Source organism: Octodon degus, unplaced genomic scaffold (genome assembly GCF_000260255.1).
Source record: "Octodon degus isolate 3935 unplaced genomic scaffold, OctDeg1.0 scaffold00203, whole genome shotgun sequence".
NCBI classification, from domain to species: Eukaryota; Metazoa; Chordata; class Mammalia; order Rodentia; family Octodontidae; genus Octodon; species Octodon degus.
Genome location: NW_004524779.1, coordinates 638,834 through 699,510, shown reverse-complemented (window position 1 = coordinate 699,510; position 60,677 = coordinate 638,834). Strand labels below are relative to the sequence as shown.

The 60,677-nt window shown below is 48.5% G+C and overlaps 2 protein-coding genes across 2 annotated transcripts in view; both read right to left on the bottom strand.

The window, feature by feature from the left end:
* Nucleotides 1-20,369: 20,369 nt before the first annotated feature.
* Meltf (melanotransferrin) lies at nucleotides 20,370-36,111 on the bottom strand. Its single transcript, XM_012517655.1, has 19 exons — nucleotides 36,083-36,111; nucleotides 35,386-35,464; nucleotides 35,219-35,322; nucleotides 35,023-35,078; nucleotides 33,836-33,999; nucleotides 32,490-32,589; nucleotides 31,453-31,635; nucleotides 30,041-30,197; nucleotides 29,113-29,180; nucleotides 28,108-28,295; nucleotides 27,437-27,617; nucleotides 26,888-27,039; nucleotides 26,087-26,183; nucleotides 24,534-24,725; nucleotides 24,203-24,359; nucleotides 24,042-24,109; nucleotides 22,747-22,934; nucleotides 20,827-21,025; nucleotides 20,370-20,443 (listed from the first exon to the last, which is right to left on the bottom strand). The coding sequence occupies exons 1-19, from the start codon at nucleotides 36,109-36,111 to the stop codon at nucleotides 20,370-20,372; spliced, it is 2,436 nt and encodes an 811-aa protein (XP_012373109.1).
* A 12,897-nt stretch (nucleotides 36,112-49,008) lies between these two features.
* Dlg1 (discs large MAGUK scaffold protein 1) overlaps nucleotides 49,009-60,677 on the bottom strand; it is a 234,933-nt gene continuing 223,264 nt past the window's right edge. Inside the window, exons 23-25 of the mRNA XM_004644568.2 lie at nucleotides 57,405-57,514; nucleotides 52,471-52,562; nucleotides 49,009-50,072 (exon numbers count right to left, since the gene is read on the bottom strand). Coding sequence (XP_004644625.1) covers nucleotides 49,966-50,072; nucleotides 52,471-52,562; nucleotides 57,405-57,514 — 309 coding nt within the window. The 3' untranslated portion in view covers nucleotides 49,009-49,965. The remainder of the gene's footprint in view (nucleotides 50,073-52,470; nucleotides 52,563-57,404; nucleotides 57,515-60,677) is intronic.

The following is a 60,677-nucleotide window of genomic DNA, read 5'->3' as shown; positions in this document are numbered from 1 at the left end:
CGCGAGCGGGTGGGAGGGGCGGGGTCCCCGGCGCGTTCCCAGCGGTCACGCGGCCGGCGGTGGGCACCGCGGGAAGCCGCGGGCGCGGTGGCGCATGCCCGGGAGGCCGAGGCAGGAGGAGCACCCGCTGCAGCCCATGCTGGGTGACGCGGCCACTTGGCGACACGCTGCCTCAAAATAAAACCTCCAGAAAGGGCTGGGGATGCGGCTCCGCCAGGAAGCCCTGGATTCCCTCCCCAGCACCTCCACGAAAGCTGGGGAGCCCCGGGGATCCCCGGAGCCCCTCACCATATAAGCTCATCCCAACCACGCGGAATCCCGCCCGGGGAGCAGACTTTGGGCACGAGGACACTTGTCGCGGTCGTGTCCCCGACCTGGGGCGTGGTTTAACGGTTCAGGGCTGGCTCAGCACCCGCGGGGCCTGGGTTCGAACCCCAGCACCTCCATGGAAGCAGCCTGCGGTCGTGAGGCTCACTGAGCGCTCGTTGGCCCGGCGCGCCCGGAGGAGTCTGCAGTCGCGGTCCATGTCCGCATGGCGCGGTGAAGTCACCGTCCCTCAGGCTGGCGCAGACCAGGCTGGAACACAGAGAGGCGACGCGAGCCCGCGACCCCAGCTATGCTGCGCGCCCGCGACAGCTCGGCGCCTCCGCTACCCTAGGTCCTCCACTGCGGCTGGGGGGGCAATGCTGCCCCCTGGCGGAGAACGTCCCATCAGGCCTTCTGCGCAAGCAGAGGAAGCCTGCTGTGCCCAGGAAGCCAGACTCCCTAGACACTGCAGGGGGAAGCATGCTTTGTTCTTCATTCAGTGGAGCCACGGGACCTCTACTCTCAAGCCAGCCTTGCAAATCCAGGGATCTGAGGGGTTACAGACACAGGGCAGTAACTGGGTGTGGTGCTACATGCCTGTAATCCGCTATAGGGAAGGCTGAGGCAGGATCCCTGCAAGTTGGAAGCCAGCCTGGAATACATAATGAGACCCCGTCTCACAAAGACACAAAAACAAGCAAGCAAGCAAACAAACAAACAAGCAAAAAACCCAAAGCCTGAAATTACAGGTGTAGAACCGGAGCAGACAGTCTGGAAGGGACTTCCCATGTCTTTCCCAGGAGACGTGGAGGTCCTCCAGGGTCTCAGGTGCTGCTTCTTCCCCTCTTTGATGGCCTGGAATTTCTGGTCACTGCAGTTGCTCACTGTCTGCACCCTCCAAAGGAGACAGAGCAGATGTGAAGACAGAGAGGCAGCCTTCAACTTGCTCGGGTCAGCCCAAGGCGGGCGTCCTTCCAGGCTCTGTTGCTGTTATAGCCACATAACTGTCCCCAGGTCCGGTTCCCTAAAGAAAAGACCAGGTCTCAGCTGGGCCCAGACAAGTTCTGGGTATACTGTTCCAGGAAAAAAAAAAAAAAAAAACCCAAAAAACCCCCAAACATTTCGAGAGGCGTCAGTGAGAGGCATGGGTTGATCTCTGTTTCATGTTGTCTTTTGAGGTAGAGCCTTGTTATGAAGTTCAGGCTGGCCTTGAACTCACAGTAATTCTACTGCCTCCACCTCGAGAGTTGTGGACAGGGGTGTACCATCACACCTAGCATTTTATTTTTTGACTTTAAATAATTGAAAACGCCAGGCTTGCCACTGCCCCAGCACAAGAAGCACATTTCTACTCCTCAAAAAAAAAAAAAAAAAAAAAAAAAAAAAAAAAAAAAAAAAAAAAAAAAAAAAAAAAAAAAAAAAAAAAAAAAAAATCTCTTCTTAGTGCAGGGGAGACAGCTCAGTGGCAGAAGCACCTGCCTGGCAAGGGTAAAGTCCTGAGTTTAATCCTGGTATTGAAAAAAAAAATCCCTTTCTCTTTGCACCCCATCTCCCTCCCCCTTCAACCAGCTCCAGGTACACCTCTGGTTTCTGGCCTGTGCCCTGCCCATCCTGGAGCTCTTGGTAAGACAGCCAGACAGTATGTTGGTCTGTCCTGACTGGCTTTCCCCAGGTAGGACACCACTCTCCAGGCTCCCACGGGTCGGGTGTGCCTTGTGCCTCCCTCTGATTTGGTCTTGCGCTGTCTCGGGTCGAGCAGAGGTAAGTCTCATCTGTCCTGAGGAGCTCCTGTAGGCGCCGACCTGCACATAGGTGTTCGTCAGGCATGTTCCCTGGTGTTTCTTTGTCCTGGCTGGTGGCCTATCACCTGAGCATTCGATCCGCGGCCAGGCGTTTCACATGCAAGAAACTTGTTTATTCTGTGGCTCTTGTCTGCCTGGGTCCCACTTGTTCCGACTGAGGCAGGGGGACCAGCTCTGCCCAGAGGGAAAGGCTACAATGCTTCCACAAAGGAATGGAGCAGTGATAGATCAGTTGAGCTAACAGAGAGAAAAGGGGTGCTGGTGGGGTGCTCTCAGGGGCACCATGCTCAGCCAGCAGCTGTGGTATCAGGGAGAAGATGGGCTTATGGGTGAAGCCTTTACTGGGGTCCTGTGTTATGGAGGACCACCAGGACGGCTCTCCATAGAAGAAGAGCATTTTCCTCCATTTTGGCTAAACCAGACCTAACTCAGTACACTGAGATGTCCAGAGCTGGCTAGGATATTTCTTTACCCCGTCAATTGGCTTTAAGTAATGCAAGTGGGTCTAGCCGAGGTGCTGGTGTGTAGTTAGCAGTTGGACAGGTCAGTATGCCCTGCCTATTGCCTCCAACTAGTATGTGTGAGCGAGGCTGGGAGAGCCCGGAGAAAGAGGCCAAGACATCTCCAGGAGTGCAGACTGCACATCAAAGCTGAAGCGCTGACCCCCAAGCACCGGATCCTTCCTCAGGTGGTACCATGCAGATTACGCTTTCTGCATACCTCTCTCTCTGCACATTAGAGGGGCATTATCTTACCTTCTACCTAGCCCAGCTCCCAGCACTGGAGTACTTCCTGACCTTCTCAGCCACTCATCCCAGAGCCACCCTTCTCTTCACGAATTAGTAAAACCTGGATTTGGTCCTGGGTGGAGGCCTTTGTCTGGGTAGCCATTGTTCTAGCTGGACCGACCTAGGATCCCTTGGCTCCCACCACTTTAGCTCTGTGTTTATCTCTTTATTCTCACTGTGGGCTGCACTGGAAGTGGCAGATTGGGATTATTTATTAGAATTCCAATAACTTTTCTTGATATTATAAATGTGGACTCCTCCGGACTACAAGGCTAGTAGAGAAGGTTTCTATAAGGGGTGGTCCTCAAGCAATTTTCCCAAGGGAGCTTATTTTGTTTGAGACAGGATCTCACTATGTAGTCCCAGCTGGCCTTGAACTCATGGTGATCCTCCTGCCTCAGCTTCTTCAGGACTGGGATTAGAGGGGTGCACCATCCTGTGGGGCTTCCCAAGGGAACTCCTAACTGGTTTGTTCAGAGGAAGCAGACCTGAGCCCTTGGGTCCCCTGGGACTGGGGAACATCACTGTGATGTTTGTGCCATCAGGCAGGGTATGGGGTTCTGGGGTGGTCGGGAGGTTCTCTCGGTCTGTGGTAGTCCCCAGGGTCTGCTCACAGCACGCAGGGCAGCTCAGGTGAGGGGCCTATGCACCCATACTCAGAATGACATTTTGGCCCATGGAAAGACCCTGCCCCCCTGGGTAGGTAGCAGCTATTGTCCTTTCCTTACAGCTGGCAAGTGGTTTCTGTCACAAAGAAGTCCCAGCTGTGTAGGGAGGGAGCCCTTTTTGGTCCTTGTATTGGTCCAGGAAGTTTATATTTGTAATCCCATGGATAAGTTATTGGAATTCCATCAAGTTAATTCCAATCGACCACTTCCAGTGCAACCCACAGCGAGAATAAAGACACTAAGGCATGTTTATAGTTATGCAGAGCCAAGGGGTCCTAAGTCCAGCCATAGTGATGGCTATCCAGAACAAAGGCCTTGACCCAGGGCTGAACCCGCATTTTATGTAGTCATGAAGGAGGAGGGGATTGAGGATGAATGGGAATTGTAGGAAGCAGGTGAGTACCGAGAGCTGGGCTAGGTAGAAGGCCTGTTTCACCTCTGTGATATGCAGAGAGAAGGATATGCAGCAAAGGTAATTTGCATTATACTATTGAGATGGTATCTGATGTTTTGGGCTCCAGTGCTTCAGTTCTGATATGTAATCTTTCAAGCCCCAGGAAGTCACAGCCTCTATCTCGAAGATTGATCCCAGCTGATAATATGAAGCACTGATTCTTCATCCCATCTTGACCTGGCTCATATTAATGAGCAGCAGGTGTGGGTTGTCAGGGAAACATGTGTGTCATCTTTAAACCCCACCACCAGCCCCTCGGCTAGACCAATATGCATCGCTTAAAGCCAATTGAAGGGATAAGGAAAATTCCTAGCCAGCTCTGTACCTATTAATACATGGAAATCAAAACACAATCAAAATGGAGACAACTGCTCTTTTTTTAAGGAGAGTCACCCAGGTGGTCCTGCATGGTGTATCAGTTTGTACACCATGGGGCATTTGATTGTCCCCATGTGGATGTGGCAACTAGAACTGATATGCATATCTTGTGAAGATCTTTAGATTTTCCTTCCTCCTGGGTACCTAGAAGTGGGTGAGCTGGTATGTTCTATGAGTGCTGTTTTTTCTTTTTTTGATGCCTGAGCTGGCCTCGAACTCACAGTGATCCTCCTGCTTCCACCTCCAGAGGGCTAGGGTTACAGGCACACACCTCCACTTTGGGCTTTTGTGATTTTCTAACCTGCAGAGTGACAGGTCTGACACAGCAGCACTGCCTCCACCACACGGTGGGGCTGGAAAGGGCGGGATGGCTCGGGAGGCATGAGAAGGCCCTGCCCTGCACCACCCATGCAGTGTCCCAGAGCCAGCTAGTCTCTCCGGGTCTTGGCTGCCATCTGCCCCTGCGCTGTCGTCTCTGGTAAGTTTGTGCTGTCACCTGGCCTCCTGGGGCTGCAAGGGCTGGGTTGTGTGGTGGCAGCCCCGAAGGCACTTAGCGAGTGTCGCCTGCCTCTGAGTGCTGCAGAAGCCACTTCCCAGAGCCCAGCGTGACCTCAGAGCTCTGCTGACCCCTGGGAAGTGTGTGTTTGTCACCCAAGAAGATTTCAATCAAAACACTGCATTTAAATTACATCTTCTGCTTAGGCAAGTGCAGGGACCAGGGTTAGATCCCTGGCACCACACGCTATGCTGGCCCCTACCCTGCTTGCACTAAGCCCACCATCAAAACCGGGTGTGGTGGCACATGCCTGTAATCCCAGCTCTGGGGAGGCTGAGACAGGAGTATCACTAGGAGTCTGAGCTGCATAGTGAGACCCTATACCAAATACATAAAACAAACAAGCAAACTGAATTACTAAATCTAAATTACTAAAACTAAATCTGAATTACGTAACTACTGATTCATGTAATTTATGGAGTGAACTTCATTAAGCCAACCAAAATTCCATGATAAACATCCTTAATAGCAGTTTTCTTTTAAAATTTAATTTATATTTATTGTCTTTTAAAAAAGCCTTTCCATCTTTTATTAGTGCAACAACTTCATGTTTTATTTTGCCTTCTGACTCTGCTTGTGCCTTCAACACTTTCACCACAATTTTCCGCTCTTCAATAAAGAAAGTGCGCTTGATCCTGTCGTGGACACACTTGGCACACATGGGGTCCCTATAAGCCCTGCTGACGTGCTTCTTCATTTTAGACAATCTTGTAAGAACTATAGGCCACACAGCTCAAACCCGTCGAAGTCTGCCCAGGCACACCACATGCAGATTTGGGGGCCTTCCCAACCTTCTTGGTATAGAGGTAAACAATTCTATTCCCTGGGGTTCAGGACAGCCTAGTTTTGTTAGAGGCAGTATTGTAGGAAAGCCTACGACAGTAGGTCAGGCACTGGACCATGTGAAAGCCTCTAGACACGGTACCCTGAAGAGTAATTGTCTTTTTTGAGACAGGGTCTTGCTATGCAGTTCAGGCTGGTCTTCAGCTCACTTTATAGCCCAGGCTGGTCTCGAACTCTCAAGGATTCTCCTGCCTCAGCCTCCCAAGTGCTGGGATTGCAGGCTTTTAAATTTTTTAATGATCTTCTTTTACTCTGCTTAAAAACAACAACAACAACAACAACAACAACACCATTCATGAACCTCTGCCTCAATGGTTTGGCCAACTCCTTCTGTCTTGGCTTTCCAAGGGGACCCTCCCCACCCATGTCTCCAGCAGGGAGCCCCATTGGTCCACATCTGGCTCTGCTCACTTCCACCCCAGCCTCACTGTCCACCTCAGAACCGAGATAACAGTGCCCGCCTGCTTCCTCTGGGGACACAAGCTTGTTAACTGAGTGCACACACCGATAGACGCAAATAATCCGCATTCAAAAATCAGGAAGCGAAACTCGGGTTTCCAGGGGGCAGCAGAGCGCCAGGAGTCTTTAAGTAGCTGCTGTTACTGACGTCATCGATTAAAAGTTTTTCTCATTCTGGCCACTGGGTGGCACCACAGGTTTGTTCCTGTGACGGTCTCAAAGGTTCCTTTTGATTTTGGTTACATCATCTGACACCGCCTCCTTTTCTAAATTTTATTTTTATTTTTTTTTAGATTAAAACCGGAGAATTTCTTGGCATGGTGGCGCATCCCTGTAGTCCTACCACTGAGAAGGCCGAGGCAGGAGGATCAATATGAGTTCAAGACTGTTCTGGGCTACGCAGTGAGTTCTAAACTGTATAGGTGGGGCTGGGGAGATGGCTCAGTAGAATGAGCGCTTCCTTGGCAAGAGCAAGGGTCTGAGTTCAATCCCTGGTTCTGCAAATAAGTAAATAAATAAAGTAAAATAAAATAAAATAAACTGTATAGGAAGAACCTCTCTCTCTCTCTCTCTCTCTCACACACACACACACACACACACACACACACACAGCCCAATGACCAACCAACTGGTCAACAAATAACGCCCCCCCCAGCACATTATTTGTCATTTCATGCTGTTCTGCCTGAGGCATGGGGGGACCACGTGGCAGTTTTCTCACTGAGCCCATAAAGCCTGTCCCAAGAAACAGAGGACAGGCTGGCCCCAGGATGAGACCCTCCATGTGTTGCCTCCTGTCCTGCTGAGGCATGGCTGGCTTGGTCCCCAGCACTGGGAAAAAAGTTGAGAAACATTGAGAGCCCCCTCAGGTCATGAACAGGAAGGGTGACTCATCAGGGGTCCCTGGGGGCAGCTCCCTTGCTGCGCACAGGTGAGGGTGCCCCACAAAGGGGCTGACACAGCAGCCTTTCCTGTAAATGCACTTACTTAATGTCCTTGCTGAGGCAAGGGCTCAGATAAGAAAGTCCTTGTTGCTTTTTTTTTTTTTTCCAGACAGGCAATTAAGCCACTAGCCCTTGCTTTTTCAAAAAATAATTTAAAGCTGGGCATAGTGGCACATGCCTGTAATCCCAGCACTGGGGGGCCGAGGCAGGAGGACTTTTGAGTTTGAGGCTAGCTTGGGCTACTAGTGAGTTCAGGACCAGCCTGAACTACATAGTGAGATTCTGTCTTTTAAAAAATCATTTCTTTTTAAAGGTTACCTTCCAGAAATATGAGAATCTCTCTCTCTCTCTCTCTCTCTCTCTCTCTCTCTCTCTCTCTCTGTCTACATGTCTACCTGTCTACCTACCTCTCTACTCAGTTCTAGGGATTGAATCAGGGTCTTGAACATTCCAGGCAAGCACTTGGCCAGGAGCCTCATCTCTGCCCTTTAGGTTGGTTTGAAATAATTGTAGGCTGGCATTAGAATTGCAAAGATGGTGTGGGCAGGACAGCTTGTTTTCTTGTCAACACATGTGGCTGTGGCCATGTCACACTTCCTCAAACTAAGAGACCAACATTGCTACAAGACCATTCACTAACTTTCTTTAGTCTTTCCCACTGGTTTTTCCATTAGTGTCCACTTCTGTGCCAGTGTCCCACCTGGGTACCAGAAGGATGTACGTACTCAACATGACCCTTGGGTTCCTCTGATCTACAGTAGAGTTCAGTTGTCTCGCTGTGTGTGTGTGTGTCTCTCTCTGTCTCTCTATTTGTCCCTGACTCTATTTGTCTCTCTGTGTCTGTCTCTCTCTCTGTCTCTCTCTGTCTCTCCTTTCCTGAGTCCGGGTCTTGTCATATAGCCCAGGCTGTGCTTGGACTCTCAGGGAACCTCCTGCCTCACAGGTGAAGTATTTTGTACTTGGGCTTGTCTGGGGTGACAGTGTTAGGGGCTGAGTACTATAGTGGTGAAATGCCCTCCTTGTCACTTTGTATCAGGAAGCCAGTGACAGCCTTGTGATTTGTTACTCATGACATTAATTTCGGTCACTTGACTAAGATGACGTTTGTCACTGCAGAGCTACTGTTTTCTCCTTTCCAGATTCCTCTTGTAAGAAGCCAGTCACCAGATGCAACCCACACTCCAGGGCAGAGCAATGAATTGCCTTATCTTGAAGAGAGATTATCAGAGGATTTGTGATCAGAAGTTAAACCAGTTTGGTAATTAATAATGTCTTGGAGGAAACTCTTTGATTCTATGCAAATATCCCGATTCTCTTAAAGTTCTGCTCAGTAATTTTAGCATTTATTTGTAGATCTTACCCCTGGGAATTATTCATTCTTTAATTTTACATTTTGTTCACTCCACCTACACTTATTTGAAGTTCTGCAAGGAAGATTTGTCCTTTTCCTTGCATTTATTAATTTAATCATCCATAGAGGTAAAATGTACACAATTATAAAAATGTTTTCCAAATTAGCAGAAGAAATTGAGCTATTTAACTGAAGGAAGGAAAGGAAAAAAATTAACAAACATATAGTAAAAAATAAAATATAATGGAGATAGACCCTAATGGTACAGTGTTAACAATAGTCCTGGGTTGTTGTTGCTCTGCATTTAGTACAGTGTCTACAGGGTCTCACAGTGCAATTTGGACTTGTAGTGATCTGCCTGTTTACAGCCTCAATCCCCATCTCAGTGCGCCCCAGGGGTGGGGCAGGGCCGGCAGGGCACGCCGAGGATTGAACCCCGGCTGCTGCTCTCTGCCTAAGCAGGTGCTTTAGTCCACTGAGCTATCTGGCTGGCCCTTAACAATAGTTTTAAATGAAATGTTACTCACTATATGTGAACAGCTAATAGATATCTGCTTGGCAGCGCTTGGTCCTGTTGCCTAGATCGCAGGGATGCACATAAACCGATGAAGATGGAAAAGAAATAGAAGGAAAGATGCCAGGCACAGGGCAGCAATATCGATGGCTTACAACAGCCAGGTATGGGGGCAAATGCCTACGACTCCCATTACTTGGGAAGCTGAGGCAGGAGGATTGTTTGAGCCCAGGAACTTGGGGTCAGCCTGGGTAACAGTAGTTCAAAGGAGCTGCTAGTAAGACATCTTGTCTTTAATTTTTTAAAAATATACTTTAAGATAAAAACCATCATATTGATAAAGAGAGATAGAATATATGGCAAAATGACATCAAACACATACGCATCTACCGTCTACATCTTAAAATATAGAAAGCAACAACTTCAGCATGAAAGCGATGCAGTCCTGTCGTTTGCCAGTGCGGCTGGAACCGGAGGACACTGTATTCAGTGATGGAAGCCAGGCACAGAAAGAAAACTCGATGTTTTTGTATCCACAGAAGCTTCAAAGGTGACCTCAAGGAAGCAGAGGACTGAGCTGCAGTTACCAGAGCTGGAGAATGGAGAGAGAATGGTTAACACAGACAGGGCGCAGCCACGCAAGCGGCGCAGCCGGCTCGGCAAGCGGCGCACGGCGTCTGGTGTGCAGCAGCACGCGGGACATCCATGGTGGGCGACAGTAGTTGAAAGGAGCTGCTAGAGAGGATTCGAGTGCTTCCAGCGTAAAGTACCGATGGCGTCTGGGGAGATCCATGCGTCAGCTGCGCTGATCTGGAGGATGGTGGTGCACACCTCTCATCCCAGCCCTTGGGAGGCTGAGGCAGGAGGATTGGGGTGACCTTGAGGCCAGCCTGAACAACCTAGTGACATCGACCTTTTCTCAGAAATTTTCTTCAGGGTATATAGCTCAGCTACACAACCCCTGCCTGGCAAGCACAAGGCCTTGAGTTTGAATTCCAGTAAAAAAAAAATTTACTTTGAGCTGACCATTGCACATTGTACGCATGTACTAGGGAAAAATAAGAAATTATTCCAGCAATTAGGATTTGAATCAGAAAAGTTCATATGCAGAAGCAGGTGTCTTTTTTTCATTTACCAGTTCTCTTATATAGTTAATTTTTTTCCGCAATGAACATATATAATTGAGAGTTTTCTTTTTTTTTCTTCTTTTTTAAAAAATTTATTTATTTATTTTTGTGTGTATGTGTGTGTGTGGCCAGCTCAGCCCACCTGGGGGAAGGGCTGGCTGGCATGTGGTGCTGGGGGATTGAACCGCAGTCCTTGTGCTTTGCTAAGCTTGTTCTAAGTAGGTGCTTTAGACCACTGAGCCATCTCACCAGTCCCGAGAGTTTTCATTCATTGTTAATTCACAAAATAAAACCTCACCATTCAAAAATATAGACGGGGGGGGGGCAGGGAGATGGCTCAGTGGAATAAGCGCTTCCCTGGCAAGCGCAAGGGCCTGAGTTCAATCCTGGTTCTGCAACAAACAAACAAACAAACAAACAAACAAACAACAACAACAAAAACCCCCCAAAATATAGACGGAAGGCCGGCCAAATAGCTCAGAGGATTAAAGCGCCTGCAAGTAGGCCCAGGGCCTGGGGATTCGATCCCCAGGCCTGCCGGGAGCCTGGGCATGGTCGTGTGTACCTGTAATCCCAGCACTTGGAAGGCTGTAAACAAGCGGATCACTATGAGTGTGATCTAGTAGTGAGACCCTGAACACCCTGTAGATCCTTCCCTAAAATACAAAAAAAAAAAAAAAAAAAAGGAAAGAACCAGCATGATGACATATGTCTGTGTGTAAGCTCAGGAGGCTGAGGCAGGAGGATCACTGTGGGTTCGAGGCCAGCTTGGGCTACATAGTAAGACCTGACTCCAAAGAATAAAAAAGCAAGGGCTTGGTATGTGGATCAGTAATAGAGCACTTACCTAGCACTTGTTCAATCCCAGCACCTCACACCCCAAAATCTTTTTTTTTTTCCAAAATCTTTATCCATGTTTATATCTACCTTCCTGTCAGGACTGTATCTGTAATTGGAGATTTTAGAGAGGCCATGTCCTTAGGAAGAGATAGTCCAAATAGAAAAAAGAAACAAAGTGAAGCAAAACAAGTATGAAGCTGAATTCATTCAGTTAGTATTCCCCTTCTCTCTCTTTCCTTACCTTCCTCCCTTCCTTCTCAATTACGCAGCTCAGTCTCATAGTGATCCTCCTGTCTCAGTCTCCCCAGTGTTGGGATTACAGATGTGCACCCTCGTCTGGTTTCAGTGGATGGCATGGGGTGCCCAAGGTTCTGGGGCTAGCACAGAATATGATACCAGGGATCAAACCCAGGTCCTTGCGCTTGCCACGCAGCCACTTAGACCACTGAGCTATCTCCCCAGCTTCTGAAGCAAGTTCTTGATAACTCACTAAGTTGCCCAGGCCGGGCTTGAATTTAGGCTGCTTCTGCCTCCGCCTCCCAGAGTGCAGGGAACGCAGGGGTGCACCACCTTGCCTGACTTCAATTAATAACTAAAACTGAAGGTGCATCTCTCAGCTGGAAAAGCCAGGGTCGAAATGTCTAGGAATAGCAAACACGTGCTAGAATAGGAGCCAGTTTTTAAAATGTAGAGAAAAATAAAAGCGAGAGGCACTGAGATGAATGAGCACAGACTTGGGACAGCAGCTGAGGAGGCCCACATACTTTGCAGGGTGAAGGCTGATACCAGAGGCATTAGTGTGGATGCCCATGGGGCATGGGGCCTGGGAGAAGGGGCAGGGGAATAACCGGAAAGGGCCCTGTAGGCTGCACTGATAAGCTGAACTGAGACAGGTGGTAGACCGAGCCCTGCCTTCCGGGTTCAGTCATGATTAAAATCTTTCCCATTGGGGGCCTGCCCCTTAGCTCAGTTCTTTAAGTGGCTGCTTCAACAAAGCAGTCAGGCTCAGGTTGCTGTGGTTCGATCCCCACAACTCAAGCCAGCCAAACCTGCCATGAAGGCATTCGGAGCACTTCTGCCATTTCATCTTTTTTTTTTTTTTTAAGGACTTTTTTTTTTTTTTTTTTTTTTTTTTTTTTTTTTTTTTTTTTTTTTTTTTTTTTGCTCCTTGAATGCCTTCAGGGCACTTCTGCATGGCTGGAGTGTTGTGGGGATCAAACTACAGCAAACTGAGGCTGCCAGTATTGTGGAAGGAGCCACTTAAAGAACTGAGCTAGGGCTAGGCCCCCTGCCATTTCATCTTGTACAGCAATTAACCACTAAGAAGAATATATGCAGTGTATTATTTGTTGAAACTGTACTTTCGATTTGATTTGAAACTGTCTCATTGCTATATGTTTATCAATAAAACTTTGAAAAGAAAAAAAAAATCTTTCCCATCAGCACAAAGGATGGTGTGTGTGACCCTAGGTGTCATGGGCACCTCAGACAGTGAAGTCTCCCTGGAAAACTGCAAGCCACTGGAGCTCAGGGGCAGCAGGTGGCAGGCACGTTGCGTCCTGCTCCTGGTGGGACAGCGCTCCCCAAGCCAGGTGAGGTTCTCCACAAAACCAGCATTGCAACCAGGCATGATGGCTCTTGCCTGGAATCCCAGCACTCAGGAGGCTGAGGCAGGAGGATTGAAGCAAGTTTAAGGCCAGCCTGAACTACCTAGTGAGACCTCTATCTCAAAACAAAACCACACAATGCCCCGTATCTCTGCCTTGGTGAGCCATCCAGAGGCTGACCTGAGAAGATGTTCAAATTGGGCTTCTCGATTGCTCAAGATCCAGGCTTAAGCTGAGTGTGCCCAGCACTTGGGATGCTGAGGCAGGAGGATTACCACAAATTCAAGGCCAGCTTGGGCTACACAGTGAGTTCAAGGTCAGCCTGAACTACATAGTGCGATCCTATCACATACATACAAAAATCCAACCCTCCCTCCAAAAAAGATCCCTGCGGCGGGAGGAAAGCCTCCGGTGGTCCCAGGGCAAGGCCTCTCTTTTTGCCCCTCTCCCTTCCCTCCTCCCACTCCCATGGCAGCGTCATCCAAGATGGCCATGCAGAATCTCACAGACACATCCCAGATGACAGCATGCAGGGCATCTGGCTGAGGAGTTCAAAGTTCTAAAGTTGCCCAAAGCCTGGACCAGGCAGGTCATCCAAGAAGGCTCCATAGGTGGCCGGAAGCACACAGCAAGCTGCCCACCCTGCTGCAGTAAGGTGCCGCCTCCCGGCTGTGAGGATGCCACTGTGGAAAAGAAACAGGGCTGGGCACAGCTCAGGAGTAGCGCGCCCGCCCACCAGCCCCGGGGCGGGCTCCATCTCCAGCCCCACTAAGCAGACAAGCAGAGGGCTTGAAGAATAGAACCCTCTTGCTCTGTGGGTGTCTGCGTGAAAGGATACAACTGCTGGGGAAGTCGCGAGCGGCTTCTTAAATACCCGAATGACCGAGGGCTCTAGCAATTCAACGCCTGTCTTCTGCAAGACTCAATGCAGAGACTCAAATGTTTGTACACTCGTTACCCAGCAGTGTGCAGTCAGTGCTAGCAAGTCACGCTTGCACAGGTGATGCCTGGGTGAACAGTGAGTGGGTCCCTCCAGGGGAATATTATTCAGCCCTAAAAAGAAAAGGAATTCTGACTCATGTATGAAGCTGTCCTGACCTGCATGAGCCTCGGGGGCATGACGCTAAGTGGGGTAAGCCAGCCGCCAAGGGCTGGATGCCGTGCGCCAGGATCCTTGAGACAGGAAGCTGCAGCGTGTCCTGAGGGCCAGGAGCGTTGTGGAGTGACGGTGGTGGTGGCTGCAGAAGGCCAGGCAGGCCCTCTGTGCCACAGGACTGTGCCTTTACCACGGTGAATTCTGTGCTGTGCCTTTTATCCAGATACCTGAATTTAATAAATCCAGGGTAACGTTGCCTAAGAGGAGACCAAGGCGCAGACACATAGAGTCATGGCCACCCGGTGGCACAGTGTGGTCCCTGGAGAAATGGGGGCTGCGGCAGGAAGGGAGGAGGCTGGGCGTGTGTGTGTGTGTGTGTGTGTGTGTGTGTGTGTGTCCCATGAGGTCCCCAGTTCTGGCCCCAGCATGAGATAGGTGAGGATTCTTTAGCCTCTCATGGAAACAGAAAAGGGAAGTGTGGTGCCTCAGGTGGGGACGCCGCCTCAGGAGCACCTGTCCAGCGGTGCAGGTCCAGCTCCTCAGGAGGAGGGGTCTGGAGATAGGCTATGCCCACTCCCGCTTGGGCACACAGGACTGTCACATACAGATGGCTTCTTGGCTACCACCTACATGGCGATGGTCTTTACTAAGACAGTAGAGAAAGTTAAACCAAACCATGCTATGGACCTCAGGAGTGGGGCCAGGTGGCCCTTTTTAGCCCCACAAGTCATGCCTCCTTAGCTACATCCAACTGTGCTATGGGACCAGCAGCAGGAGGCTGAGGCAGGCAGCCCTGCAGGCAGAAGGACTCTGGCTCCTAGAGCCCAGAAAGAGGGGCCAGGGAGATAGCTTGACCGTCTCAGTGCCTGCCTGGCAAGAGCAAGGACCAGGTTTTGATCCCTAGTACCACACACTGTGCTGGTCCCACATCAAGCCAGCCATCTAGACCAGGCGTGGTGGCACATGCCTATAATCCCAGCATGGGGGAGAAAGAGACAGGAGGATCATTATGAGTTTGAGCTGCATAGTGAGACTCAGTACCAAATAAATAAAGATTTTTTTTAATTCATTTATTTATGTGTGTGTGTGTGTGTGTGTGTGTGTGTGTGTGTGTGTGTGGCCAGCTCAGTCCACCAGGGGGCGCGGCTGGCTGGCATGTGGTGCTGGGGGATTGAACAGTGGTCCCTGTGCTCTGCCAAGCTTGTTCTAAGTAGGTGCTTTAGACCACTGAGCCATTTCACCAGCCCCAATGAAGATTTTTTAAAAATTAAGAAAAAAAAGAGGGGGAAAGGGCTTCAAGCCACCTCTGGGTTCAGTGGCAGCAACACAGGAAAAGCTGTGTGAGGAATTCTGTTCTCTTCAAGATAAACTCTGAGTCTGCACCACTAGTACTTCCTTATCAGCACCCCCACCCCCTCGGGGGTGACCAGGCCCCTGATCCAGGGCCTCTTGACCAGCAGCAGCTAAGATGCCACGGTCACTGATAAGCACAATTGCACCTGGACTCTGCCCCAGGGACTTGGAGGCTGTGGCAGATGACCCAGCCAGCCCTTGGGGGACACTGGCTTCTCTGTGTGGCCTTGGTAAGATTTGCTACTACTGTGTGTTTGGGGAGAGTTTAGACCTCCAACAGCCCCTTCATCCTCAGGGCCTCCCAGCTATGGAGAAAAAGGTGGTTCTAATAGCAGAGAGGTCAGGAGAGAGGGGAGCAGGATGCTGGACCCGCAGAGGGGACAGTGGGACAGAGAGGAAGGAGGGGGTGAGGCCTGAAGCCTGCACAGGGCTGGGTGACTTCTCCCCACCCAGGTGGTCCAGCCAGCAGCAGGGTGGGCTTGGGGCAGTGCAGCTGGACCACATCTGTCTGCACCTGCAGAACAAAGGCAGAGATGAGAGCACATCTGGAACTCTGGGGCCCGCTCTGGGTCAGTTCTCAGCCTGACACCGTCACTGCGCAGCATCTCTGTCACCGTCTGCCCGGTGCTTGGGTACTTGTTGGGGAGGTAGTGGAGTGGTTGCAAGTTGTGATGGGCTCAGTGTGGAGCTGCATGCCCACGGGTGGGAGCTTGAACCCCCACACCAAGAGGTGACCCTGCTCACTTGAGCTGGGGCTGCTGCCCACATGAGTCGCTAAGACTTGCATCCCAGCCCAGGCATCCACGAAGAGCACCCGGAGAAAACAACGGCAGAGGGCCAGCAAGACAGCTCAGCAGACTAAAGTACCTGCTTAGGCAAGTGCAGGGACTGTGGTTTGATCCCAGTGTCACATGCCTCACCAGTCCCACCCCCAGGGCGAGCAGAATCCGGGCCTGGTGGCACCCGCCTGTAATCCCAGAGCTAGGGAGGCTGAAAACAGGAGCATCGCTGAGTCCTAGCTGTGTAATGAGACCCTGTAACAACCAAATACATTTAAAAAAAGAAAAAGAAAGAAAGAGAAAAAGATGAAAAAGAGACAGATGTGGCAGAGCTGGCTCCACAACCGGGGGTCACCCTCCCGCCACCTGGCTCTGGGACTTCTGCCCCCAGGACCTCAAGACAAGGAACTGGGGACTGCTTTGTGGGTTGCAGGGTTATAGCAGCCCTGGCACGCTACTGTAAAGCCCTGGGAGGGAGCTCAGCGTGAGAGCTGGCGTGTGCCAACAGCCATCCTTTTTCCTCCTCCTTTCCTTGGGGTGGGGGAGGTGGGCAGAGTCTCACTGTATAGTTCATGTTGGCGTCCATCTCACAGCGGTTCTCCTGCCTCAGCCTCTGGAGTAGCAGGATTAGAGCTGACACACCCAATTTAGTAACCATTTCTTCATTGGCTTCAAAGTTCAGGAGTTGCCAGGGAGGACCAAGATCCTCGGCACTCCTGCTGCTGCCCTGGGAGCGGTCAGCTTCTGGGTTGCAAAGCTAACAGGTAGTCGTTTGTTCATTCACTGATTGATTCATTGATTCATTCAGCAGACACCCTGAGCTCCAGGTGTAGGTGAAGCTGGTGCTTGGAGCACACTGGTAGGTCGGCTGAGTCCCTGTGTTTGGAGACTCACTTCTAGCAAGGCTGCAAGGAGCAGGTGGCACTGGAAGGGCCTGCCCTGGCCAAGGGGGGACGCGCTGCTCTGGGGCCTGGTTTGGCCCTCAGCAAAGGCCTCCACTGTGTCCTCACTATCAAGACGCCCTGTCCCTCGGCCTGTGAGCGCCGATGCAGGAGCAAGGCCAGGCCCCTGAGTGTGCAGGGATGGCGGCTGCATCCTGGGGCTCCTGTTTCACAGCCTGTTTTCTGGGTAAGGAGCTCAGGACAGTTCCAGGAGGGACACTGGGACTGACTGTAGAGTGGGATTTTGGCCTTGGGCCACTCACTGGCAGCGAGGACCTCGGGCCCACAGCTGTGGCAAATTGGCTATAGAAACAGTAGAAGGGATGTGCTGGTCACTGTGCCCTGTGTCTATTACGTCATTGCAAAGAGCCAACCTCGGGGCTCAAGTCTGAAGCCATGATGGTGAAGTCCCATTGGCACAAAGTCCTGTCTCCCTTGTGGTCCTGGCTTCCTGTGAGATGGGGCAGTGAGTGGACTGGTGGTCCCAGCTGATTCGCTGGGGCCCACATGGCCTGGGAGTCAGGGAGGGCAGAGGGGCCCACACCCAGCCTGACATGTCTGTCTGACCCCAGGCCCAAGCCCCCAGGCCAGACAATGCTTGGCACCTGGAGCCTGGATGTCAGTCTGCTTGCGGAGGGCAGCCTCACCCTGCCCACTGCCTGTGGCAGTGCTGGGCTCGGGACCACAGGTGGTGGTTGTGCTGGAGAAGAAGGGGCTGAAGGGACAGATACAGAGTTTATGGGGCCACAGAATCAGGCAGACTCTGGGTCCCCACGTTTCCTCCCCCACCCAACCCATGAAGCAGGTGCTCTCGGAGGAAGCAGGGGCTCTGAAGGTGACAGTCCTCAAAGGTCACAGGGCTGCTTATTGGCAGGGCCACATCCACTTAGCCAGAGACCAGGAGGAGGCTCGGGCACTGCAAACATGCTGTATTTTATTTTTTCTTGGTTTGCTTATTTATGTATTCCACGATGAAAATAGTTAATAATTTAGGGTGCTTTGGGCTGGGGTGATAGCTCAGAGGCATAACTGCCTGCCTGCAAAGTGCAAGGTACTGAGTTTGATCCCTGGTATTGAACAAAAGCAACAACAAAAATCTCTTTAGTGTGCTTTAAAATTCAAAATAGACAGTTTAAAGAAAAAAATTGAAAGTTTAAAAGGAGGTAGAAATCGCCCCTAAATCCGACCACCTGGAGAGAGTCACTGTGAACAGTTTGGTGAACAGATTTCCAGACAGCTCTGTGTGTGCGTGTAAGTGTGACTGTGTGAGTTGTGTGTGCAGTTTTATGGTAATGGGACCACAGGCTGTTTTGTAACCTGCTCTTTTTGCTCAACAGTATGTCACGGAGTCTTTCTACCTCAGTAAATATAGTACCCTTCACCTAACGACCATAGACTGCACGAGGCAGAAAGTGCAGGCCGGCTTTTGTACGTCTGTCTCAATACCAAGGGGCATTCAGACGCTTCCAGTATCTTGCTGTTCTAGAAACTCGGCCTGGCCTGGTGGGGTAGCCGCATAACCCACTTGGGAGGCTGAGGGAAGAGGATTTCCCAGTACAGCTTCACCATCTGGGCCTGCAGGTTCAGCGTGGGAAGCAGGAGCCGCAGCAGAGCTCCGGAGACTCCACCAGCGCCGTGTGACCTCTGCTTAAGGTCACCTGGCCTCATGATGATGAAGGGGCGGACAGCAGAGGACGTGGCCCATGTGCCCTGGCAGGCAAGACCCAGCTGTGACCAAGGGCTGCAGTGACAGGGACAGGGCAGGGAGGAGCCTTGGGAGAGTGATGAAAAGCCCTGACTGGGGCCACTCGGCCACCCACCGGCCACCCACCGGGAGGACTGGAGCTGGCTCCCTCCTCCTGCCCTCCTGGGCTCAGCCCGCTGGGAAGAGGTGTGGGTGGCTCACGTTGGAGTGGAGGCGTTGGAGGTGTGAGGCGGGGGCAGTGGAGGTGCCTGAGGAGCAGGCTCCAGGAGGCTGGGGGCACCACGGGAGCCAGGGAGGCAGCCCAGGGAAGAGCTCCCTGGCAGGAGGGTGCTGAGCTGAGTGGCACAGGCCCTCCGGCGCCCAAGGAAACCAAGGGATGCGGCAGAGTTTCTGATTGCATCCACATTCTGGGCACAGGGTTGTTGAGTTTTAATTCAGAAACAAACGTCCTTCATTAACACAAACAGCAGCGGCCCCTTCCCATCGCCCGACGATCAGCTGCCGCCCAGGACTCACTGCTGCTCTTTACCTATGTCTTCCTTAGCAAGAGGAGAGATTAGTCATCAGTAGGAGACCTTGAGGTACCAAGCTGCGCCTCAGAGGCCTGGCTCCTGTCCCCTCGAAGTGGGGTGACCAGAACTCCTTAGGGCGCTGCTGTCGTGAGCAGAACACTGCTGAGCCTCCTGCTCAGGCGCCCACAGATAAGGGCGCCACCAGGAACTTGGCCTGTCATCCCATGCCTTAGGCCCCCACAGACTGGAACACAAATAGCTCCAGGCCCACGCAGCTCCCAGCCGACTGACGAAGGCTGCTTATTCCTGTTTCTTCTCTTTCTCTTCATTTATTTTTTCAAGGGAGCAAAATTCAAAATAAGAGGTGGCAGTTCCAGAAAACTTTTTCTGACTCCTCAGAGAACAACGGCGAGATGGATAGGAGAGAGGCCTTGCTCTGGCTTTCATTGTGCCAGGGTGGGGGACTCACCCTTTGGACGCAGGAGGTGTGGGGCCTGGGGCATAGGCCTCATCCCCGCACCCCATCTCCCAGTCTTGGATTCCCTGCCCAGCTTCTCAGGGGGCCTCAGGGTGAGGCCTGATATGCTGTCTCCTGCTCCTTCAGTCTGGAGACCACACAGTGACAGTGTCCAGGAGTAGGCTGAGGTGGGGGGGGGGCATCACGAGGCAGGAGGGAAGGTAATCTGCAGCTGAGCCCTACAGTAATTATGCCCCCAGAGCATGGGCTCAGCTGAGGTGCCAAAGGCGGGACACCCCAGGCCCGTGCCTCCCATTTTCAGGCATAGGCAGGAGGCAGGGCCACAGTCCCCAGCTGACAGAAGACCTTCCCTTAGAAGCTTCTTTGGGCAGTTCTTTCCTCCAAAGATCCCTGTTGGACTGCGTCCTCACAGCCCGGCTCTGGCTGGACGCTACTGTCTGAGGCCGAGGGGCGTCACCGTGCCCCTCTGGGACCTGGCTGCAGCCACACTTGTAGCCACCTTTGTTGACACAAAGGAGGGAGGCAGGCTCTTGGGGCCCTGGGGACAGCGAGCCAGCGGGTGCAGGCATGTGACTGGTGGCGTTCGCATCTCCCTGGTGCTGCACAGCCGAGGGGCCTTGGGAGGCCACCCCGCTGTCTCCCCAGCAACCCGCCTGGGAGGCTGCAGGTGGGAGGCTGCAGGTCTGGGGTGCCGAGCCAGCTGGGTGGCGTGACTGGGCCGTGGTCCAGAGCCGGGGGCCCTGGTGGGGGCCGTGGCATTAGCACTGCTTGGTGAGCGCAGAGCTGTGGGAGGTCCCCGCAGTCCTCTCCATCCAGATTCTCCTGGCCTCGCGTGCAGTCCGGGGAGGTGAGCTGGCCAGGGCTGCTCTCAGAGGATGCTCAGGAGGACGAGGCCAGCAGTGAGGGGCAGCAGGAGCAGCCAGGAGACCCGGGGGACAGTGCCTGGTGTGAGGGGAACAGCCGCTTAGGGCACTGCCGCCACATTCTGCCCTGTTCCCCATTTCTTCCCCTCCTTTCTTTCCATGCCCCTGCATTTCTGAGCACACCACCTGCATATTTGTGCTGCTATCCACATCCTCAGTGATGCTCATTATCCAGGTCTATGTGGGTGACACGGCCAGTGTCCTTGTGGAAACTGTCACAGCCTCCCTGGACACTGCACTTTGATTATCTGTGCAACAGATGCCTCTGCTCGGCGTTCCCAAGGCCTGCCATACCCTCCAGCTACTGCAGGGTTTTGGGGTGTAGCTCTGAATGGTGCTGTTGGATGTGCCAGGGCCCCTCCTTGGGGCTGTCACACTGCCCACCTGCAGCCCACAGCCTACCTGGCCCCGAGCATGGTGGGGTCAGGATCCCCTCCATCGCTCTCACGTAGTCAGGCCCCAGCCACGCGAGGTACGAGCTCTTCTCTGCCACAGGCACCAGCTGGACCGTAACGTCCTGGAAAAGCAGGTCTTGGCCACCATATCTGGAGGAGTCAAACATCTGGAACCCGTTCTTATTGTGGTCATCTCCATACAGCTCCTGGAAGTACCACAAGTCACCTAACTTTCGTGGGACCTTACAGGTCATCAGGGGACCCAAAACTAAGTGACCGCAGGTGGCCAAGCCTGATCAGAGGTCCACAGCATGAGCACTATGGGCCTCTGTCACAGTGTGAAGAGTGATGTCCAGAGATACCATCCCGAGACGTCATTCTGGAAGGGGCCAAGGGGATGGCTTAGCGGAATAAGCGCTTCCCTGGCAAGCACAAGGGCCTGAGTTCAATTCCCAGTTCCGAGAAAAAAAAAAAAAAAAGTCATTCTGGAATGTGACTCCAAACCAGCTCTGGGGTGCAGAATGGAAGTGTGCAATTTATAGGAAGGCAGGTGCAGTGGGGACATCCCTTCCTGTGATACCTTCACTCTTCCATCCCTGCTGGGGATCTTTGTGTTGAAACTTTGGAAGACCTGAAAGGAGCCTGAAAGCAGCAGGAGACATGCTGGGCCCCTCTGTAAACAGAGGACGTCTGGAGAGAATGCACACGTGTTGGTCAGCACTGGGTCATCATCACGTGGGCAGAAGTAAGTGGCTGTCAGTTTTTTTGGAGGGGACGCACAGACTGATTTCTTGAAGATCTCATAGAACTGTCAGCCTTCTCCCCAGAGAAATGCACACCCACAAGGACTCCTCCCACATTGCTTCAGAGGACCTAGGGGGCCCCCCTGAGAAGCCCAAGGCCCGGAGGATGGAGGGGCTGGGACAGAGGGACCCCATGGAGAAGGTGATTTCAAACTTTAGGGCCAGGCCCAGAGAGCCAGGAACTCTGCAAGTCTGCCCTGGTGGGAGGACAGCGCCAAAGGGGTTAGAAACCAGGGCTCCTCAGACATCCTGTTTTTTGTTTGTCTTTTGAGACAGGATATCACTGTGAAGTTCAAGTTGGCCTTGAGCTTACTTTGTAGCCCAGGCTGGTCTTGAACTAAAAAAGATCCTCCTGCCTCTGCCTCCCAAGAGCTGGTATTACAGACATGTGCCACCACACCCAGCATTTCCCAGGTTTGGATTCTAGATGTGTCTTGGGTGTGCAGCTGTGAAGGATTCGATGCACCAGCAGTAGGAGAGGTGGAGACAGACACATAGAAACTGCCCATGGGGGGTGGTATATCACGACATGAGGCCAGATGAGGTCAGTAAGGCAGTGCATGCGGACAGACAAGAAGGCTTATTCAGGGAGACCTGAGGAGATGGAGGTAGGCTCTGGGGGGCCACAGGAAGGGATTTGAACCCTGGGAGGAGGGGGCTGAGGTCAGCGCCGCTCAGGGGTGAGGAACATGATGGCCTTGGATTTGTCTGCATGGGTCACTGTGACCTTGATGAGGGTGGGAGTCGGCTCTACCCTTGAGAAAGACCAGAGGAGACTGCGCCAGGACAGAGACAAAGCTCTGGAGGGACCTTGCTCTAAAGGGGCTGGGGTTCTGGTTATAAGAGGATATAAGCAGGAGAGACTGCGTTTATTTTTCACAGACAGTGGGAAGAATAGCATATTTGTGTGTTGGCCCAAGTGGCCCTGTTGAGAAGGAAACAATGATGCAGGAGACAGAGGGGTCAGTGCTGGGGGAAGGACCCTGGGCCAGTGGAAAGCACAGATCCTCCTCCCACCCCACCTCCTGCCCCCCAGTTTCCCTGAGGCTGCTTCTGGTCTGCACTGCTGCTTTTGGCTCAGCACTGCCACCCCTGGCTTGGTGACACCTGCTGCACTGGCTCACCTGCGCCTTGTCTAGGAGCCCGTACACAGCAAAGGGGTTGGTGTCCGGCCGCACCATGACAGCGTGGGCTGGGATCCTGGCCAGGCTGCAGGCTTGGAACTGGTGAACCTCCGCGCGCGCCCCATTGGCGCACAGCAGCTGGTAGTCCTGCTGCCTGAGCTCGGCTGCCCAGGGCTCCGTACTGTAGCCTGGGGACAGTGTGAGGTGGGGAAAAGTGTGGGCCAGGTCTTAGAACCTTTGCTGGGAAGACCCAGAGCTCTGTTCCATTGTCAGAGCTACACCAGGTGGAGGAGGAGTGTGGGCCTGGATTAGTAGGGACTGGGGAGCATCTGCTCTGTGACTAGCGCTTTGCAGCCATCAAAGTAATGCAGGGTGAACATCATCGGCCCCATTTTACAGGTGTGGAAACTGAGGCTCTTCACCCTTTCCAGGCAAGGAATCTTGTCATGTGTTATATCCTCAGGCCTGGGCATGGAAGGTAGTGATGGACTGTGTACTGCACACAGAAATTCTCTAACTGAGGGGCCATGCTGACATCTGTGGTGCAAGGGGCATTCCAAGGGCCTGCACTGGCCAAGAATCTCACTGTTCAGTTCTGCTGGGGGCAGGAATCTGTACTCTGGGCCACCAGCGCAGCACTGTTGAAGCTGGTGGCGGGTCCCCGGTGTCCTGAGCAACGCTACCTGGGGAGCCACAGTCTCGCACTTCCGTGCATTCACGGATTCCAGAGGCCATGCCAGGCGGGCTCTGGGTGGAGCTAAGGATAAAGGGGAAGCGGCCGGCGTGGGGGCCTCACTGCACATTGCTCTCCCAGGATCTGAGTTGTGAAATACTGACGTCTCCCACTGTGTGTCTTGCTGGCCCCGACAGAGGGCGGTGCCCTTCCCGGCCCCAGCTGTGCCTTTTGGGGTGAGGCTTGGAGAGAGAGATGTTAGGACCCAGCGGAGGCCAGGAGGCTCCAGCACGTAGGGCTTCAAGGCCTGGCAGGGTAGCACAAATCTGGGTGCTAGATGTTGGGGAGCAACGTGGGACCTTTGAATAGTCCACAGTTCCAGTTGGGAGTGGGCTGGCACGGAGACCTGGCAGCCTGTGGGAGCTCACGGCTCGGTCTGGGGTCCTGGGGTAACTCTGGGGGAAGGCCTGCCTGTGTCACACGTCTGGGTGAGCCCTGCCTTGAGTCTTTCAGACTGAGTTCTCTGAGGCCCCCAAACCCAACAGCCCCTGAGGCCTAGATTGTGTTGGGGACAGCAAACAGCCCCAAGATGGGTCTGCATTGGCCCCAGCCCCTCAGGTACCGTTTGTGTTGTCAAAGACAGTCGTGTGCTTCACAAAGGCGACTTCCCCTGCCCTTTCCACCAGGCACCTGCCACGGGAGAGAGGGCCAGCAGGTGTTGAAGGAGGAGGGTCCCCGCCGGGGCCACCCCAGGTCCCTCTACCCCCACCTGCTGCTGCATACCTGAAGGCTCCGCTGTCGCTGAAGTACCTCTCCTGGCTGTTGGCCACACACTTGTTTCGGCCCTTTTCATCCCCCACACAGGCTGCACACAGTGAGGACGGATATTTCCTGGCCTCACTCCCAGGCACACAGCTGCCATTGAAGAACTCGCTCACCCCTGGCAGAGGGGACGGGTGGTGAACAGGGGCCACCACAGCAGAAAGAGAGCCAGGGAGGAGGTATGTCCTTCAGCCTTTGCTGGCACGCCCCCAGCAATGGGAAACTCACTACCTCCTAAGCTATACATAGTGGGTGACTGAGGAGGACCGGCCCATGTCCCTGGGGATGGTACCTCTGATCACGTTGCAGTCTGGGGGCCGGATGGAGCCCCTGTGGATGAGGGCACCCACGGGCACGGTCCAGCCAGCAAGGCTGTCCACACTGGGGTGGCAGGAGTGCTTGCCACGCAGCTCATTCAGATTGAAGGCGGAGGAGCTGTCCCGCCTCACCAGGGCCACCGCATAGTACACGATGCTACTGTTCTCTGAGGACACAGGGATGTCACACAGGGGCTGTCCCTCCAATCCTTGCCCCATACTTCTCCATGAGACAGTGGTGACCCACCTGGGGGGCCCAGCCTGAGGCCAGGTTGCTCAGGACAGGGCCAGCAGGTCCCCAGTGGTCTGGGTGGCTCCACTGTCAACTTAGATCCCCTTCCACCCCAAGTCCTCACTGGGCCTTCCTCCATTTATAGCCTGGTGGCAGTTCCCTTAAGGCTCAGAAGCCTGCAGATTTTTCTCTAAGCCTGGAGATCTCTTGCGGCCTAGTGGAAGGGATCAGGCCAGCACAAGTTTGCTGCTCGGACCACCAGGAGGTGTGAATGAGATGACAAGAGAGGGCCACCGGCCCCTTCCCTGGGCCTCCACCATTGGGAGAAGCCAAGGCTGCCCATCACAGAGGTAGTGGACATCCACAGGCCCCCTTACTCACTCTAAGACAGCCACGGAGAAGGCATGCCCTTGCCAGCTAGCCGCCCACTCCGAAGATATGCCTTAAAAGGTCAGTCAAGGACAAGGAAACGGCCAGAAAGAAGCTGCACACGAACCACCAAGTGCACAGGGCATTAGACGAGGTCCCCAGAAGCTAGTCCAAGTCGAGGGGGGTCACTCAGCCCCCTAGACAATCAGCTGGGAACAAAGGGCCCGGGTCCTCCATCTTTCTGGAGTCCCCTACCTGATTCTTCACTACCAGGGTAGCTGTCTCCCTTCTCCTTTCCTCCTCCTTCCTTTTCTTCTTTACAAGTGAAGTGTTTTTCTTTCGTTAAGCTTCAACCCGCTAGTATTTTACTGCGGCTGGGGTTACCATCCTGGTGGGTTCGTAGACAGCAGAACACTGGTGCGACATTTTTGGTTCCCTGGCCAGGAGCCAGATGTGACAACATCCAGAACTGCAAATGGTTTTTCTACCCGTTTATTAGCAGGGGACCCACGGGCTGGGTGGACTTTGGTCCATGGCCTGTTAGTGTTTTAGGCTTTTCAGTTTCTGTCTCAGGATTTATCTTTTGGTACTAGAGATTAAAGAGAGTTTTTGCATTGAGCTACATCCCCAGCCCTTTCTTAATTTTTTATTTTGAAACAGGGTCTCTCTAAGTCACTAAGTTTTCTGGGCCTTACTCACACTCAGAATCCTCCTGCCTCAGCCTCCCAGAGGGTTGAGATAATTCTTTTTAGAGATATTCACTGCATAGATGGGGAAGGTGAGGCCCAGGGCTCTTCTGTGACAGAAGGCAGCCACCAGAGGCACAGAGGCACTGGTGGGGGTGTCCGTGGAGTGTCTGCCCATGGCAGAGGGGGCAAGTTTCCCTATTTATAAAGATACCAGAGCCCCCATCTGGGTGGCACTTACCAGCGTAGGACTCCCCGGCTGCTGGGACCAGCCCAAATGTCTTCCCTGCTCTGTAAATGTCTTCACCCCCCAGAGTCACGGCATCGATGTGCCCAGCCTGAAGGGAATGGGGAGTGGCCAGGATCCAGAATGCTTCTGGACATAGGGGCCCAATGGCAGCGGCAGGGCCCGTCCCTGGGGTGGCACTTGTCCTGCCCATCTGTCTCTTCCTCTGCTATGGAGGAGCCTGGCCTGGAGGGCAGTGAGTCACTCGCAGGGATGCTGCCATCCCATTCCAGGAACAGCGCAGCACCAGGCCCACCTCCTGCTGGGGGTAGGGAGCCGTGGCTTGCTGGCCGCAGAGGCCTAACGTGCCCTCCGATGTGAGCACGTTGCATGTCAGCTGATGGGTGTGCAGAGGAGCCGTGGCCCAGGTCTTACAAGGTGGCTGCTTCTGCCAGCGCTCTGGCCACAAGTTGGCCCAGTCTGGGCAACTTAGTGACTTAGGGAGACAAGCTCTCACAAGAAAAAATAAAAAGGGCAGGCCCAGAGTCCTCCAGGACCCCTGCACCTGACTTGTCCCTTCTGAAGCTTCTGGACAGGTAGCCCAGAGCCCTGCAAAGGGGCAGCTGATAGCCTTGGGAGGGACATGAGCTCACCCCTGCTATGAACATAGAGAAACTAAGTCTCAAGGAGGAGCAGGACTTCACAGGCCACGTGATCACTCCGGGCCTGTGGTGATCCCCTGCCTCTCTGGGCTCATCGCAGGAGACACCCGCCACCCTGCATTGGCCCTCCTGTCCTCTGGCCGCACCAGCACACCTGGATCTGCTTCATGCACTGCAGCGGGGCGTCGGCCCACACGCACTGGATCTCTGGCTTGAGCTTCTGTCGATTGAAGGCCAGCGCCATGTCGCCACACTTTCGGAACTCTGGCGTGGACAGCACACACCAGCGCAGGAAGTGGGGTAGCTCTGTTTGGGGGTTTTGTTCAGAAAGGTTTAGGGTCCCTTTTCCATGGGGTTGTGCATGGCATCAGTGTTTCTGTCTCAGTGTCCGCTACCCTGTATCCTTGGCAGCAGGGTGGGATTTATGGGACTGGGGGGCTGGAGGCAGGAGTGGGTTTGAGACAAGTCTCACTATGTAGCCCAGGGTGCCTTAAAACTCGCAGTGATCCTCCTGCCTCGGCCTCCTGAGTGCTGGGATTATAGGCCTGCATTTCTACATCTGGCAAGGGCAGAGATGCTGCCTCCCCAGGTGCCAGGGGGCCAACGAGGGGAAGCGACAGGTTCTCACAGATGCCCTGGGACATCTTCCTGGGTTACCTCCCCAGAGAGCCCTGGTGTGGCAAGAGCAGGGACAGGGACTTACGGTTGGGGTCACAGAACAGGCCCTTCATGGCTTGCAGGTAGTCTCGGCCCAGCCATGCCTCATAGGTCTGTGTACCAATGGGTACCAGCTCCACAGTGGTGTCCCTGAACAGCAGGTCCCTCTGGCCGTAGGCCTCTGAGCTGAACATCTGGAAGGTGCTGCCCTCGTGGTTGAACAGCAGCTGTGTGGCAGGGTGGCCAGGGCGGCTGGTGAGGGTGGTGCGGTGTGGCCACTGCTGCCGCTTCCCACCACCCTGCCCCTCCTCTGGAGGGCCCCATGCAGTCCACTTCACACCCTGCCCTTTGGGCACAGGACGCATGGCCCAGCTCAGGGGGCTGTGGGGGAAGGGCAGGCAGGTAGGTCCCTACCACAGGCAATGTCAGGCAGGGGCGGGGCCCCCAGGGGTCACGGGGTAGATTGTGGTCACAGTGTGGCCAGTGCAGTGAGGTCTCGGAGTGCTCTGAAATGTGCTACAGATGTCATCCTCTCTGCGCTCACATGCTCCGGCTGAGGTTCTCAGAGGCTTAGAACGGAGAGGAGGCTGGGGCTCCAGGGCTCCCGCTAGCTCCCAGGGTCCCAAAGCAGAGTCTCTGGGTCTTGGTCTTTGCTCCGAGCTCCCAACCTGGCAAGCAGCGGAACCCAGAGCTCTGAGGAGTGGGTGCCCACCTCACCTGGCCCTCACCAAGTAGTTGGAAGATGAGTTTTTCGTCCATGTCAGCTCTGACCACCACAGCATGCGCGGGGACCCGGGCCAGGTGGCATCGCCGCCACTCAGTGACGCTGGCTCGGCTGCCATTCCTGCACAGCAGCTCAAAGTCCTGTGACAGCAGAGCCTTGTCCCAGGAGGGCAGGGTTTTCCCTGGAGGACCAGAGAGTGAGGTGACGTATAGCAGGGGTGAAAGCCCAGCGCCCCATGACCGGCTGGCTATGCATACCAGGCCTGACCCTATTTTTGTTTGTTTTTGTTTTTGAGACAGGATCTCACTATGTAGCCCAGTCTGGCCTTGTATTCCTGGTGATCCTCCTGCCTCAGCCTCCTGAGTACTGAATGACAGATACTCCTCTACTGGCTTCTATTTTATTTTACTTCTAATGTTGTCAAGTACATAGCTGATAGGTAATTTTCTACCCCACTTTTCCCCCAGTTTATATTTCTGACATATTTTCCCACAGTATGGGAAACTTTCCAGAAAACTTGTTGTTTCCTATAGAAAAGCAAGATTATTTTGAAAGTGACGCTCAACACCAAGCAGGAATATTCGGAAACTGACACTTGGGGCTGGTGCTAAGCCACGCATGGCCCACAGGACGGGGCTTTTATGACTTTGAAATTAAAATGGGGGAAGGACCTCCACTAGGAAACAGAAGGGAGAGATCATGTGTGAGATCGTGAGAACTTTTAGCTCCAAAGCTACTAAAAGAATTCCCCCCACAATTCCCCCCACACAACAGAAATAAAATTCTCTCTCTCTCTCTCTCTCTCTCTCTCTCTCTCTCTCTCTCTCTCAGACTCTAATCTTCATGGGGAGATGGACAAAATGAAGCTACGTAATCTAAGCGCAGCCCCCGGTGCAGAGCACCGGGGCTCCCACAGAGCTGGGGCACTCAGAGAGGGGGTACTCAAGGTACTCACACAAGGTCACCCAGAGACTCAGGGGTGCTGGATCCAAACTCACCATCTGTGTTCTCCAGCACGGTGCTGTGTCTCACGAAGGCCACGTCCCCAGCCCCTTCCGCCAGGCACCTGTAGAGCTGACACCATGAGCCTAGGGGCTGGCTGCCCTCCAGCCTTCTGGTCTGGCTTGGGTTGCAGGGGTCCTTGGGGCACCAGTCCCCAGTGCTGCAGCCTTAGTGCCAGCTCCCTGGGCTTTGCCAAGTTAGTGGCCTTTGATACCTGGTCCCGCATAATCAGAAAAGGCCAGGCCAGGGAGGGACAGGGTCACACAGGCACTGCCATCTTCTGTGAATTCTGCTCCAAGGTAGGAGATTGGGGCAAATGACCCTTCCATGCCTAACACCCAAATGCTCCACGATGAGAGAGCCCGCGACCTGTGTGGCCTCCGTGTCACTGGCTTGTGTGAGAATCAGGTTGGGCCCTGTTGGGCAAAGGGGCTGCTGGGGACTCTGCAGCCAGAAAATAAGCAGGGACCGAACAGGGGTGAGGGCAAACCGATGACAGAAAAGCCCAGGGACCCCAAAAGCAGAAGGATGTGGGGAAGAATGAGGAAAGTGGGGGACACTATTTCCTTTCTCCGTGCCCCAAATGCCCAGAGTTCCCTGCTCCTGGTAGGGACGTCGAGGACAGGTGGCCAGAGGGATTCCAAGACCTCCTTTCTGGACATGTGGACTTGGGCCATGAGTTCTTAGCTGTTCTTAGGTCCTTGGAGGTGTTACCCTAAGTGTCACAGAAGTGCCCACCTGTACTCTGCCACTCCTCGCCCGCCCTGCTGCCTGCAGACACCAGAGCGGGGCCCTGAGAGTGGCCTGAGCCCTGCTTTCTTCTCTCATGGCCTGCACTCTTTTAACTACACCAGACAGCCCAGGACAAGGGGCACTTTGATGCCCTGGAGCCCACACTACCCCCGAGGCCTCTCTGCTCCCTACCGGAAGGCTCCGCTGTAGCCGTAGTATCTCTCCAGGGGGCTGTGGTCACACACCCTCTTCCCAGAGCCATCACCCCTGCAGGCATGGCAGAGGGACAGCGAGTGGTTGGTCTCTCCTGCTCCAGGGACACAGCTGCCCCCAAAAAACTCGCTGACAGCTGTGGAAAAGATGCAGATAGCAATCACTTGGCAGCAGCCAGAGTCTGGGCTCAGCAAGTCCCTGTCTGGGTGCATTCATTGTTGTTTCTTTGTTTTTTTGAGACAGGGTCTCACTGTGTAGTCCAGTCAGGCCTTGAACCCTTGGGGATCCTCCTGCCTCTGCCTTCTGTGGGCTGAGATTGCAGGTGTGCGCCACCCCGCCCAGCTGAGTACTGCTGAGAATCTGGTCATCTGGTAACTTCAGTCTGAGCAACGCTGGAAACTGAATCAGATAGGCGATTCCCAAACTGGGTCTATGGGAGTGGCAGCAAGCACCTGGGCAGGTCAGCTGCTGTTGATCAGGGGGCCTGATGTGGTGGCCCGGGACTTGGGAGGCTGAGGCAGGAGGATCGCTCTGAATTGGAGGGCGGCCTGGGCTACATGGAGAGTTAAGACCAGCCTGAGTTACACAGTGAGACCCTGTCTCAGAAACAAAACATGAAAAAAGGAAAAAAAGTTGTTCAGGGAAGGCAGCATTGAGTCCTAAGTGATTGTGCAGGACGGCTAGAGGCCTCCGGCTGTGGTATCAGCCTGGGGCGCAAGTCCAAGTTAGCACAGTGTGGCCAGCGAGGGAGGTGGAGCAGGAGCCCCAGCCTGTGTGAGGTCACACTTGAGACAGGAAGTTTTTCTCGGGATCTCAGCGTACCCGCTTTACTCCTGTTTGTCCTGGGCTAGGAAGGATACATCCTACTGCTGTTGCCCTGAGCTGGCCCAGCCCTGCGGGCTCATATCTGCCTGGAATGATCCTGTCTCCCCTTCTGTCTGTGTCCCTGAGGCAGCTCTTTCAAATGTGCTTCAGGACTGAGGCCACCTGGCTGTGACACAGGCTCTGGGGGCTCTTGCTGGCCTGTGCTGCTGGCCATGTACAAATTTTCTGGAGGCAAGCAAGCAACTTATTGGGCCTCTGGATCTCAGATGGAGCAAGGCTACAGACATGCTCTGGACACTGCGTCCTGCACTGGGTCTCTACTAGTGGGAGCCATTCCTGCATGCGGCCCTGTGCCCGGCTGTGTCACACGGACAGGGTGACCAGGAGCATGCGCCATGCTCTGCAGGGGCCCACAGATGGGAGGAAGTGCCTCCCCAGGGCTGCTAGAGAGACCCCCAGAGGAGGTGGTGGGACTCAGCTGCATCCTAGTGGGGAGCAGGAAGAAGAGACAGCTGGGGCAAAGGAGGAAAGGAGGGCAGTGTCCCGTGCCAGCCTGAGGACCTCACCTGTGAGCACGTCGCAGCCCATCACCGAGAGGCGGCCGGTCTCTACCAGGAAGCCCACAGGCACATTCCAGCCTGCCGTCTGCTGCAGGCCCGTGTGGCAGGACTTCATGCCTTTCAGGGTGTTGATGGTTAAAGATGAGTTCTTCCGGACCACAGCCACAGCATAATAGGAGGTCCCAACCTCTACGAGAGGAAGGGTGTAAGGCTGCTGGCCTTGCTACAGGACTCTGGGGGCGCGGCTGGGCACAGGCAGTGCCGTTCTCATGCACTTGGTGCTGGCCCTGCTACCTAAGTGGGCTGGTTCTCTGGGGCTACCTCTGGCCCAGTCACCCTCTTTCTTTCTAGTTCTGTAGATTTGGATGCTGGTTTGTTCGTGATCTGACTTTTGCTCTTTGAGGCAGAAGCAGGGGGTCTCTTGCATACTCCGTGCTCAATAGTGGGCCTGAATTAAATAAAGAGGTAAGGCCAGGGAGATAGCTCAGCAGCATCAGAACCTGCTTGGCAAGCACAAGGTCCTGAGTTCAATCCCTGGTAGCATAAATAAATAAATAAATAAATAAATAAAGTAAATAAAGAGGCAGCATTGTGCTTCAGGCCCACTGGCCTTTTCAGGGGACAGGCTGCCTGGCTGGCAGAGCTGGACTATGTCTTGTGCCATGGGACAGTCACTAATTCAACTCGTGGCCAGCGATGGCTTCTCCTAGGCAGCCGTGTGTACCAGGTCCAGAGCTGCCTGCAGCGCTGGGCACCACCACCTGTCCCCACCCTGCTTGCATCCTGTAGCCTCTGACAGAGGTGGGTTGTGGGCACTGCTGACACCTGACTCTCAGCACCATACCAGGGTGGCAGGAAGGGCTCCATGAGCAGATGGGGGCGCTGCTGGGCTCCCCTTGAGGAAGAGGCTTGGGAGAGTTCCTGGGTCCCTGTCCCTCCTGCCCTGCAGTTTCAGAGACCTAGGGGGACCCTAGAGGGCTTTCAGGCTGGGCCTCCAGGACAGGGCTCCAGGGCGACCCCGCCTGTCTGGAGCCGCCTCTCACCGCCATCGTACAGCTCGCCCATCACAGGCTTCAGGCCGTGCTCCCTGCCCGCCTCGTAAATGGCTTCTCCATCCAGGGTGACGGCATCAGCCTGCTGGGCCTGGAAGAAACACAGCATAAGCCCAGCCTGGTAAGGTAAGGCCAGGGAGATAACTCAGCAGGGGAAGTTGAGGGGAAGTCGAGGACACAGTCAGAAAGCAGAGGGGGCACCAGGGAGATGGCTCAGTAGAATAAGCACTTCCCTGGCAAGCGCAAGGGCCTGAGTTCAATCCCCAGTTGTGAAAAAAAAAAAAAAAAAAAAAAAAAAAAAAAAAAAGGAAGGAAGCAGAGGGCCTTGCAGAGCCCTGGAGGTCCACGCCACCACCGCCACCTGGCGCAGTCTTGAATGGCCCATGACTCTTCCCTTTTAGCAAGCCAAGAACACACCTTCCATAGTAACTATGTTATTTTATTTATTTATATTTATTTAATTTATTATGTATTTGGTACGGGGTCTCACTACGCAGCTCAGGCTGGTAGTGATCCTCCTGTCTCAGCCTCCCCAGCACTGGGATTACAGGCATATGCCACCTTCCCGGATTTGTTGGCCTGCTCATTGCATCCTGGGGCAGGGCCGGCGTGGTATGCAGTTCTCAGGCTCGAACCCTGGTCCCTTGCTTGCCTAAGCAGGCACTTAGTTTGTTGAGCTATCTTGCTAGCCCACTATACTCTTTTAAAAAACATTACTTTTACAGGATCCACATGTGCAGAGTGGAAAAAAGAATTAAGGTAGCATGGAATGGTAGATAATGAAAAGTGGGTTTTTCTACTTTCCTTGCCACCATGGCTGCTATACCGGGTTTGCTTGGTTTTCCCTTTAGGAAAGTCTACACAGACCCAATCCTGGATATCCACCTTAAATTTTCTTTTTATTGATTTAAAATACAAATTGTAGTGCCTTGTTCATATGTCCTGGGCCCAAGGTGGAGGCAGAGCCCAGCACAGGCCCAGGATCGGGTAGTCCTGGGCACTGGGGCCAAGCTGTTGGGAGGACCCACACGCCATGGCTCCTGCCCCAGCACCTGCTCTTCGCTGTCCTGCCTGGCCTCGCAGGTGGGTGCAGACAGGCTGGGGCCTCACAACAGCATCCCCCCACCCTCATCTGCTCAGAAACCTGGAATCCTCCTGCTGGTGACTCTGTCCACAGTGAGCCCCTTTGCTGACCCCTAGGAATCACCACTTCCCGCAAGCCAGCCCTTGTTCCCACCACCCAGCCCTCCCTGATGTGAAAGGGGGCTGTCACATGCCGCTCCTCACTCAGAGCCCTCCCTCCCGTCTAGGCGGGTGACAGGCAGCAGAGGCCTCACCGAGATGAGCTGCATGCAGTGGGGGCCCGAGGTGGCCTGGATGCAGGCGACGAAGGGCTGGATGCCGGCTTCCTGGAAGGCCTTGCTCATGTTCTCGCACTTCTCCTGCTCCGCACTGGAGATGGTGCACCAGCGCACCTCCGTCACCTGCTGCCCATCGAGCACTGAGGACAACAAGGACAGTGAGACTCTGTCTCCTGCTCACCTGGCTGGCCTGTGGCTGCTGAAGAGCGTGGATATGGTAGCACTGTGCGACCCCATTAGTTTGCACAGCCTGACTAGTGGCATGGCTCGGAACCTGGCCATCACCAGCCATGACAGAAGAGTGGAGGGACTTCCAGAGTCGCCCACTGGTTTTCTCTGCCGGGGTGGGGGTGGGGGGTACGGAGCTCGGGCTAGGGAGACACCGAGTTTCTGCCCTTTGGCAGAGCAACAAAAACAGAATCCAGAATCATCTTGTTTCTTGCAGTGGCCTGGGGTCTCCTCATAAGCTGGGACGTGGGATGGAGGTGGCCCAGCGCCTGTGATCTACACAGGGGAGGTGGGTGGGGTCAGGTTCCTGCCCCTCTAGCAGGTGCCTCCTGTGGATCTGAGTGACCTCTCTGGCCTGTTTCTAAGAACACACATGAGAAGCCACACCTCCGGGGCTGGATGTGAGCCTGGGTACACAGTGTGAGACTTAGGGTCCCCAGAAGACCTTCACTGGGACCCTGAGTTCCTGGCTTGGGGTCCCGGGAGGACCCCAGTGCCAATCTTGTCCCATGCACCTGTGACACTCATCCCCTGCGGGGACTGAAGGCCATTGTTCTTCCCAAGGCCCAGTGGCGACTCCTTCCTGGCCTTTGGCCCAGTGCTGTGTCCCATGACCTCCTTGGGTGCTGCTAAGGAGACCCAGCTTTGTGCCCTGTTCGCCTGTGCTCTGGATCCTTGGGACGAGTCTGGAGTCTCGGGCCGGGGAGCAGAACTGCTCTGTGTTTCCCGTCAGAGCAGCTCCCTCCGGGGTCCCCCCACCTCTCAAGACTCCCTCCACCCACCCACAGCCAGCACACCCTCTCTCCAAGGCCCGGCTCAGGCTTCCTCCTTCAGGAAGCCCTAGCGACTTCGGGGTCAAGGTCACCCCTGCTGTCCTCACGCCTTCCCTGCTCAGGATCCAGGGGCCCCGGAGGCTCCCAGCAGGGCAACCTCACCAGCGCACAAGCACAGGAGCAGCCACAGAGCCTCGAGGGGGACCCGCATGGTTAATCTGGGCGGTGAGGGTGCAGGAGTCGCAGGGGTAGGCCTGGCTCTGACCGGGTGAGTCCACAGCTGGGAAGGCTCCTGTCCTGTCCGCACCTGCAGGCCTAGCTACTTATGTCCAGGGTGGCCCCACCCAGCCGCCCCCACCCTGCCGGGGCCACCTCCACTGCTCCCCGGCGCCCTCTGCTGGGCTCCATCCGCAGGCCCACGCGCTGGGTCTGGTCCCTCCGTCTGTCCTGCAGGATCCCTGCCTGAGGGGAAGAGGAGTCAGAGCTTGCGGAGCTGCAGGGAGCTCTAAAGTCTCCTGAACGCACTGCGCACAGGGTCTGGCGTTCATTGCCGGCGGGGGCCACGCTGGCGTAGGCCACTGCCTCTGCATGGAAGGGGAGGCGACTGCCCGGGTCACACACGTGGTTGGAACCAGAGCCCACACTCGTAGATCGCCGCGAGTTCGAAGCCAGCCTGGGGTACGTAACGGAACTCTCTCTATTCAAAAAAAAAAAAAAAAAAAAAAAAGGAGAAAGAGTGGGCTGACCATCGTTCTAGCGCACGCGCACATTCGCAGGCCCACCCCGACCCTTTCCATCCAAAACGTCAGGGGTGGGATGGCCATCTGTCTCCATCCCGGTGCACAGCGCAGCTTGACACCCTCTGTGTTGGATAGAATCGAGCAGAGGTCCTGTGATTCCGGCTCATCTCCGTATTTGCCCACCTTCAGCCGTCACCCTCGTGAGTGCCCAGAAAAGGACATCTCCTTTGAGCCGGAAGAGGACATGCGAAAGGGTGTCCTCTGAGTCTGCGCCCGAGCCCGCTGTGCCCGAGAAGGAAGCCCTCTCTCCTCCTATCAGCCGCAGAACCAAGCGGGGACGAGCCGCGCAAGGAAGGCAGGCCGGGCGTAGCCCTGCACTTGCCTTATCCCTGCCCGGCTGTGTAGTCCTGAGCGATGGAGCCCGCTCTCTAGGGGGCCCCTCCGCCGTGCGAAAGGCAGGAGGACTCTGCGGACGTCCTCACCTCATGCCTGCGGTGGAGCTGCTCTCCATGCCTGCTCGGGCCCTGGCAGGAGGGGGCCACTCTAATCTGTACAGAGATGCCATCCTAAGAGAAGTGATCGAAATACACAGTGAATGTTTTAAGTTTTAAAACTTTATTAGGGTAAAAAATACATTGGTATTAACCCCTCAAAATGCTCCCCCCCGCCACCACCCTCGTCTTCTTGCCATTTTCTGAAGCAATTCTGGGAGTCTTCCTTCCGGAGTGTCTTTATCAGGTGCGATAAAAAAATACAGCAACTGCTGCCACCGACTGCCATCTAGTGGACAGGCTGTGTCCTCTGCCACCCTATTGCCCAGGTCTGGCACCCCGCGACTCCGGCCTCTTCCCAGAAGTCAAAGTAAGCATGAGAGGTCAACTCTTTTTGTCATCCTCCTTTACATTTTATTTATCATACACATTAAAACAGTACAGCCAGTGGTAGAGAAAGGCTTATTTATTTTTTAAAAATGTATTTAGTACAGAAGTCTGCAGGGTCTCACTACACAGATCGGACTCGTAGTGAGTCTCCTGTTTTCAGCCTCCCAAGCACTGGGATTACAGGCGCGCGCCACGATGCTCCGTCTCAGTCGCCTGTCTCAGCGCACCCCAGGGGCCAGGCGGGCATGGATCGAAGCCCTGGCTCCTGCATCTGCCTAAGCAGGTGCTTTAATCCGCTAAGCTATCTGGCCGGCCATAAAGAAAGGTTTTTTTTTGTTTTTTGTTTTTTGTTTTTTTTTAATTTTTATTTGTGTGTGTGTGTGTGTGTGTGTGTGTGTGGCCAGCTCAGCCCACCAGGGGCGGGGCTGGCTGGCATGTGGTGCTGGGGGATTGAACCGCGGTCCCTGTGCTTTGCTAAGCTTGTTCTAAGTAGCTGCTTTACACCACTGAGCCATCTCACCATCCTAAGAAAGGTTTTTAATGATGCAAAGCTGAACACTTAAAATGATGCTTGCTTCCTCCATTTGTCCCAATTCAGACATCATTTTCTTCATATAAGCTGACTCTAGAACTTCACAGTTTCTTCATAGTGTTAGAAGAGTATCTCTGTCTTATAATTTAAAATAATTTCACAGATTGTACACAATCATACTATAATACTGTCATGCACAGAGTTCCCCAAGTGAGTACTTTTACATATTAACACTAAAATCAATTTTTATTTAAACATCACAATAAATCAAACCATAAATCCCTAGAATTTAGTTTTAAGAGTGTTTATGCAGAGCTCAAAGCATACAGGTACTTCACGATCGCCTAAATGAAGCGGGAGATGGAAACTCCATCAGTGTGTCCAGTGAGGATTTTTCACTCATTCCAAGTATCTCTGTACTTATTTGACAACAGTTTTAAGGGTAGGAAATTTTCTTCTTAAATTATGGACAAGGAAACGGAACACCTTTAAGACCAACTCATCAGGGCCAGCCAGATAGCTCGGTGGATTAAAGCACCTGCAAGCAGGCGCAGGCGCAGGAGCCCAGTCTGCTGTCCTGGCCCCGTCCCCAGGATGTGCTGAAATGGCGATTGAGACTGTGTGTGGTGACGCTAATCCCAGCTCTTGGGAGGCTGTAAGCAGGCAGATCACTATGAATCTGATCTAGTAGTGAGACCCTGAATACCTGTAGACCCTTCCCTAAAATAAAAAAGAAAAAAGCCCAACTCATCAAATGAAACCTTAAGTCTTCTTCAAATGTCTACTTTTGAAAGCACAATTTATCACTCCTTCATATTCCGCTAAGCTTGTGTGAATATTTTCAGTTATTGGAACTGATCAGTAATTTATATCTATCTATCTATCTATCTATCTATCTATCTATCTATCTATCATCTATCTATAGATATAGATATCCCCCCCGGAGCCAGGGATTGAACTCAGGCCCTTGTGCTTGCCAGGCAAGCACTTAATTAACTGAGCTATCTCCCCAGCCCCTATATTTTTATATCTTTTAAAAGACAGTTTCTCACAGACAAGAAGCAGGTCTTTTTTTTTTTGAACTGGGAATTGAATTCAAGATCTCACGCTTGCCAGGCAGGTGCCATGCCACTGAACTATATCAGCCCAAGAAACAACTCTCATTCATCTTTACTTCTGCTCCACCTCCCTGACACCTACTGGCTCTCAAGGAATGTTAAGTGAACAAAGAGACAAATGAACGAAAGGAACAAACATGCTGAGTGAGGCTGATGGATGAGTTTAAGTTGATGACTGGTGGAAGAAGATCCAGGTGACATCCTGCAGGAAAATTCATGAGGTTATATAGACATTGGATCATAAAATGTCAAAATTCATTTCAAGAGAAGTTTCTACCTTGGGCTATATGATCAGTAGCATCAGTGAGAAGTGTAGAGTAGAACTGGCTCATAATAGCAAGAATGTCCTTTTCTATACTGTCTACACCTGGGGATGTCAACAAAGAGGACCCATCTGTCATATTGGGGTCATATTTTGACTTTTGAGAATATTGTCTGGGTGGGGAAGATCATCTCGATTGTAAAGCTTCTCCAAGATGGGAATTTTTGAGATTCTTGAACTTGTTTGGATATATTCTCCCATTATCAAGCTTTCTAGCAAAGTATCCCAGAATACAAGCAAATATAAGTTTAGGGATGGAACCAAATCTGGATGACTTGCAATAATTCCTGTATGGTACTACTGGTAGTTAGTCTTTGAGTAATCAACATACTTGTCTTCTCCCAAAGCAGATCTGAAACACAAGCACTCATAGTTGCATTCTGGGAGTGTTTTTCTTTCTTCCTGTGTTGTGATGTAAGTTTTTAGCATAGTAAACCTCAACATTTTATACATGTTCTAATATCTGAGCTCTTTGTACTTTTTCTTTTTTTTTTTTTAACAGAACCAGGGATTGAATTCAGGCCCTTGCATTTGCCAGAGAAGTGCTTATTCTACTGAGCCATCTCCCCGGCCCTCTTCCTGTGTTGGAATGCAGTCAGCCCTTAGGAGGGGAATTGGTCTTGGAATTGTGCATTCATCAGAAAATCTGTCATCCCATTCATTTTTCCTGTGGCAGGAAATGATTCAACACTCAAAAGGTCAATGTTCTGAAGCAATACAGGACATTGAGGCAGTAAAGACAACTCAACTAGACATTCGTGGAAGAGGACTTCCAGACCTGCTTCAGAAAGTGGCAAGGAGAATGGGATAAGTATGCTTGAAGTGAGGGGGAAGTTTTTGAGGGGGATTAATGACCATGTCTCTCTTACTGTGTAACATGTTGGGGCCTGAGAAATTCTTCAGCAGGACCCCAGAACAACTGGGGTCAGCCACACTGAGAAAATTTTGGGGACAAAAGCTTTGGCTTCTTTACAAATGTTTTTTTCTTCCCCTGAAGATGGTCAGCTGAGTTAGGTGTCTTTTGATGTGCTCAGATGTTGTATCTGCTTTTGTCAGAGTCCTGTTAGTGCTGTTATTGTTAGTAGGTTCTGATGCTGAGGAGGAAGGGACAAGAGAACCATGGGACCTGTGATACAATTCGGATTGTATCACAGTTGTATCATACTAGTGCTATGACAAATGAGTATGGTACAACTTATTAGAAACCAAGGGAAAGCAGGTCTCTCTTAAGATACTGGGCTGCAGTAGAGGAACAGATGTTTTCCAGGCCCTGGGGCCAAGGGTGTTTGTAGGAGACGTTTGTCATCAGCAGACGTTTGTCATGTGTAGCTGGGGGGAGACTGCAGGTAGCAGAAATGGGGCCGAGGGAGGGAGGGGAGCTCAGCAGGCAGATGGATCCCCAAGAGGAGGGGGTGCTGGAAAGATGGAGGGTGCTGCCTCTTGGGTTCCAAGGGTCTCCTATTTCTTGAAGGCTGGATCTCAGCCTGTATGCTGAGGGTGATGGATATTCTAGAGAGGACCTCTAAGAGCTTTAAGATGAGTGGGGTAACTCCTCGGAGGGGACTATGGGACCCATCTTGTCTTCTTTTAAGACCTGGCCGTAAGATGAATGCTGTGGTAGGACGTGCTACGGCCAGGAGGTGCTGTCTACCAGACATCCCACTGTCTGCTGAAGACCTAAACGCAGCAGGTCCCCATCCTGCCTACAGGAAGCTCTAAAATGGAACTATAAGAAGACTTTTCTCTTTTTAACTTATCTTGGTATTAAATAACAGAAAGCACAGAAATGCTCCACTGGGTCAAGCCTATAATTGAGTATCAGGCCCTCAACCGTTTATTATTTCAATTGCCAAGCCACAAGTTTCCTTTTCCTGAAAATTTTACTTGCAGTGCAGACTTTCAAATGTAAAAGAGGACTATAAAGGCTCAAAGAGTTCTGGAGATAAACTGCTGAAGCCATTGATAAATCTCCATGGAGGGGCCAGGATGGCTCAGTGGAATAAGCACTTCTCTGGCAAGCACAAGGGCCTGAGTTCAATCCCCGTTTCCACAAAAAAAAAAAAAAAAAAAATCTCCATGGATTTCATTGAAAATATTTTAAGTCAAGCAAAAGCCAATATATGAGGAGGAGGTAGAGGGTAAAAAGTAAAACCAGGAATCTTTTTTTTTTCATTTTTTAATTTATTTTTAAATTTTTGTTTTCTTTTCCATGTATGTGTGTGCCCTTTCAGTTTTTATTTTATTTTACTGAGAAACAAATATGAATGAGACAGTTTCAAAGCTGATTAGCAGGACAGTTTCAATAATCAATACATTGTACATTGTTATCTTCTTAGTGGTTATCCATAGCACAAGGAGCAGGCAGGATAGCCTGTCCAAACACTATTAGTACACCTTTTTCTTCTCATTGAATTAAGCGAAAGTAGCTGTATATCTATCCTATTTTGTATATACAAATGCAAAATGATCTTTCCTTTGTATCCCCTTTTTTTTGTTTAGTCCTGTCAGAGGTGAGTATTCTATTGGCATCTAAATACTACAGGTGCTTGAATTCAGCTGTATCTGGTTCTGACACTGAGATTTTGGTAGAAATTATTCTCCAGGTACTTCCAAGGAGGATTTCAGCTGATAATAAAACTGTACTGACCAAGGAAGGTGAAATTGACACAAAGAGAAAACTCACATAGCATGTTCAGAGAAATTATTATACCAGCAACTAGAAAGGAAAAGACTATAATTAGACAAAACATTTGGCTGATTTGGAGATTTATAATCAGACCTTTCCATCCACTCTCATCCCCTCCTCCACCTCCACCCCCGACAATCTGCAGCCGCAGTCACTGCACGCTTGCGCAGGCTGTGTTCAGCACAGCGCAGCCAAGCAGCGAGGAAGGTGCCATGTTCCACAGGGCCCACGGGCTCTGGAAGCAGGGGGCCCTCCAGCCCCTGCCACAGTCCTTCCTCTACTCTGACACCCAGGAAGGTACAGGCAGCACAGTCTGCATAGCTGTGTTAAGTAGCTGTCCAGGGACTGCTCTAGGAATCCGGACAGCCAAGGCTGTGGCTGGGAAGCTCCTGTAGACAAAGGACTCGAGTGGGTCCTGAAGAGAATCTGGCTTTCATAAAGTGACTTGGGTGAGGACACGACAGTTGGCAGGTGGTGGTGGCGGCGGCAGGATTGCAACTTATGTGATGCACAGCCGTGAGACAAACTCATGGGTGTATACATAAAAGGCATGGCTGAGAACGGATGGGGGCAGATGACTTACTGAGCACATAGTGTCCCAGGAATGGTACTTAACAGGCAAATTAGTTTGGACTGAGGACCCATGAAGGTCCTGGAGTGTGGGGAAGCTCAGTCCAAGACGCACTTTGGGAGAAGCCATCAGGCAGATGGCTGGGTCAGCTCAGGAGCTGATCAGGCCGGAGGCTGCTAGGAGGGGCCCCTGTAAGAACTGTATGCAACCCTAGGTATCTCAGACCCAGGGTTAAGTGAAGTAAGTCAGACATACAGGCTTGAAGGTTGCATGGCCCTATAATATAGTGCAAAATAAAAGACAATAAGAAAAAGGAGAAAATGTTGTAATTCAGCATGGGCAATTTTTTCTTTTCTGTGTAGGGTCTCTCTACACAGCTGGGACTCATAGTGATCCTCTTATTTTCTGCCTCCCTAGTGCTGGGATTATAGGCGTGTGCCACCATGCCCAGACTCCATCGCTGGCTCAGCACTCCCAGGGGCAGGGACGGCATGCCATGCAGTGCCAGGGATCGAACCCTCACCCCTGCACTTACCTAAGCAAGCACTTAGTCCGCTGAGCTATACTGCCAGTCCGACAATGTTACTCTTAAATGTGTTTTTTGATGCTTTGTGGCCTGTTAGTCTGGCTGTTAATCTGTATTTACAACTAACTTGCTAAGAATTTATAAAATAATCTGGGTGTGGTGATTCACACCTGTAATTCCAGAACTTGGGAGGGTGAGGCAAGGAGGACTACTGTGTTTGAGGCCAGCCTGGGCTACATAGTGAGACCCTGTCTCAAAGAAAAACGTAAGGGCTGGGGAGATAACCCAACAGTTTAAGCATCTGCCTGGCAAGCACAAAGTCCTGAGTTTGATCCCTAGTACAGAAAAGAAAAAAAGAAAAGAATGTGATGCTGCAGAGTGGGAACAAAGGGAATGAAAAGGGATTTTTTTTTTTTTTTTTTGTTATTTTAGGGAAGGGCCTACAGGGTGTTCAGGGTCTTACTGCTAGATCAGACTCGTAGTAAGCCGCTTGTTTACAACCTTCCAAGTGCTGGGATTACAGGTGTGCACCACCACGCTCAGTCTCAATGGCTGTCTTAGTGCACCCTGGAGGCAGGGCTGGCCCAGCAGGCCCAGGGATCAAACCCCCAGCTCCTGCACCTGCTTGCAGAACTTTAATCTGCTGAGCTCTTTGGCCGGCCCTGAGAAAGGGAAAGCTGAGATGTTATGCACCAGGACCAATTCTTCACAATGAATGTAGTCATTACACAGTAATTACAAATGTCCTAATAAAAATATGTAACAACTGATTTGGGGTAGGAGGACGAGGACCTGGGTTAGAGTGGCAACAATGGAAACAACAGAAAAATGTGAGTTCAGGACGAGTTAAAGTTGGAAGCACCAAGGTTAAGGCTTTGGTGACTGACAGCATTGAGTACAACCATTATTAGACATTCTAGTTACAGAAATCCTTTCTTAGTGGGGGTATGTCAGACACTAGATATCAAAGCACTGAGTTTTCAGAGGAAGGGATCCATCTTCAAAAGATGTCTTTTCTAGCCTTAAATGTCACCAGAGAAGTAGATATTTTTGATTAAATGATTCTCACAAGATTTAGAAAATCTTTTTGCAGAGATTCAAAGTGTGGAACATATGGGACTTTCCTACACTTCGTCTTTAGCTTTTCCATCTGTGAGGTAATATGAAGCTAATTTTAAACATCTGAAAGATTATATCATTCCACTTCTTCTATAAGAAAGTTCAACATTATTTTTCATTGGCAAGTTTTTTAACAAAAAAAAATTCTATTGTAGTTAAAACTGTCCAAATGAAACTGTTCAAATGAAATTACATTGTCCAAGTGGATTGGAAGAAATAGGAATTATTCAACATTCCTATTTCAGCTAAACACTAGTGGTTGTGCAAGTTTGCTCTGGAGCCAATGTAAAGGATTTTTTTCCTCTTTAAAATACATGAGTCATACTGTGGTGACAATGGCAGGCTGCTGAGTTCCTGTGTGGTACCTGTATTCAAGGAAGGTCACACCAACCAACCAGTAGAGCAAGCTCTAATATCCTCAGGTACATATGTGACACTAGAATTAGGTTTCTAGAGATCACCTAAGTATTCAAAACACTGAGGTTACTACCTAAGGGATGTTTAAAATGTCAGAAGTTACCAGGAGGCATTTTTAAATTAAAAGTTAGTAATGGTCAAGGTTGCTGTGGTCTTTTGGAAACCCATATGGAGTTCTAGGACCGCCAGTGGGTACCGAAATCCAAGGACACAAGTATTCATATTGAGGTAGGTATTGTAAGTGACCCGGAGATGACTGCAAACAGTTGGCAGGCTGTGCATACATTATGTGCAAATCCTGTGTATTTTGCAAAAGAGACTGGAGTTTTTGCAGATTCTGGCATTTGTGGGGGATTCTGGAATCAACTGCCTCGGACCCTGAGGGATGACTAAAATATACAAAGAGAATTAACACTGGGTATGTATGTTTAAAGTACTTTCATTTTATCAAACATTTTATGCTATTTAAAAAAGGCATAGGGACTGCGGAGATGGCTCAGTGGTATAAGCGCCCCCCTGGCAAGCACAAGGGCCTGACTTCAATCCCCAGTTCTGCTAAAAAAGGCATATGTGCATATTTAATAACTGAAATCTACCACTGTCATCTATTCTATTTAATAAACATTTATTTTCCCAGGACAATGGAAACAGTGCATAGGCTCGTCTCTGATGCAGTCAAAGCCTTCAAATCCTTAAGTGTCCCTTCCTGAAGTCTCTTGCCCTAGGGCCTATTCACAGACGAAATAGTGCCTCCGCTCAGTTTATCTGTGCAAGTGCCAAGGGGTGTGGATGCTCACAATGCTGATGGGGGTTGGGTGGAAAATACTGATCAGGATTTTTAGCCTCAAAATCCCAGTTCTGCTTGCTACTCTTTGTTCTTACAGGCCCAGGGTGGCAAAGAAACAGAAAATGATAGTGAGAAAAATGGAAAGCAATCCCAAACTGTTTCAGCCAGTGAATGGATAGACTGGTACAGCCATGAACTATCAGCAATAAAAGCAAATTGTCAATAACCCAGCAATATGAGTCTTGGAAGCCACTGCCAAGGGAGGAAAGCTTCACCAAAACTCTCCATACAATTGGATTCCACTTACGTGACATCCAGGGAAAGGCAATCAAAGGTTTGGGGGTGGGGAGTACTGGCTACCTTGGCACAAATCTGAGAACTTATTGACATGAGGAAATGGTTGTGTGTTTATAGCAGGGCTTGTGACTATATGCATGTGTTCTAACTCATATCTATACCAGAGAGTAAACCTTGCTGTAGCCAAATCTGAAAAACCAATGTAAGGGTATCGGTTTTTTCTGGGGTGAAGTACTGACTAGGAAGAACTTGGTGGTTTTAGTCTGTATTTTGAGCTTTGTGCTGACTGAACAGATTTACTAGCTTGTAAAAAGATGGATATACATACACTTATTCACACGTTACATGTTGTCTTATTTTTCTTGTTTCTGAGACAAAATACCTGATACCCAAAGTTAAGGGAGGACAGTTTATTTGGCTCATGGTTTGTAGAAGTTTCAGTTGATAGTCAGCTGGCTCCAAGGCAGGGTGGGATGGCAGACGGGCATTGTACAGGAGAAACAGCTCATGGTGGGCAGAAGGTGGCAAAGCAAGGGACAAGACAAGCCTCTTTCTGTCCCTCATATTGTATTCAGGCTACTGGGATTAGGGTGGTACCAAACCAATCAGGGGGTTGATTCCGTAATCACCCACACTCAATCCTAACAACATACCATAAATTGATCATACATCTAGATCTGACTATCTCTGAAAAAGCCCCACCTGTGACCGCATGAGGTGGTGAGAGGGGGGCACTTAGACATAAGCCATAATGTATATTCCATACTTCAATAAAAAGTAGAACAGAAACTCTTAACCTCAACCCTTCTCTGGGGGCATTCTTTCCCCAATTGTTCTATCTGCTAACTACAACGATCAGTGAGGCACCATGACAGCATGGGCAAACCTATGGGCCACATATTACACAAAGCTCCAAAGGTTCATCACTGTACTAGGAAAATCACAGTGTGAAACTTCCTGGTGGTACCAGTCCCCAAGTAACTATTTTTCCCTCTCAAAATAGTTACTTGATTCTTTTTCACTATGTTGTTCAGTAGATAGGGTTCATTATTTTGCCAGCTCTTAGCCATATTTATTTTTTTCTTAGCCATATTTAAAGAGGAATGGAAAGAACTGAGGTGGAAAGTCATTGAGAAAATAGCAGGCAGTCAAACTGAATGACAGAAACTTTGAGCGACTTATTATTTTTTCCTCTGTTGTCTTAGTCCTGTTATAGACTCTCAACAATTAGTGTTTCAGAGAACTGCTAGAGACTGCTGGGTGAAGAACTTATACACTAGAGCAGTTTATGAAGCCGAGAGGTCTTCCAGTTCCATGTTTGGAGTTAAGGTGGGTGACAATTCACGGCAACAGCTCACAACATATAACCAATAGGGATCTTCAGGATAAGAAATTAGTAAACTGTGATTAGAGGGGCCGAACTGTAAATAATTTCATAAAGTCTACAGAAGGGAGTCCTCTACCTGCCAGGAAGAATGGTGAAACTTATTCTCAGTGTGGCTACCAAACATAAATACATTCCAGAGTCAGATGAATGGGTATTTAATGTCAAGTATCAAAAGATGTGACTGGTATTTTGTACACACCACTTAAACCTTGTAACAATTCTTTTTTTTTTCGGAACCAGGGATTGAACTCAGGCCCTTGCGCTTGCCAGCGAAGCGCTTATTCCACTGAGCCATCTTCCCGGCCCCCTTCCTTGTAACAATTCTGCAGTGCATTCAAATTTAATTTTAACTACCAGGAAAGTACGGATAAGCACGATTCCAGGTTTCTCCCTCCAAAGGAAAAAGGAATCAATTCTTGGTGTATACTAATGCTAGTCCCCAGCTTAATCTCACTGCCCTTCAAGATGTCTTCATTTTAGCGAAGTACACAGCAAGGATGAGGTGACCTGGTCAAGGTTATGCAACAGCAAAGTGGCAGAGCTGTCATTCAGACCTGGTTGATTCTACAGCCCAGTCTTATAAAACATTGCTGCCCAAGTCAGCAGTCAACACCAAATGTTTTTCTGATATATTTCAAAATGAAAATTCCTGAATGAAGTATCATAAACTTTGACTACTTTTTCTTCAGTAATTCAAGTCCCTGGGATTAAATAGCCCATCATTTATTGGGGAGCCACAAGAAGTCACAGAACAGGAATGCAGAGAGAAACATGTAGCTACATTTTGAGGTGTTTTTCTGCCAAATTAAGGACATTAAGATGCATATAAAAACATGAAGTATTTCATAAGCATATAAAAATTGTACTCTTTAATTTCCTGTGCATCAGAGTAGTGGACATTTTTCCTAATGCATATTGTTTCAATTATGGTCCTAAAGAGATGCTTTTCTTGTACATTACTAAGACAGTGCCAGGCTGAGTTGTTTCCCAGTCTTTTTTTTTTTTTTGTACCAGGGATTGAACTCAGGACCTTACGTTTGCCAGGCAGGTGTTCATGCCATTGAGGTATCTCCCTAGCCCCTAGTCTTTTCAACTGTGTTAAGAAGGACTCACTCGGAGTCTGTCCTAATTGTGTGACTAGGCGAGGGCCTGTACCTAAATCTTCTTTGTGAATAGAAGGTATGGTGATTTAGGTCATATACCTTGCACACGAACAGCTGAAAATGAGGGAGTGGAGTGTTTGGAGAATGTGCGCTTGGATCTGAACACCTGTGTTCAGAGCCTAGGATCTGAACACAGGGTATCACCATGGACTAAGTCATCTCAGGCAAGGTATTACGCCTTGGAGCACAGCTGGTACCAACTCACTCTATTATTCAAAACTACGCTATCACACACAGTGACATATTCAGCAATTCCTAATTTCATTAATAACTATCATTTAGAACACAAAAATATTTTCTTACCCAAGAAAAATCACTTGATAAAGATACTCAAGCTTGGTGTGGTGGTATACACCTATAAGCTAAGCAGTCCGTGAGGGTGAGGTAGGAGGATCACAAGTTTTGAGTCTAGCCTATGCAACTTAATGAGAACATATGTCAAAATACAAACCAAAAAAGGGGTGGAGATAGTGTGATGTAGCTCACTATAAAGGTCCTGGATTCAATACCCAGTTTAAAAAAAAAAAACAAAGAAATAAACTGCCCCAAAAATCCAAAAAGCAATGTACCACAGATAACACATAAACAGAATCATTTTATATTTTGTTAATATTTACAACACATGACTATTTGATAAATACTTCAAAATACCTCGTAAGGCAATTTTTGGAGCACTTGAGATTTTGCAATTCTCTTCTAGGGTTTACACTTGGTAACAATCTGCTACATTTACTGTGAGAGCTATAATACAATGCAAAGTGGTTACTGAATTCAGGCTATAAATTATATAATGTCCCAAACCGTTTCAAGAAAACATTAGCTTGCAAAATAATTTTTCTTTCAAAAATTCAAGACACATTTAACATGGATTTTACAATAAAGTTTATTAGCTGTTCTCCTCTTTCTCATAAATGGAATGGATAATGTTCATTATTCTTTACAAACCAGTATTCATTTAAGAAATTTTAATGAGGAGGTTATTCAAAAAACCACATATTTAATAAACAACTCCAAAGAGCAATGAGAAGCCAAATGATATTATTAATTAAAAGGACCAGAGAAATTATTTTCTGAACTCATTTCTACCTTTTACTAAAATTTCTTAAAATTGCTCACCATGAAGATCTGTGCAAGCCTAGTGCAGAGCAGCTACACAACATGAGGGCAGCTGAGGGGAAAACTTGCACAGAAAAGGGGGCTTTCGCCCAACTTCTCTTAATGAAAGGAGAAGTAGGAGGAAAGACAGAGGACCAAAATCAAACCCAAGGACAAGAACAATAATGACAAAAAAGTCAAGAACCTCGTGAGAAATTCTATTGAAAAGAGGAGAACATGCTCATTCTTCTACTTGCAATCTAATGATCCGAGAGGTTTCTCCTCACAACCACCATACCCCCTGCCCTGTGTTCAGTTCACAGATTAAAGACGATCTCATCAATTAATATTTAATTTAAAAACTAAACAAAAATGAGTAGGTGACAAAAGAAAAAATATATATTTTAAATATATATGTTTGTGTGTATGCAACTATGTAAAGAAAATAATTCCATAGTTACAGAGTTTAAAGAAAGTTATATATATATATTTATATATATATTTTATTATAACAAAATAGGCAGTTATTGTGGGTAAAATATTCATTAAAATCTGACCCCTAAGAATACATTTAAAATTTTAGGCTATGAATTGGACTCCTTTTCCACTGGCATGATGATTTCTACATCTCCACTGCCATGTCTCTTCGGTTTGCATTTATGCGTATAAAAATGTTCTCAACCCTCAGTGTAAAAGGTGAGCTCCTACCACGTCAACATGATCTTAGTTCAGGAAATGAGATGATCAGTATGTATGAACAACTTCTGTGAGACACTATAAACAGTGTTGCACAAATAGATTAAAAACATCTGAACACTGCTGTTTCTAACTAATGTATGGGAGTGGAAAATCTCAAACAATGAAAGACTTAAAACCTATGAAAAATGAATATCCTTGTGAAATTATGAAAGAACAGACATTAATTTTGAAATAGAAGAAAATTTTCTTACTTTTGTCTATAATGAAGTAATTCCTTTGATACAGAAGTCAATTGGGAAAAGGACTTGAGAGCTAACACACTGGCCAAACCATGCTATTAAAGTTAAGCGTGCATAATTGCTCAAAGTCTACTAAATCACTGGTTAAAACCACTTTTCTTTCATTTGTACTAAAATTTCAAAAGGATGTATATAAAGCTATTCTGAAAATCTCTTAAAAGTTACTTTCCCTTAAACATTAAGGAATTTTACCACAATTTCTGCATCTCCCCAGACCCTTAACAGCTGGTCAGGCCATCTATCTTCAGTTCAGGAAAATGGCCACAAACTATAGTGATGTGGAATAATACAGATGATATACTGTGAAGGAGACAGTAATGTCAAAAATAAGCACAAGTGCAGACCATGATGTGTGAGAGATGATTCAATGTGAAAGGAGTACTGAAAACAGACTCTAAAAGGAAAGAGTCAAGAAGTATCAAAGAAAACAAGACTGTGGAAAAGAGAAATAGAGAAACACAAGTCCTCATAACTTTTCTTTTGCTGGAACCCAGATGTAAGGACCAGACTGCTCTTCTATGATTTGCTTCACTTGGTTGTAAATGTCTTCCAGCGTATCGCCCTGGACAATAGCTGTAAGAGAAAGAAAACCAGAAACCTCTATTAATCGTCTATCACTGCAAGCAATTATTAGTGAAGTAGCAGATGCTGAAACAACAGAGTTACTCATCTTGGAAGAGTTACCATTTATCCATGGTTTGCTTAGTAACATTAATTTTACTATTTGGGTAATGAATAAAATTTTATTTTAAAAATATAAAAATGAGGGGCTGGGGAGATGGCTCAGTGGAATAAGAGCTTCCCTGGCAAGTGCAAGGGCCTGAGTTCAATCCCTGGTTCCACCAAAAATAAATAAATAAATAAAAATATAAAAATGAGACTTAGTTATGCTCTTTCGTTTACTCTTTGTTTTGTTTATCATAGGAGTGAGCAATAGATTCATTCACCCATTCATTTTGAAGTGCTAGGGACTGAATGTAGGGTCTTGAACATGCTTTATACACTGCCACTGAGGCCACTCTCAGCTCTTGGCTTTATTATTTTATTTTTATTTGTTTCTGGCTTTTTGAGACAAAGTCTCACTATATAGCCCAGACTACTTCATGGTGATTCTCCTGCCTCAGCTCCAAATGCTGGGATTATAGGCGTGTTCCACCATGCTGGCTTTATACTTTTAAAACAAATTATGCTATTTCCTTAACTTTCCTGATTTCTCTATAGTGTACAGAGAAAAAGGAGAGTGGGTCCAGAGCTGGAGAGGGCAAGCATGGTTACTTTTCTGTTTTATTTTTGATGGTTTGATCTTAGGGGGAAAGAGCTGGGTATAGACTGGTACTTTCCCCAGCATGCTACTGTGTCCAGGTAGAGGGAAACTGAGATACAAAAATCTAGCCTGTGAGTGGCTAGGAGCTAGTAAAATAAATGTTACATAGTTTATCTGCAATCTAAAATAATGTAGAAATAAAAAATGCTAACAATCACCAAGAACTAATTCTCTGGGAATACTTGGGAATCCCTCAGGACAGAGAGGAGTGGGGGGGGGTAAGTTAATAAAACACAATAACGAAAAACAAGTCTTACTAGAAAGCACTAAGCATTAGCGACTTAGAAAAAAGAGAACATGAATACCTCAAAGAGAGAATTCAAAATTATGTCATAAATAATCAAAACACCAAATGATGCTCCATGATTTTGGAAGAGCATCATAGACACAGATTTTCATGATTTCAAAAACCTAGACTGAAACTCCAAGTGGAGATATTAAGTAAAATTATTTGTTTGGTGACTGAGATTATGCACAGTACGGGGCTAGAGGAATAGTTCAATATAGAGTGCCTGCCTATCAATGTGCAAGGCTTTGGGCTTAATTTTCCCTTCAGGATTGAAGGGGAAAAAAACAAAACTAAATGGATGTGCCATGGATAGGGAGGGCTTATAACATATGTAGTAAGAATGCTTGACTAATTGAAAAATTAAATAATATTAACTGAATCATGAGCATTGACATTTAGAGCTAAGTACAGACATGCCTGAATCAGAGTAGAATGGGTAAGGGATTTAGGAGATGTTATTCAAAAGGTACAAACTTCTAGTTCTAAGAAAAGTTCTGGGGGGCCTGGGGAGACAGCTTGGCGGTCTAAGCTCCTGCCTGGCAAGAGCAAGAACCTGGCTTGATCCCCAGTACTGCATGCCGTGCTGACCCCAGAAATGGTTCTGGGTGTGCCGTGCTGGCCCCTGAAATGAGGCAGAGTGGCACACACCTGTAATCCCAGTGCTGGGGAAGCTGAGACTGGAGGATCACTATGGGTTTAAGCTGCGTAGTGAGACCCTGTACCAAATAAATAAATAAATGATTAAAAAAAGTTCTGGGGAACTAACGGTAATCTGCAACGGTAACTTTGTGGTGACAAATGTGTTATATGACTGTGGACATCATTATGCTATGTATGTATCAACTCATACTGTATACTCCGAATATAAAAAATCGTTAATTATATCTCAATATAGCTGCAAAGAAATGAATCAAAACTTGTAATAGTCAGAGTTTCATACAAGAAATCAAATCTACTTTGACCATTATTTTCCCTCTGGCCAAATATGAATTCCCTTCTATGCATGTATACTGTCTTAATCAACAACCTAAGAAACACTGAATTTCAAGATTCCCCACTTATCACTGCCTAGTGTGATGATTTTCCCACAAAACAAAATCACTAAACTTAAGTTTATTCTGAAAATGATAACACCAGTTGCTACCAGAGAGGTGGACACAGTTCAAAAAAAAAAAAATTTTTTTTTTTCTTTTTTTGCGGTACTGGGGATTGAACTCAGGACACTGCGCTTCCCAGGCAAGTGTTTATTCTACTGAGCTATCTCCCCAGCCCATAGTTCAAAATATTTGAATGGATAGGTTCAAGTGGCTTCAAAGCCATGTTCTATTATAAAAGACACTGTCACACATGGTACCAACCTGTGAAATGTTCAGTAAATTCCTGTTCCAGTTTCATGGCTCTCTCAAATGTTTTCCTAGCTTGTTCTTCTGTTAGCCGCTTATTCATTTCCCTATGCAAATAAATTCAGAAACTGATATTAACCAATTATAATATCTATTTATTTGTACTTTAGGGAAGGGTCTACAGGGTGTTCAGGGTCTTGCTACTAGATCAGACTTGGAATGATCCACCTGTTTATAGCCTCCCAAGAGCTGGCATTACAGGCTTGCACCATCACGCCCAGTCTCAACTGCCTTCTCAGTGCGCCTAGGGGGCGGGGCTGGCATGGCAGGCCTGGGGATCAAATCCCTGGCCCTTGTGCCTGCTTGCAGGTGCTTTAATCCACTGAGCTTGGCTGGCCCTCTATAATATTTTTTTAAAAAATGGAAGACATAAAATGTAAAATCATAAAGAATTGAACTCTGGAGAACATGAATGTCATTATGAACAGATTTAGCCACTCAGTATGTGCCTTATATCTGAAACAACAACAACAAAAAGTTCTCTCAAATGGAGCAAAGTAGACCCCAAATCCCCTAAGGATTAATTTATAAGTCTTGACTAATGAAAACCTCTTGAGATTTACCTACTAATTTAGAGAAAAGGGCATATGTGAGTGCTGTTAACACTATGAAAAGATTATTAGAAAATACAGACAGAGGAAAATGCTACAAAAGAAATGACCTGGTTTCTTCACAAAGTAATCATGAAAACAAAAACAAAAGCAAACAAAAAAAGCTCCAAAGTAATTGTGGTGAAGGGTAGGGAGAATGAAGATGGAAAATCCGTAGATTAAAAAACTTAATGAACCGTCATGAACAAACCTTATCTGGACTTTGTGAAATGAATACATTAAAAAACCAAAACCCAGTTGGGTGTGGTGGTGGTGCATGCTCAGAATCCCAGGGCTCAGGAGGCTGAGGCAGATGATACAGAGTTCAGGCAGCCTGGGCTACAAAGTGAGTTCAGGGTCAGCCAGAACTGTCTCGTGAAATCTTGTCTCAAAACCACAAACTTATGAAATAAGCAGAAAACCTTGATTACTTGATGGTATCAAATCATTTCATGTAGGGGAATGACAGCAGTGGTATTTTAAAATAAATACCACTCAAATATGCTTTAAATATATGGATGAAATGGTATGTTCAGATTGGTTTCAAAATAATCTGGAGTGGTGGAATAAGGACATGGAAAATAGATTAAACAAGAATATAAATTGGTAAAGTTTGTAGCTGGTAAGGGGTACATAAAGGTTCGTTCCTAATCAGTGAGGGAAAACTTTCCATATCTCATCAAGTATGATGTTTTCTTTTGTATAGTTACTATCTAACGTTCTATCATCCTGCAGCATTCCCTTGAGCATTTCTTGTAGGGTGGGTCTAGTGCCAATGAATTTCTTCAGTTTTTTCTGTGATTAAGATCAACTTGATTTCTCCCTCATTTCTGAAGAATAGTTTCACCAGTTTTTCTTTAGTGTTTTTAACATACTAACCAACTGCCTTCTAATTTCCAGTTTCTGATGACAATTCTTCTGATAACTTTATCAGGAAAATCTTGTATATATGAACCACTGATTGCTGCTTTCAAGAGTCTTTGTTTTCCAACTGTTTCCTTATAATACGCCATAGGGAGGATCTTTGAGTTTATTATGCTTAAAAGTTTATCATTAACTTTTTGGATGTTTGCATTTATACCTAACAAAATCGGGAGAATTTGACCATTTTTGAGATTAATTTTTCAAATAATCTCTGTCTCTTCTTGTTCACTACTAGGATCCCACAAAGCATATGTTAGTCTAGTTAGTGGAGTTTCACAGTTCGCTTAAGTTCTGTTCACTTTTCTTCAATGTTTGTTTCCTTTTATTCCTGATACTTGGTAATTTTTATTGGGCTTTTTTTTTTGAGACACTGTCTTGCTGTCTAGAGCATGCTGTACTGAACTCATGGCTATCCTGCCTCAGCTTCACGAGGGCTACAGGCATGAACTGCCACACCCAACTCCACTGTCCCATCTTTATTTTTTAAAATTATTTTCTTAATCTTTTATTTATTTATTTGGTACAGCATCTCACTACCCAGTTTATTTTATTTTTTTTAAATTTTATTTGTGTGCGTGTGTGTGTGTGGCCAGCTCAGCCCACCAGGGGGCGGGGCTGGCTGGCATATGGTGCTGGGGGATTGAACCGCGGTCCCTGTGCTTTGCTGAGCTTGTTCTAAGTAGGTGCTTTAGATCACTGAGCCATCTCACCAGCCCTCACTACCCAGTTTACACTCGGAGTGATCCTCCTGTGTTAGCCTCCCCAAAGCTGGGATTACAGGTGTACAATACTATGCCTGGTATTGGTGGCCGGCGCGGCAGCATGGCATGCAGTATTGGGGACCAAACTTGGGTCCTTGTTCTTGCTAGGCAGACCACTGAGCTATCTCCATGGCCCCATCTGGTTTTTCTTAGAAAAAAAAAAAAAGCACAGTATTTCTGTGTTGAGGATTGGCCTGAGGTGTAAACTTATGGTTTTCTCAGGCATTTTCTGTGACTGTCTTTCCTTAATAACATATAATGACTCTATAGCTCTGCCCTGTATAAGTGGTTACTTCTGAATGTCCTGGACTGGCCATCAAAAGGAAGAAAAGATGCTGATCCTTTAAATCCTTGGAAGTTCCTTCATCCTTAGGGCAGGAACGGGCAGTGATAGCTCACTGCCTGGGTCTGTGTACCTCCATGATCAGAAGCTGCAATCTACTTTCACACCACAGATCCCTGGCCTTTAGAGACCAGGATTCTGCTGCCTATTCTAGGTCACACAGGCTGTATGTGAGGCGCAAGGAATATAGGTATGGCTGCCGGCTACAGGGATGAGGAGCTGCTACTCCACTAGGAACTGAAGGGAAGCTGCAAGCTTTCAGAAGACCTCAGAGTTTCAAAACAATTATCAGACATATGCTGCCATACGATCTGTAGAGATGGATATCTGGTGCTATTCTCTGGAGATCCTCTCTTGTGATGCATACAATCTCTTTTATTATTTTCTCTTTAGCCCCACCACTTCTTTACTTTGTGGTGTAAGGGACTGAACCCAGGGGCCTTGGTACATGCTAAACTGCTCTTCCATAAACTTAAAGCCTTGGCTCTGTAAGAAAGCTTTAAATTTGTATAGCTCCGTATCTTTTATTTCTTAATGTGATTATTTTCTGACAGGTGTGTTAGATTTCCCCAGTGACTTTGGAATTATCTTTGTTCCCCTAAATAGTTGTCAATTTGTGCTTTACTATTTTGAGACTGCGCTATCCAGTACAGATGGCTTATTCTACTGAGCCATCACCCCCACCCCGCTATGCAGTACAAAGAATTGCATATATGTATTTTCTTGATAGAGTATATCCTTCATTTTTAATCTCTGGCTCCCCCCCCCCCCGGGTTCTTTTTTCTGTGCTGGGGCTCAAATTTGAGTGCAAGAGGCAAGTGTATGGGCTGGTAAGACAGCTTAGCTGTCTAAAGCGCCTCCTTAAGCAAGCTTAGGCAAAGCGCAGGGACTGAGGTTCCATCCTCGGCACCATATGCCATGCCAGCCCCACAAAATAAAGCCGGCCACAAGAGAGAGAGAGAGAGAGAGAGAGAGAGAGAGAGAGAGAGAGAGAGAGAGAGAGAGAGAGAGAGCGAGCGAGCGCTGGCGGGATGGCTCAGTGGTCTGGAGCGCCTACTTGGAACAAGCTTGGCGAAGCACAGGGACCGCGGTTCAATCCCCCAGCACCACATGCCAGCCAGCCCCACCCCCTGGTGAGCTGAGCTGGCCACACACACACACACACACACACACACACACACAAATAAAATGTTTAAAAAAAAAAAAAAAAAGAGAAAGAGAGAAAGCAAGAGCAAGAGCAAGAGCGACTGACAGACAGAGATCGAGACCAAGACAGAGACAGGACAGACGGAGGGAGGGAGGGAGGAGCACGCAAGTGCCTTACCATCAAGCTAGAGTCTAGCTCTATATCCTTCTTTATTTTTATTAAATATACTGTACCTCTTTAGTATTACTTTTCATTTTAATGTATACTTTGACAGTAATGAAAAACTAGTCTACTTTTGTTTAATGTTTGTGTGGTATATCTTTAGGTATTCTTTTTTTTTTTTTTTTTGGAACCAGGGATTGAACTCAGGCCCTTACTGAGCCATCTCCCCGGCCCCTTTAGGTATTCTTTTATTTTCAACTGTTCCATAGCCTAAAATTAAAAAAGTACCTCAAGAACACAACATAATTGTGTTTTTACTTTATCTTCTCTGACAAATTTTGCTTTTTAATTAGAACATTTAATCTAGCATTTACACTGTCAATAAACAGAAAACAGTTTACTTACTGAAATATTTGGGTTCACTTATACCCTCCCTCTTGTCTATACTGTTTGGAACCTATCTGATTTTTTCATATTTTATTTTTTTTTTTGCGGAACCAGGGAGTGAACTCAAGCCCTTGCAATTGCCAGGAAAGCGCTTATTCTACTGAGCTGTCTCCCCGGCCCTTTTAATTTTTGTTTAAATTTTATTTTTGCCCTCTATTATGCACCAGTACATTTTTTATTCTTTTAATGGTTCTAAAAGCTTCACTACCCAAATTCAGTGGTCACTTAGCTACAGGTGGCTACTTAAAATTCTAATAAATGTACCTTATATTTTAGCAATATCAATGCTAATAGTCACAATTATGGTTAACATCATAGGGTGTGTACTTAATCCTCACCCACTGGTACGTATACCCTATAAGGTAAATGTACATACTACTCTTCTCTCCATTTTATAGCTAAGATGTAAATAAATTTTTCAATGCATACAGTAACTACTAAATAACTATAATTATTCAAATTATACAGTAACTAGATTTGTGCTTAGAGATTACATATTAGGCATTTATACTTACATGATATTTTCCATGGATTTGGGCTTGATAAAAATTGATATTGGATACAGTTGTGCAATTTGTAATCTCTTTATGGCATTTCCGGACACATCAAGGATACAGTGTTTACCCTAAAATAGAAAAACAAGTGAATCAAGTCTTTTCATCTATATCAAAGGCACATTTCCTATAGGTACAAGATCTAGATTAAGATATATTTGGATCCTTTTCACTTTAGACAAATTATTTCTACTGGCAAACTACAGAGGGAAAAATCAAATAAAACTATGATAATGACTATGAATAATCAATCTGTGATTCTCAAATAATTATTACATTTAAAAAATGAACAAAAATACAGTATAAGACTTCTGGTAGTTATAGACTAGTAATTTCTCAAAATGGTGACCAATATAGGGTTCCTTCCTTTAATTTTGTTGGAAGAGGGCATTAGTAGAAAGATTCCAAATTATCATCTTCCCATAACCATAATTGCATAAAAGAATATATGATCAATAGAGGACAAAGAATCCTAGAATAATGATAAAGATAAATTGAGGAAATAAGGGCCAGCAAGATGGCTCAGCAGACTACATGCCTGTTTAGGCAAGTACAGGGACCAAGGTTGCGATCACAGGTACCACATACAATGCGGGTCCCACTCTGGGGTGACCTGAGCAGGCAACTGAGACCAGCGTGGTGGCACATGCCTAAAATCCCAGCACTGGGGAGGATGAAAACAGTAGCATCACTACAAGTCCAAGCTGTGTAGTGAGACCCTGTATCAAATACATGAAAAAAAGGAGCAAAATCTCACTACTATTCTGTCATTTTTCATTTTATGGGAATTGCCTGAACTCCGATTTTATTTTTAATGCATTTAGTATAGGGTCTCCAGGGTCTCACTACACAGATCTAACTCTTTTCAGCCTCCCAAGGGCTGGGATTACAGGCATGCGCCACCACACCCAGTCTCAGTTGTTGTCTCAGCGTGCCCCGGGGGCAGGGCTGGCATAGCATACTGGGGATCGAACCCTGATCCTTTTGTCTGCCTAAGCAGGCGCTTTAATCCACTGAGCTATCTGGCCAGCCCCTGAACCCTAATTTTTAAATGACAACTTTTCTGACATGTTTATTTTTTTTTTTTAAAGTTTTATTTATTTATTTGTGTGTATGTGTGTGTGTGTGGCCAGCCCAGCCCACCAGGGGACGGGGCTAGCTGGCATGTGGTGCTGGGGGATTGAACCGTGGTCCCTGTGCTTTGCTAAGCTTGTTCTAAGTAGGTGCTTTAGACCACTGAGCCATCTCACCAGCCCCATCTGACATGTTTAAATTCACTGGCAAAGATCATTTTGCATTTTTAAAATGAACATTCTCATGTTAAACAGGGTGGTAGTAAGTCCTTGACTTCTGAACACTTGAGATGCAGCTGTAAATTTTCACAAGTACACTGTGTCAGACTCACAGGCTTTGTTAGATATGAACAAATCCAACTTACCAGTGTTCTAGCATGGGACTTGTTCATAATTTAGGGACTGTGTATTTTATTTCTTTTTTTGACAGTCTATGTACCCCAGGCTGGCAGTGGAACTCATAGTCCTGACCCTGCCTCCCACTTGCTGGGATGTGAGGTGTGTATCATCATGCTTAACTGATTTATCAGACTTTATTATAACATTTTAAACAAGGTCCTCCCTCATAAAGCATATTCTAAGTAAAAGGTTTGGGTGGTCATTTCAACTTAGCAGGTACACTGAAAATAAAAAAATTAACTTAAGCACTGTAAACATAGAAAAGTAAAAAACAAATTTTATCTATCACTTATTTTAATTACTGCTTACAAATAAAAACTACAATATTAAGATTCTATCACATTTGCTGTTTTCTCAACATATGCACATAATAGTTAGAAAGTAAACTGCAGATAATGTTCTTTTAATCCATGCTTCCTTTGCTTTTTAAAAAGATAATAAATAGGGGCTGGGGAGATAGCTCAGTGGAATAAGCGCTTGCCTGGCAAGTGCAAGGGCCTGAGTTCAATCCCCGGTTCCACAAATAAAAAAAAAAAGAAATTAAAAAAAAAAAGAAAAAGAAAAAAAATTTCCATTAGAAATGATACAGAATTTCACTAAATAGGAATTCAACAATAGTTGTTACATTGCATAATGTTATCTTCAAATCAGTTGTTTAGATTACCAGATATAAGCATACAAAACTGGCCAAAAAAAAAGTAAGGATTTAAAAAGGAGAAGAAAAAAATTAAGCATTACCCAGTATTTCTGACAACAGTGGCAGTTCACATTTAATCACAATATAACTCTAAATGTCATCTAATAATGTCCTTTACTGTAAGAAGATAAAACTTCTGTGGTCTCGGATGCAGTTCAGGATCACCCACTACACTCAGGTATAGTATCCCTTTACTCTTGATCAAGCTGGCACCATTGCTCAGTCATTGCCCTTTTCTGACCGCTACATTTTTGTAGAGAACATTTATGCGACAGTAGGCCGCAGCGGGTCAGCCTGCTCTCCACCAGCAGCTGTGTGCTGCAGCTCTTGTCAGAGGCTCTCAGAAATGATGCTGTGTCCTCAGTCCACTTGATCAGGGAGACACATGGTACCTGTTTGCTCTGTTTCTGTGGTGTTCACTTGTTTAAGGTTCTGTCTGTCTTTCCACTGTAAGTGAAATTCTATTTTTGTCTCTGAATGGGTGCATACTTTGGGGGAAGATATTTTGAGAGTATGTAAAACTCTTATCAAAATTTAACTCAGTATTAGCATGGCTAATGATTCTTCTTGGAAACAATTACTATGGTTTTTAAAGAGAGATTTCCTATTTTCATCATTTCTTTTGATTTTTGATTAGTATATATTCTAATGGAAAGTAAAGCTTCCCATTCTGCCCGTGTATTCATGTATTTGCTTATGTAATTATAGACTGCTAGATTCTTATTTTATTGTGTCAGAATTGGTTATTAATATGATTTTGATATTCAAGTATTAACAGTTTTTTTTCAAACATGTATTTAGGACAGGGTCTATAGGGTTTGCAGGATCTCACTATGTAGATCAGACTTGGAGAAATTGTTTTCAGCCTCCCATGCGCTGGGATTACAGGCACATTCCACCAAACCCAGTGTCAATCACCCAGTCTCAATCACTGTCTCAGTGTGCCCGGGGGGCGAGGCCAGCACGGCATGCAGGGGACTGCACCCTGGCTGCCGTGTCTGCCTAAGCAGGCACTTTAATCTGCTGAGTTATCTGGCCAGCCCATGCCTTTTCTTTTTTTTTTTT

What these genes read in the sequence shown, in the direction of transcription:
- Meltf (XM_012517655.1), bottom strand. Translation starts at nt 36,111, where the DNA reads ATGGAGAGCAGCTCCACCGCAGGCATGAG. An exon ending in GGGCTGCGACGTGCTCACAG is followed by an intron (nt 30,198 to 31,452) that starts GTGAGGTCCTCA and finishes TCTTTTCCACAG; the next exon opens with CTGTCAGCGAGTTTTTTGGG. An exon ending in CCTGTTCTGTGACCCCAACC is followed by an intron (nt 27,040 to 27,436) that starts GTAAGTCCCTGT and finishes ACCCCCAAACAG; the next exon opens with AGCTACCCCACTTCCTGCGC.